The sequence below is a fragment of the Centroberyx affinis genome, unplaced genomic scaffold, assembly GCF_046629955.1.
Source record: "Centroberyx affinis isolate AG114_WGS23_722 - 3 ecotype Tasmania unplaced genomic scaffold, CSIRO-AGI_Caff_v1 ptg003571l_1, whole genome shotgun sequence".
Taxonomy (NCBI): domain Eukaryota; kingdom Metazoa; phylum Chordata; class Actinopteri; order Beryciformes; family Berycidae; genus Centroberyx; species Centroberyx affinis.
In genome coordinates, this window is record NW_027281501.1 from 72,875 (window position 1) to 141,782 (window position 68,908).

Here is a 68,908-nt window from a genome sequence, read left to right on the forward strand (position 1 = left end):
CACGCCCATGTCCTTCTTGTAGGTGCATCTGCTTCTCACGTTTTTAAAAAGAAAAAAAAAAAAGGTAATTTATATATTACAAACTGACAAATGAATTAATAAAAACGACGTTTGCAAAACCAAACAGTACCATTGTTAATAGTGGTGGTGATGTCGGGGAGAGTCGGTGTGGTTCAGAGTGTGAGCTGGTGTGTGCCAAAAAAACGCAAGAGGCAGAACATTTTTTTTTTTTTTTTTTTTTTTTTTTTGGAAAAAGGGGAGGAAGCGCCGGTTTTCCGGTCCAAACGTTGAACCGGAGGAAGGGAGAGGAAGACGAGGGGAGGGGGGGGGGGGACAAAGCAGGACCTGGACCTGATTTAAAATGACCTGCAGACGCCAGAGTGCCGCTTTGTGTGATGGACAAAAATGTCCCAAGACTTCAGCTTTGTTCCTTTATTCTTCACTTCTCTGCACCTCTTCAGTGTTATCCTGGTGGGAAACTCTTGTGAGATTTCCATGAAAAACCACCAAAAAAAAAAAAAATGTTGACAGCTACATTTCTGTTACTGGGCTTTTATTATTTTTAGGTTCTGGATTTTGCTTCCACCTGCAGCCCCCCCCCCCCCCCACAAGCCCCACTTTTCAAAGTCTATGATTCGATGGCTCTTCCGATTGCAATGATCGTGATCAATCCTTCTACTGGTTTTATTTTGAACGGTTTGTCAGTCCTACAGGATCCAGCACACCGGCAACCTGCTCCTATTTAACACACATCAAGGAGTTATGAATAAAAACGGAGTTGAATAAAACTTGTTGAGTTATTTTAATGGATGTCAGTGCATAGAGATATTACAGGTAGAGCCATGTGGTGTGTTTATGTGTAATTCACGTTTATTGTATAGCTGAATCAATGTTTTCCTTTAGAGTTTGGGTTGGTGCTTGGCTCTGGCCAGGCCCTCCATCTGCCCATCGGTCTGGGAGCGGAGAAAGGTGTGGTCCAGGTTCAAGTAGGTGGTGATGAACTCTGGGAAGTCTCTCTTCTGGACCACCTCCAGGAACATATCCGCTGCTGTCAGTAGCCTCTGTTCAGCCCTGAAACACAGAGGCAAGAGCTAAAGCAGGGATGAGACATGACATGAATGCAGCGTTAGATTGGTTATGAGTGGAAGTAATCCTTGGTTCTCATCTGAAGTCTCTGAGATGTTGAGGGAAAAACGGATGCTTTATGGGCAAAAGCACAAGCCTCAAAGTCTTCCACAGACAATTGAGAAATAAACGCCTCAGTATGATTAGCACTGCTCAATCATCTTACTTTGTGCTCTCTCTGGATGTGTAGCAATTAGGGCTGGGCGATATGGACCAAAAATCATATCTCAGTATTTTTAGGCTGAATGGCGATACACGATATATATCTCGGTATTTTCCAAGAAGTGGGCTAAATGTTCAGTTGTAAGTCAAAGCCACATGTGAGATGTCACAAGCACTTTTATTAAAACAAGACTGTGATCAAAATAAAATGCAAAGACAGGGTTTCCTTCCCTGTTTCAGAACAGTCTGGTAAGTTCAGAAAATGACATCACTTTACTGTAATGCAGCCTTTAAAACCAGGAAAAGACACTTATGCCATATCACGATATCCAAAATCTAAGACGATATCTAGTCTCATATCACGATATCTATATAATATTGATATATCGCCCAGCCCTAGTAGCAATCCAGCAAAATTTGGAAAAACTGTTGAGGCACTAAATCTCTCATCTTTCTCAGGAGGTGTCCTTGTTTCAGGAAGTAGAGGTAAAGTAATCTCTTCCTCTTGATGCCTTATCAATTGGAGCTGACCTTTTGGAGCCAAGATTTTCATTGTTTTATTGTGGGCTGAACCTCACTATAGCATATCTAGTAACACATATTTGTTAATGGATAAGCTATAATAAGTGTATAAACAATGCATAAGGAAGGTAATACCAGTGATCCAAATAACTATCTCCTGATTTCAAAACTTTCATACTCAGCGAAAATATTACAAAAGCTTATTAACAGTCAAATGCGCCTCTTTCTGTCTGATCAGTGTATTTTAAACCAGTGATTCTCAACCTTTTTCATATCAAGGACCCCTAATTTAGTACACATTTTGGCCACGGACCCCCCATTTGATGAGATTTTGTCTCTCAGAGCCAAATCTGAATAAACTTTTATTGTGACTATCTGTATTGTAGAGAGATAACAGTGAAACTATGATCATAACAGTCATTCTTCTACATTCTCTAATTGTGTTAACTTCTTGTAAATGAACTAATACTGACGTTTAACAATTAATCAGTTTGCTGGGGACCCCCTGAAACTGTCTAAAGGACCCCCGGTGGTCCCCAGACCCCACGTTGAGAACCACTGTTCTAAACCCCCACCATCCTGGTTTCAGACCAGGATGGTGGGGTCCCTGGAGGAAGGAGTTGCAGTGCTCTGTTCATTGATTTGTCTAAAGAATTTCATACAGTGGACCAGTCTCTTGTTTTAGATCACCTTATATCAGTTGGTTTTGATGCAAATGCATATTATTGGTTTCAGAGTTATCTCACTGGCAGATCTCATGCAATAGTAGCTGATGGTCATCAATCAGATTTCCTTTAAGTTACTAAGGGAGTTCCTCAGGGTTCAATATTAGGTCCTCTGTTATTCATATTATACTTATCTTTTCTTAGTAGTTTGTAATTTTTGGAATTTTTGTTTTGTAAACATTTAAACACTTCCTCACAACATATAACTGTCTCACAGGAGCAGAGATCTGTTCACAGGGAACATAGTCCCTTTTAGTTTTTTTTTGTATCACATTTCATATAAATTTTACCAGTCTACACAAAACTAAAATTACTATTTAACTTTAGAGCTGCTACAAGTTCTCATTTTCTCACTTTTGAGATAATGCTAGTGGCCTACTGTCATTCAACATAGTAAAGTGTTAGCATGGAGCACCGGAATCTATATGCTCAAGTTGATCAAAGGGACAATCTCCCCAAAACTCTGTGTATTCCTTTACTATTCCTTAAGGATTGGGTTAGTTTCTGGGATTGTTTCTCACCTAACAGTGTGACAGAGAGTGCTGAGCTCCATCATGACCTCCTGGGTGAGCTCAGCCACCAGTCGCCTGGTCACCACCCTGCCATCGTCCTCCAGCTGAGTCTGATGACGGATCCACTGCCACACCTACCACACACACACAGAGTGGATTTACATAGCAAAAGAAAGTAGTGGACCCTTAACCCTGTGATCAAATCTTCACAAAGTCACAATTAACTTAATTGAAGGGGTGCAACTAGCTTTTTCTCAAATGGAAAAACTATGGTTTTATGGAACTAACTATCCATGCATAACAATGATATAACCCTTAATTTACCTGGGATCTGGAAATCTCTGCTGTGGCTGAATCCTCAACCTGGCCTCTGTAGAAAAAATGGCCTTTACCTAGGAAAGAAAGCATCATGGTGTGAAAGTGACACCACTCAGCAGCATGAGAATAGTAACAGTGAAAAGGTGTGTGCACTTACCTGACAGCCAAGCATCAATAAAGAGTATACCAACTGCAATGTTATACTTCAAGCCAAAAAGGGTAACTCCTCCCTGAGTAAAAGTGAAACAAATCATACTACATTGGAGCATGTCATATTTTTTTACATACTATATAATCATATATACAGTGCTGTGAAAAAGTTCATACACCCCTTGAGTTTTTGCACAATTTGTTGTTCTACAAAATTATTTTAAAATGATTCATTTTTTTTTTTCTGTCTGAGGCCTATACAATGTTTTCTATTGCACTGAAGTAATAACAAAATTCAATATATTCTTATGAAGTTATAAAATCCAAATAAATGAAAAATAGGGTGTGCAAAAGTAAATACACCCCTTGAGCTAATTGTGTCACTGACCAATTTCATATCTTGTGCTGCTCAGATGTCATGTTAAGATTGTAGCTATAGGTTTTAAACATTATTTACCATTCAGAATTGTAGTAATTCTGCCTTCTTATAATAGATCTCAATGGAATCTCAGTGGATTTCAGGGTAGGATGAATTCAATCTCAGAAAACATGAGTATAGTGTGGAATGTGAGGTTCACTTATGGATGGCATTAGGGTCCAGGTCTTGTTACTAATGGTACTAATATCTCTAAATTAATGTAGTAATGATTTGTTGATGTTAAAATGCCACACATAGCACCTTTAAGATGCATTTGAAACATCCAGCTTTAAAAAGTACATTCTGCAGTTGTACTATGGCACAACAGAGGGACTGACCGAAGGCATGGAGAGCAGGTCCTCAGGAGTCACGGTGACATCATCTCGAACCTGGTGAAGCTGGTTATCACCTTGAGTATGGAGCTGAAAGAGCTGAGAGAGGTGAAGGGTTAGTATGAATGAGAGGGAACTGCCTCTATATAAAAGTGGGTCATTTATAACAGTTCTGGACCAGTACTAACTTTCTGCATGGGCTCGATCAAGTCCAGGTCATACACCATGAAACCGTCCACACCTGCCTTGATCTCCAGCAACTTCAGTCTAAAAGGTGGGAGAAAAAAAGGTATAAGAGGGGTTGAAATACTGCAATACTGATACTATTGGGTTTTATGAATGTGGGCCTCTATGTGTGCAAAACAATGAAATCCTGCCTGGTGACAGTAGCCAGCGCTGTCCTGTAGGGGGCGCTGTGCTGGTCCTGAGGCAGCAGCAGGGCAGCCATGCCTCCTGTGGCCAGAGCCCCCCGCCGGTGACACGTCTGAACCAACAGGTCCATGTAGCTGCGAAGGAAACGCTTCTCCATGTTGACGTATTTACTGCGGTCGGGCAGCAGGAAGGCCTCTCGGTGACCTGGAAGACAAACACATCACTTTAACCTGAAAGACACTGAGGTTGCTTTTTCACTGTAGGTTAATGTAAAGTGTAGCTAATATTGCGATTCATTTTTCTGCCCCACGATACTTGTTGTCACATTTTTGTACTGCGGTATATTGAATTTCGATATATCGTACCATCCCTAAGCAATACTGATATCATTCGGACTGACACCGCTGAGACGTTGTGCTGTTGTTCAATATCTTTAAAAAATTGGTTTGACTTTATTTTCATGTCAAGATCTCGAGACCTTAAGTGAAGTATGGCCAATAGCTGGGCTACCTAAATCTGCCATTTCATGAGGAAGTTTTGGAGGAAAACATGGTAGATTTAATTTCAAGAACACCTTAAAAGCCAGACCGCTTAGCTCACCGAACTTATTGACGAAGGAGGCTGAATAATCCCAGATGCCACAGTTGAGTCCGGCTGAATGGTCTCGCAGCTCATAGAGAATCTCCTCCATCTCAAATGCTGCCAGAACGTTCTCGATCAGCACCGTAGCCTTGATGCTACCCAGGGGAAGTCCCAGCTAGAATTAGGATTAGAATGGTCTATTGCAATATGTACAGACAATGCATAGGACAAAAAAAACAACTATTCAATTCAGATCACATTTACAGAGGTTATGTGCATTACTAGATGTTTGCATGATCAAAAACTCCAAGGGGAATAACCACATGTACTGAAAAAGAGACCATGTGCAAACACTGGGTACATATGCAAACCTTCTGTTGCGTCCAGACAAATATCTTGTTCCAAAGTCTGGCTTCCATGAAACTCTCGACCTGGAGAGCAATGGACAGGAAAGAGACATGGTAGAGTAGGTGAGTAGTGGGATTGTAACTTTCATATCAATCACGTTCTTATTCTACAAATCATTTCTTTGTGTGTCTGCATGTGTGTTACTTTAGACAGGTAGAAAAATGGTCCACTCTTGTTTTCAAGTAGGTTCTTTCCACAGTGGAACATGAGGAGCCCAAAGTCAAAGAGAGGACCCGGAACCTCCTTCCCCTCCACCTGAGAAAGACAGCTGTGTTAGCACAGGGAAAAATAAGCCATTCACACAGTTGGAGATGATTTGTCTTTGTGCGTGTGTGTGGAGGATGAAACTGCACCACACAGTTTTGCCCAAGGTCCTCTTGTACATTTCATGTGGATTGAGGAGAACTGGATTTAAGAGGAAATTAAACACGTAAAAAAGGTTGTTCTGAATGATGCAGGCAGCCCTTGGGCCAATCAGTAACAAGATGCATCATCCCTCCAAGTTTCAAATCACACAGATTTGTCTTCTAAATCCTATACTGAATAAATAAATTGAGAAGATGCCATAGTACCATCATGTTGTGCTCCACCATGTTCCAAGCGCGGGGACGAAGCATCAGCACTGGAGCCTGAGATATGGGCGGGGCATCTGCTAACACAAGGAGGGAGGTGGATGATGGGTGATGTACATGATAATATTCGTACTATGAGTTTTAGTCTGATCCATTCTAATTCAGTTGGAATATTCACGTATGTGCATAAATGCAAATGCCCATGTATTTGTGACAGCATGAACATCAAGTTAAAGCAAACAACTTACTGGAAAATTGGTTGTGCACCGCTTTGTAAACATTATGAATGCCTTTGATCTGATTGTGATATGTCGGGCAGTTCCCGTCATCAAAGTCAACCTGACAAAACCAAACAGAGGATTAGGGTTGTAGTGAATGAGGGATCTAAATAAATTGAAAAGCTTCATTCTGTAATCTGAAATCTAATGAGACATTGGCTACTTTCACATGCACACAGAATTCCACACTTGATCTGTAACATGCAATATTTTTTAAGATTTCAGCTGAGCTTCCACTTGTAAGATCGCAAGTACAAGCACAAGTATGATATGGGCTTTATACCTGTATGCCTTGCGCTGGTGACTGGAGAGCTTGGATGAAGCGCTGGGTATCGCAGGGAGCCAGATCCCCAATGTCCACATGCCTCTTCTGGAGCCTCGGAGGGACGGGGAGCACCCTCCAGGTTGGGTCTCTCCTGACATGGGTGGTGGCCTCTGAGAAGCCAGGCAGACCACCCGATAGGTCCAACTGGGTCTTTCTGGACACCCTCAACCGCAGGACCTGAACAGAACAGAATTGCACCACATAAGGAGGAGATTCTACGACCTGGGGTAATACCTTGACAGAGTTCTTGAGAGCTCAAGAAACGCATCCTTTGTGGTCACAGTGTGCCAATAGTCCATGAACAGACCATGGAGGTGGACAAAACAGGAGGCATCCGTTAAGACCTGAACAAAATACAGTTGGAACACATAAGGAGTAGATTCTACAACCTGGGGTAAGACCTTGACAGAGTTCTGGACAGAGTTCTTGAGAATTCAAGAAACGCATCCTTTGTGGTCACAGTGTGCCAATAGTCCATGAACAGACCATGGAGGTGGACAAAACAGGAGGCATCCGTTAAGACCTGCACAGAATACAGTTGGAACACATAAGAAGCAGATTCTACAACCTGGGGTAAGACCTTGACAGAGTTCTGGACAGAGTCCTTGAGAGTTCAAGAAACACATCTTTGTGGTCACAGCGTGCCATTAGTCCATAAACAGACCATGGAGGTGGACAAAACAGGAGGCATCCGTTAAGACCTGAACAGAATACAGTTGGAACACATAAGAAGCAGATTCTACAACCTGGGGTAAGACCTTGACAGAGTTCTGGACAGAGTCCTTGAGAGTTCAAGAAACACATCTTTGTGGTCACAGCGTGCCATTAGTCCATAAACAGACCATGGAGGCGGACAAAACAGGAGGCATCCGTTAAGTAGAAAACCACACGGGGGCTTTTCGGTTGTCCTACCTGATCTACCTCCTTGTCGAACTTGGAGATCAGCTCGTGGAGGAAGTGCAGGGAGTTCACTGTGAAGAGAGTCCCATACTCTGCTTCCAGGCCTGGGGGAGAGGGAGACAGCTCCATGCCTACTGGCCCCTGTGGATCAACATATTAGGGTTTGACTGATGTAGGTTTTTGAAGACCAACAGAAACATTGATATTCTTGGAATGAGGCTGTTTAAATTTTGCGCTGATAATCACTATGTTTAATTTTGACTACTTGCATACCCAAAACATTCTAAAAAAACTACAAGTATTCAGTGTTTCCCCCCAGAATTGTATTCTTGTCAGGGTGGAAACGTCTCTGAAACAGCATTTAGACCATCATGAGACACTCTCCATTGAAAGCCATGAAATTCTTCTAGGTGGGTTAGCAGCTCTTTAAGGCAGGGTGAGGCAGGTCTCAATGCAAGTTTTACAGACTGTTGAGGAAAATCTCACTCAGAGATTTGCTGCAATGGACACATCAGTGTTATCTACAAGAGGTAGTGAGTACAAAAGTCAATTCAAACATGCAACACAGCGCCCCCTCAGATTGCACTTGCTTCTTCTTATTGTCCATACTGGTGTTGTAGTCTTTACAGTCCAAAACACAAAGTCAATAACTGTTATTTAGCTGCAAAATGAAGTATAATATGGGAATACTCACAGACATGCTGATCACAGTCTCTCTGCACTTAATAGATGTGGACTTTGGTTATGGGCTTTCTTTGGTCACTGTTTGACCAGGAAAATGTTTGTTTGGATTTGGGGTTTAAAGTACATCCTCTGTATGTGTAGATCCTGCCCATCTCCTATATGCTGTAAATTGAGGGGGGATTCAAATTTTTGTCAAGCAGAATTTAGTATAATTTATATCATATCATAATATTTATTAATATTAGGTTTTATTAATTGTTTAATATAATTCATAATAGTAGAATTTATTCATGCCGCTGTGATAATACTTTTCCCCCCCTCTGGTATGATTAAAGTATCTATCTATCTATCTATCTATCTATCTATCTATCTATCTGTCTATCTATCGATCTATCTATCTATCTGATGTGTTCAAGTCATATGAGAATAACTAGCACAATGTCTTAAAGTAGTGACTTGGAAGTTTTCACTCAAACTTCATCAAGACACCATGGTTTTTCCATGAGTTTTCTTCACATCGCTCCTGATCAGCTTTTCCTCACACATAAACCTAGTGAACAGTAAACTAACTTTCCATTGCATCTTAAGATTCCCCCAGAATGACTTACTGGATGAAAACCATTAATTTTGTTGGTGTTATTTGCAATTAATATACCATTCCCCACACTTGACAAAAGCTTACGAGCTGAAAACTGAGGTGAACGGTATTTTCTAGTTGGAAGCTTGTATGTGGCGTCTTTCCCGTGGGACAGTGAATGCAGCATAAATGACAGCAAGTAGGTAGGATTTCGCCGTTGTCTCGCGAGACGAGATTTCTTTGACAACATTGTACGTGGCTTCACAGCTGAGGACAGGGAGTTATATGTTTTACCACTGGGATGAACTGGTTTGAGCGATATAGATATGCATATTGACACTGCATAAACGATATTACAATATAATTTGTATTACAAATGTCATTGAATTTTGAGAAAGAGGGCGGTAGTTGTGCGTCTTGAAGGCTTTGTGTCAGGCTTCCCCCGCAGCACCACAGCAGTAGCCTCGCTGCAGTACTAGCTAGCTGCTCAAGGCGTAATCATCCAGCCTGCCGGACCGGACCGATATGGCGGAGGTGGAGTCGTCGGCTGAATTCTCCAGCTCGTTGACGAGCGCAAATCTACCGCCGCCGAGGACCCGCATCTTCAAGATCATCGTGATAGGGGACTCGGGGGTCGGGAAGACCTGCCTCACCTACCGCTTCTGTGCCAGCAAGTTCCCCGAGAAGACCGAGGCCACGATCGGGGTGGACTTCAGGGAGAGGCTGGTCGAGATTGACGGCGAGAAAATCAAGGTGGGCACGACGGAGAGAATATAGTAATAGTTACTGGATAACTAGTAGTAATGTTACTGGAAACCCCTTTGGATGAGTAAACACACAGGCACACAGAGCTCGTGGTATAAGACACTGACTTGACTGCCTTTGCCTCCGTTCCGTTCTCTCTTGTAACGTCTGGCCAAACCGCGTTGAAAACTCTGATAATTTAATATTCCCTTGCTTATCAGCAAAGGCGCATAACAGGTATAACATGACTCGAGATGTTTTCTGAATAATTAGGTTCCACTGGTAATTTCGGCATTCATATTATCCACCAAGCGACTCTTAACATCAATAAAATGTCAACCTTAACAACCGGTTCTCCTGTTACTATCACAATCTTTTCCACCGATATACACCGTCGTGGGTGGTAGCATGAACCAATTCAGTTGCTACTTGTATGCCAGATTTTACCAGAAGACCCGAATGGTTCATAAACGTTCTTAACTCAGGCTCTACCAGGTATGTATATTTGCCAGTAAATAATGCCAAATTAAAGGCAAAATCCACCCTAAACATTTTGACACTTGTTAAAAAAAAGCTATTGGCGATGTATAACATTCCTAAGTCCATTTTGTAGTTTGGTGGTGTATTTTTTATTATTTCTGTGGCTAGCTGGCTAAAAATAGACAATATGACATCATGTTGAGACATCTCCATTGCAGCTACAATGGAGTCTGATAGCAGAAAATGATTCATCTATCTATAACACCAGCGGTAAACGTCAGGTTTTGGCAGACAGCAGGGGCTTCTTTCCAGACTCACTATTTTGCACTGATGTTCAGCAATCATACAGGGAAATCCAACCAGAATGCAATGCAGCTACAACACACACTGGTTGTTGACTAAAGGGTGTGGGCACGATCATAGACACGCCCCAATGTTCATGAACTAGTTATGGAACTTGGTTAATGGAACTTGGCGTGACGATCCCTCCAGACAAGCAAGAACATCAGTACTGATTGATCCATTTCCTCTTGTCTCTCCACCTGCAGATCCAGCTGTGGGACACGGCGGGCCAGGAGCGCTTCAGGAAGTCCATGGTGCAGCACTACTACCGCAACGTGCACGCCGTCGTCTTCGTGTACGACGTCACCAGCGCCGCCAGCTTCCGCAGCCTCCCGGCCTGGATCGAGGAGTGCAAGCAGCACGCCCTGGGCACCGAGGTCCCGCGGATCCTCGTCGGCAACAAGTGCGACCTGCGGGACTCGATCCAGGTGGGCACGGACGTGGCGCAGCAGTTCGCCGACGCCCACTCCATGCCGCTGTTCGAGACGTCCGCGAAAAACCCCGCCAACCAGGGGGACGGCGGTTACGGCTGTGGGAACAGCGACCACGTGGAGGCCATTTTCATGACGGTGGCCCACAAGCTGAAGTCTCAGAAGCCGCTGGTGTTGAGCCAGCCGCCCGGGGGGCCCGGGACCGTCGCCCTGAGCGGCGGGAGGGACGACAGGGGGGACGGGGCGAGGAGCTGGGGCTGCGGCGGCTGCTGAGACAGAGGGAGACGAGGAGGGAAAGAGGGGGGACGACTTCAGCCTGAGACTATACAAGGACGACGGGATGGAAGATGGAGAGAGCTGAGGCCTAGAGAGACAGAAAAAAGAATGGAGCCAGCAAGTGGCTTCACAATCAGAAAAAAAACGCATAGATGAATGTCTCTATCAGAACAGAATACATTTGCCCAATGCTTGTGCTTGCCTTTATGAATAATTTGTGGGTCGTTGTGCTGATTGCTGATTTGGAATGCCAAAATCTACTGTTGGTCCATGGAAATGCTCCTCATCAACATGCCAAAAATCTGCTCCTAAATCAGTTCTCCTGTAAGAGTAATTCAAGCCCAGAGCCTGCATGCATTAAGTTTCAGCTCACTGATCTAAATGGTTCCACTGGTCACGGAAAACATAATAACCCAAAACATATTTTCTCATTACATATGTCACATATGTAATAGTTTTAGCGAGCCAAAGCGAGACCTAAGACATCCAGATCAACAACTCAACAAAATGTAACACATGAACATGAAGATGGACACAGACAGATACTGTTTGTGGAAATTACGCTCTATGTAATTGAATATTCACAGAGAAGTAACTGAATTAGATCAGCATCACTGGTCAGGTCATATAAATGAGCTTCACTTTGATCTGACGTGAGAGCAGAATTCCTGCTCTGTATGCAGACTTAGTTCTTACCTTATATGTATTCTCACTCCACAAATCATTGCTGGGGAAGTCAAGTTTTTCCAAAAATTGAAAATCTTTATTCTTTAAAGGGTTTTTATATCATATCTTAAAAGGGAATAATTGCGTAGGAATGCTCTGTTAGGATCCAACGCATAGCAATTTCACATGGAATTGAATGGAAAATGAATTGACCCCAGCCTTAGTAAGACTCTTCCATTTTCATACTACTGAACAAAAACAATGTGAACTGCACTGGAGTGACCACACATCCACATTTATCACACTTGCTGCAACTGCAATAATAATAATAACAATGGTAATAATGGAATAATTCATTCCTCCCTGTAGGGAAATCCAGTTTTGTCTTGCTCAAGGACACTTCAGCAGTATCATGCGCCTGCTCATTCTTTAGTCTCATGGGAGGTCTCCTCTACACTTAAGTACTTGCCTGCTCAGGTACCCATTAAGCCTAGGTCACACTACAGGATTTTACACTGCTTGTTAGGCCAACTGGACCATTCCGACTGTTGGGGTCAGTCAGGGCGAGTTGGAGGGAGTCTGAGTGAATCTGGGCTAGTCAGGGTGAGTCTGAGTTTGGGCCAGTTTAGGATGAGTCTGGGCTAGTTGGGGTGAGTTGTGGTTAGTCTCAAGCAGTCTGGGCTAGTTAGGGGAGTTGTTGCCAGTCACAGTGAGTCTGGGCTAGTCGGGGGATTTGTGGCCAGTTAGGGTGAGTCTGGACTAGTTGGGGGAGATGGCTATGTCGAAGGGAGTCTGGGTGAGTTGGGGCAACTCTGAGCTAGTTAAGATGAGTCCTCGTTAATCGGGACTGACGGTCAGCAGATCATACTGCAGTGTGAACAGGTTTAAGACTCCCGACGACTCCAGACCAGTCGTCGCCGACTAGATTCGTCCTAGCAGTTTGATTTGGTCGGTCCAGTGTGGCTGGGCTCTTGTAGTGTGAAGTGGTCCTAGACTAGAAAATGAATCAGATAACAGCAACAAGAAGGCGAGAGGAAAATTTGCTAATAGAGGAGCAAAGCTGCCACCAACAGGCCAGCCACAGCCTCACATCACAGACAATCCGGTAGTGTGTGCTCCCTTGTCTTCATCTTTGTCTCCTAGTGTGAAGACCTTTCTGATGCTACAAGGATTTTACACAAGGCCAGTCGTCTAGTCTGTACTTAACAGTCTAGTAGACTTAGGCTTTAGTGCTGGAGAAGAAAACCTGGTTTAATCTGCTGAGCTCTAACGAAGGAACTGATTTTGAACAGCTCAGGTCAGATCAAGCTCAAGTTCCCTAATCTAGGACAAGGCTTAAAGGAATACTTTAGTTTTTGGTCAGCTTAGTGTACTAGCCAGGAGTATCGGAGCCAACAATCTACCAGGGGATTCATGGATGATATTGGGGTCTATGGTCTCGTCAGCCTAGGGGGAAAGTTGAACAATGGGCCAACCTCCCAAAACCCTGGCATATTCCTTTAATCCATGTCTGTCAAACTGGCCTACCCGTCTGTTGATTCAAAGTGTTAGACGCATCAGAAATCCCCTGGGAAACAGCTAAAGGACACAAAGGGAACCTGTAAGAAGGCTCTGTCAGCTTCATACCCGGTCCACGAGATGGAGTTTAGAAAATTCGGTTTTAGCCTTTTTTTTTTTTTAGGTTTGTGTTTTAGCGTGTGCATTCCTCAGTGTATGAAAGCCTGTACAATTGCTAGACCGGTAAACAAGAATACTGTATTGTGTGAATCAAATGGTGAGAACACATACCTCTCATAGTCTACAAGTATTTTTTTTGTAGTGTGCACCTCTCAGGCGTCTCAACATGTAAACGGATGCCTATAGCCATTGCTTATCCCGTATGTAAGCTTATGATACACTATTCAGCATGTCTCGCAAACACCATTGTATAACAGCCAATGGCATCAAATCATTTTTCCTTTAAGACACATTGTTTTGTGTCTTAGTGGTTCTGAATGTCAATGTTTTTTTTTGCCAATGTTGCTTTTCTGGGTTTTTGTGGCCACAGCTGGTTCTGTGGCTCCTCTACTATGTTTCAGCTGTACACAAGCTTCTTCTGACGCTGAGGGATGCCGACCATCACTAAAACCAAACGGCCTTCTCTCAGGATTCTCACGGTCTTATGAGGCTATGCGTTCAGATCGGGAAAAGACCTCGAGCACCGAGACCGGGGAGCGTTTTCGCGTCTTCGTACGCACACACCCGCATCCCAGTGGCCCGCGTCCGCGATGGGACGATACGAGAAAAGGGAACGGTGCGGGTGTCCCGTCGGTTCGGATTCGGCTTCCTCCTGCTCTTTAAGTGTCCTTTACGTTTCGGCGCTAAAGGGAAATGATCAGCCGGTTTCTCCTCCCTCGCGTTCGGTCCTCGTTTCCTTTGCCTTACCTTTGCTCGCCGCCGCCATGAACGACAACAGCAGCGGTACTGTATACATGAACTCTATGGAACATCGTTGAATATCTCATTGCAAGTGCCCTGAAAAAAAAAAAATCAAAGTACACTACGGCATTAATTCACCAAGAGACTGACGAGTGGAACACAAACTATGGACTACAGAAAAGGGAGAAGCTTGCAATGGTTTTGTCATGTGTAACCTTGCAATAAAGTATCCTGAACATTTCAAGGTGTGTCCTTTTATGCTCGTCACTAACAACTAAGGCTAACAACTCATACAGGCTTTATTCATGAAATGCAACATGATAAAATAACATAGGATTCGCTATGAACTGAGAACACACCTCACATTCAGGTGGAATACTGCATACAGGTTCTTTTGGGGGCGGGGGGGGGGTTCAGTTTCTCACACAGATAGGTTAAGGTTTCAAAAATGTGTTTGGCAACGAAAAGTTAATGCTTGTGTTGATATAAAGACGCTGTTTAAGTCCAAAGTGCTTTGTCTAATCGAGGAATCAGTCGACCGCAGAATCCACTCAAGTAACGTCTCAAAACGATCCATCTTCACAACTTCTCTCTTTCACTCTTCTAGCTGTAACTCAGTCTTGGGAATCCTCCCCTCTGTCCGTCCCAAATGATCAGCGAGGAGTCTGTGCAGGGCAGAAACATCTTTGAAATACAATCCGTCGTCGTCTCTCTCCTCATCGGAAAGCAGAAGGACCGGTGTCTCTGTACTGGTGTGGATCTGTTGTCAGGTCAGTCTGCTGTACGGAGGCAGTTTGGAGGGACCCTCCTCTTCCTCCTTGATGCTGTCGGTCGGCTGGGCTGGCGAGTTGAAGAGGCTGTCGTCGCCTCCTGCTGGATGGAGAGGGGGAAACTAGATCAGATGATCGCTGAGAGCAAAACGACATCGTTGCAAAATACCATAAATTTAATATCAAAGCAATAGCAGTTTTGGCATTGTAATCTCCACTAGAACTAAAACACGGACCCCTATCCACACTACCGCTATTACTGACTGTCATTCTAGTAAGAGTCAGTCCCAACAACATTCATCATCATTCAACAGTCCTTCTTACCTTGCCAGGTACAAACCAACTCCATGTCCGAGGGGTCGCTCTGAGGAACCAGCGTCTCCTGGAACACACGCACAAAATGAAAGGGAATGGGGAGTCTGATAAAACCCAAACAAAATACATCCCTGGACATATTATGTGGCTCTGCAATGTGGCCTGGCATAGTTGTATCTCTATGCTGATGGTGTTTGTTGTATACACAGTGTTGAGTAAATTTCAATAGTGGAGTGAAATTGATCCTTTCAGTCTCATCAGATTTTCATTTCCGATCAAAAGATGAATGTAAGGTGAAAGTACAGCCTGTCAACTACTGACTGTTGTTTCATGTTACCTTTAGTCTCTGATACTTATTTCAGATATTAAATTTAAAATAAAAAATGCGACAAAAGGTACATTTTTTGACATTACCAGACTGCTGATGACCTCCACTGAAATATCCCACCAGGCCCAAAACTCAGTCATTGCATTTGTGCCATTACAGCTATAAAATGGATTGATCCCTAATACTGATTCCTCACTGATGCCACTATAACACTACTCCCCCCACTGTGATTCAGCTTCTTCAGGATCATCTCAGCAGAGACATCCTCCATTAAACTTTCCCATAGAGCTCAACAGAAAATTAGCCAAGGGCAGCCCACGGTTGAAAGGAATACACATGACTTTTGTCACCTGTTAGATATCAATCTGTGATGTTCAATGAATTCCAACCCAACACTGCAGCAGCTCTTTTCACTGATTAGCGTATCATCAACCAGAGCGGAGGAACTAACCAGTGAAATCACCCGCTGTGGTGATTGGTTGGAATGGAAACTTGCAGACTCGGCCCTCCATGGCACACGGTTGAGAATCAGTAGTCTAAAGTTTGAACGCCATTTGTTTTGACTGTGTTGTTCCCTACCAGTCCAGTTCTGGCATCGTAGCAGCCGCAGTAGGGAAGGCTCCGGCAGCCCACATAGGAGATGAGAGAGGACAGAGCCAGGCTGATGGCACAGGACAGCAGGATGGTGGCGTTCGCCCCCTTCACCATCCGATGCAGCACGAACGTCTGAGCAGAGAGACAAGGACAGAGCACATTATTATGCATGTATTATACTGAGATCACCTGTCAATCAAAACAGTGTGGGCGGAGCTTGGATTTTCTGTTGATGCAGTTTGAGTTTCTCTATTCTTTGTCTGTTCAGCCATGGTGGCTATCACTGCTCATGCTAACTACCCAGTTCTTCTTCTGTTTATTCCAAACAAACCGAAAATGTCTGATCTGATTTTGAAACTTGTTGATTGTTGATTGTATGTGTATGTGTGTGTGTGTGTGTGTGTGTGTGTGTGTGATGGTTACCACTTCAGCACTGTGGTGGTGGTGGAAGACCTCTTCATCCTCCTCCCCGTAGGTCAGCGTCAGGCAGGAGTAGGATGATACGAACACCAAGGCCACCCAGGAGCACCCAGCGGCCACCACCATCACACTCACCTTGGGCGGAGGTCAGACAGTTCAAACAAGGAAATGACTGTGTGTGTGTGTGTGTGCGTGTGTGTATTTCTTATCTTTTCGCTGCTCCAAAATTAAACTGACCACATCGTGTAATACCTTCTGCAGGAGAACTATAGTAATCGTACATACGCATCTAATAATTTATCACACTGACCAAATAATATCATCTTGTCAGTTATCAGTCGTTACTCCACTTTGTCCATAGAAATTTAGTCTCTTTATATATTAAGGAGGTTTGGAGTACTGGTGGCAAATGATATTAGATGCAGGGAGTTTGGCATAGCTTAGGGTTTAGTGAAGTGATAAAAATATTATAGGTATATTATAGTGATACCATAGTACATTCATACTTTGTTTGATAGCATTAAGTGCTATAGGGTGACGATTAATCTCACCATTTATGTAGTAGCCTGCTACAGACACTTGAATATTACAGGCACATTACAGTGATTTCTTCTCTACTACTCAGCAATGTAATGAAAGGGACTCACCAATATTGAGTTTTTCCTCTGGGAGGCAAACAGCGCCAGAACACCTGGAGAGGCCATGATCTACAAGGAAGTTACAAGTGGCCAGAATAGGATGGAAGGATAAACATAATACACTCAAGTCTAAAGTCATGTTAGACCTTATACGAATCGCTAGGGTCTTCTGGTTAATTCGGCATATAGATGACCCACCAAGCAGCACATTATTCTATTAAAATTGAAACTTTTAGAACTGGTTTGCTACTGCCCACCGTGGTGTATTTTGATGGAACGAGATTGAGGGAATAACGGGCCAACCAACACTAAAAGTTGAAATTTTACTAAAATAAGTGCTGCTTTGTGTGTTAGATGTATGCCGAAATTAAGAGTCGATCCTAAGGATTTGTTAAAGGTCCTAAGTCATGTTCTACGAGGTGTGTACGTTTACCGATAAGCGAGGAAACATTAAACTGCCAGATTTTTTAATGGAGTTTGGGAAAGTAACAGTGTTAGGAGCAAAAGACTTCAAAGGTTCTGATAGAAGATCAATATCTCACCAGTCCTCCCCATATTGGTGTCCTGGTGGTACTCAGCGGGGTGTCCTTCCGGAAAACAGCGTCCATAAACCCGCAGACCACGCAAAGCCCCGCACAAGCTATCTGGAGGATACCGAGGACGAGCACACTCTTCTGGTTGAAGATGAAGTACCTGTACCGGTCCATCTCCAGGCATAAAACCGCTTAAAGTCCCCTACTACGTCGGTGTCTAACTATCGCAGTCAGTGGTTTTGCATTTGTTTTGTGTCTCCGAGCGGGAGAAACTTCAAGTTAGCTTAATGCTTGGTGTCTTTTTGTAGGCTTTCTGTGGAGGCAAAACTATGGAAAAGTGTAACATATGACCACATTTAGGCGAGTGTCTTCAATGTCCAAAATGCAGTTAATTTTTTCATTCAGAAAGCGGCACTGAACCTACTTTTCTCTTCCGGGCAGCACGGTGGTTTCGGTGTTGACTCAGGTGAGTTTATCCATTAACCTGGCTGACCAAGCAGCAGGTGCAAAACACACATTTAACTCCTTCTGTGCCGGACAACTGTTTAGCCTGCTATTTTTTTCCCGCGGTAACACACTGAAACATCTCGATAATAACGAAATAGGTAATGACCAATCATAATCAGGGATAGTGAAACCAATCGAAACTCCTTTTCCCCCACCTTTTTTATTTACAGTGATAGAGTTGACCACCTTTTTAGGCTGACATAAATCTATATGACATAATATCAGAGTAAGCAACCTATTAAACGTTATGGGGAAAAAAAATTCTTTCTTATTTTTTACTGACTGGAGGTCATAGTTTACCCACTTTTTATTTACCACCACCACATGCCTGATTATAATGAAATGTTAGGCAATATATTCTTCCGCCAAGCAATATAGTCCCTGAACAGTAGCTAAACAAAGGGGTTGCTAAACCACACCTAAGCAGGTGCAAGGGGTGTGTAAGCCCTCATGGCTGTCTTACAGGTGGCTGTGGGGAGTTGCTGTGGGGGTTACTTCCCAACTCCTCCCCTACACAACATGGCAAGGTGAAGCGTCCTTAGCAGGTAGACCCTCGACCGAGGTGTTCTTGTGACCCTCGATCAAATCACTTTTTTTTTTAAATAGTCATGCAGTTGTCTGACACCAGAAACAGATTGATTGTGAATTTTTGGTCTAACACTGTCCGGAATTGGCCAAAATGATGTTACTTGCAAAGACTGTGATGGTTAGTAAATTATATGCATTATATAGCATAAACACCACATGCAATATAGGCTATTTATACCAAACCCAGGTTTGATGTTGGGGAAATACAAAACTATTTTTCAATACTATTAGAGTTATTTGGAAGGGGCTTTCTGGAAGAAAACCAGGTGTTTCAGATTTATATTTTATATTTGTATATATATGTGTGTGTGTATATATACACACATATATATATATATATTTATTTATTTTTAACATTTTTTAATAGGCTGCTTGTTATAGAGTTGTCTGCCAGGAGTTTTAAGTATCTCCTTTAAAAGACAAACTGGTGAGTTGTAGCTTGGTCTGGCACTGCTGAGGTGACGCAGAGCCTGCATAAGGGAAATACACTGTGTGCTAGTGCACCAGGCAGGATGGCAGAAGCCCGGACCGATCATTTAAATATATTTAAATAGGTTTCATATTCAAATTAACTGCAGGGGAGTATTCAACTTCAACTTTGTCTGTCCTAATGCTATAGCCCAAACCGGAACAAAATGAGGGATCCAGCTGGGTCCCATAGGAGTCAGGTATAGATTACAAACTACACTTTATGTCCACATACCGGGAAGTAGCTACATTTTCTAACTCTAGTGGCTAAATCAAAGCATAAATTAATATTTAGTTCACTTTACCCTAACCTTCCACCCGCGCACTTGGAAAGCATTAGCACTTGTTCACTTCCATTAGGCTGCTGGCACAGTATGCATTTGTCTAGCAGGACCTTTCTTTTGTAACTTGTCTGGGATCCAACCAGCTTTGTTTGATTACAGATTGGTTACATTTTTGACAGATATAGGTTAGGAGATATGGATTTTGTTTTAGCTGGGCTGTTTCCTTCATATTTGGTGTGTGTTTCAGAAGAGTAGTTAGCAAGTTACCCATGGTGCTGCCCCGCGTCTGCAAGACAGTGCTGAGGGCTTTACATTGATTTACTTTAGGTAAAATAGTTGAGTGGTGGTTAGCACGTTAACATTTAAATTAACTCTTTTGCCTTCACATGTGTGAATGTGTTTATAGTACATATTTAATAATTAAATTATCAGCAGTGGAGTATGCAACTTTTTCATAGTAGGCTACTTATATTTTAACATTTTATTTCATACAAAAATCAAATGGGAGTCAGTTTGAGCTGTTTAAGCTAGCTGTTAATATCAGCGGTCATATTTCATGCAAAAAGTCCAATTTCATATCACTATCAAGCACATTGAATACTGATAACTGACATGATAAAAGAGGCATGTGGAATGGTTTGATTTATCTTGGACTTTATTTTGTAGCGTACGGTCACAGCTACACTCCTTAGATTAGAAAACTGGGTCAAGTTTGCTATATATATGTTTTTTTTGTGTTTTTTTTTATAACAGTAGACCACAAGATCTTTTCTCCCAAACCCCTTTCATTTACAAAGCACCTCTTCAGATTTCAGGAAATATTTGGAACAATTTCATAAATTCTAAATAAATTAACCACAGTAAGCTCAGTCAGCGGGCCTATAAAGTTGTACGTGTTTTAAAATGACGTATTAGCTCAAATGAAGTGTGAGTTGAATGGTTTAAATAGGTATGATAAATATTGTATTGTACAGATATGTTATACTAGTGCTGCTCAACCCCTCGAGGGGAGCCTTGTTGCAGCTGCTGCTTAGAAGTCGGTTACATACAGTCACGTGAAGACACAGTCACACTGAAAACTGAAAGCAACAATAGGAACTTCTAGGCGTATCCTAGGTTTAGAAGCACCAAACATGAGCAGGGAAACCTTCATTTCCATATGAGGAGGAAACAAACTGACAGAACAGCACCTGCAGCCGTAGACATGTCTCCTAAAATAACTTTTGGTTTCTTGCATAGTTCTTGTGTTGCTATGGCCCTGTGATCTCCACGGTCTCAAGCAGCATCCCATCCGGATACCTTATGAAGCGTGTGGCGTCTCCGATGTGTATGGGGCAGTTTGCAGCTACAGGGGGACATCGAGTGCCTCAATGCCCCTGGATTATTGTTAAGAGGGTAGTACAGGTAGAGGGGTGTTTTATTGTCCAGAGGTGTTGGATCTTTGTTCTCATTGGCCAGTGGGAGCCGCCTGTGTCTGCTGGAACACCTCCAGCTCCCGCTTGTACCAGTCGGGGGCCTCCGGGCCGTTCTTCCCCGTCGGCTCGTGGTCGTAACCGTAGGCGACCGTTATCTCCTCGTCTTTCTGCACGGCTCGCAAGGTCCGGATGCACTTGATGGGCCCGAAACGAGGGTGGACGAACCTGGGCGGACCAATGAACGGAAAGAAAAGATCGATTCAGATGCACACGTGAGATACGCGATTGTGGGAGGAAGTTTCATTTAAGTTCAGGGAGATTTAAATGGAAATTCTTGGGGGGTGTCCTGGTGGCTCAGGACCAAGATGTGTACCATGTAAACTTGGATTCGAATCTGACCCAAGACCTTTGTCGCATGTCATCCCTCTCTCTCTCTGTCTTTCCTATCTCTGCCAAAAAAAATAATCTTTGGAAAAAATGTTAATTCTCATTTAAACCTAATTTAGTTTTCTTCGTCATCTCTAACATTACCTGGGTTCGATTTGTGTTTGATTTAAAATACAGATGGTTTTGATTGGAGAAAGCAGCTCTGTCATCACCTGTTACACCACTAAATTAAACCTGCTCATTTGCATCCATCTTGGTGCACCTCACTGCAAAAATGTTGGATTTGGAAACACTTATAATGTCAATGAATTGCCCTACACCCACACCACAACAATCTTTATCAGGTATCTCTCATTTTCTAGCCTGGTTGTTATATATTTAGCCATTATTTGTCGCCAACAATTCTCCAAAGGACCTCCATGATGAAGCCATGGATGCTAGGGAGATTTGTGATGCAACTATAATGTTTTTATAACCGTTTTAAACCAACTAGGTGTTCAATTAATCTTAGTGTCTCCTCTGTAACCTTGATTTCTTGCTCAGTGGGGTTTTTTTTGATCACCCCATCTATGCGTCCTGCTTCACACTGTACTCGTCTCCTTTCAGTCTGTACTCACGGGTCATATTTGCAGTTGGGGGTGAAGGAGTGGTTTCCCTTGTGTCCCAGAGAGGCGCAGTATCTGTCCGTCTGGTCGAACGGCAGAGGGACGTCGATCACCGTGTCCTCGTCCAATGAGATGGTGTTCCCATTCAGCGCCCAATCTCTGCTATCCACCTGGGATGTCAGTGTGGTCATGCCAAAAGAGCCAAATGGTTTAATTAGAACCAACATAGAAAAAAAGATTCCAGGTAGCACCGAAAACAATCCAAGATCTAAAAAAGAAAAAAAGGAAGGGACTAGCAAGTAAGTCCCTTCAACTGGCTAAACTATGCTGACTTCACCAATATGTTACACAGCATGAACACTGGCGTTTTTTGTAACAACCAGGCACTGAGCAAGGGACAAGATGTTCGGTTCCCTTTGTTTTTTTTACCATTACTAGAGCTCCTTGCCAACTATTGCTAGGCTAGTTCAGCGAAGTTAGCTAGCTTACTGTGCTAGCAATTACCCATAGATAATGGAGAAGGAAGGAAGATACCGCACTTTGTTCCTGCATACAGAAACTAGGGCTGCAACTAACGATTATTTTCATTGTCGATCAATTTTTTTAAATTTTCTTGATTAATCGAGTTGTTTGGTCTATAAAATGTCAGAAAATGGTGAAAAATGTGGATCAGTGTTTCCCAAAGCCCAAGATGACGTCCTCAAATGTCTTGTTTTGTCCACAACCCAAAGATATTCAGTTTACTGTCATAGAGGAGGAAAGAAAGCAGAAAATATTCACATTTAAGGAGCTGGAATCAGAGAATTTTGACTTATTTTTCTTAAAAAATTACTCAAACCAATTATCAAAATAGTTGGCGATTAATTTAGTAGTTGACAACTAATCGATTAATCGATTAATCATTGCAGCTCTAATAGAAACCCTTGTCTGATAAAGCAGAATCGCATTGGAGGGAATTCACCTTGCACATGCGTAGAACTGTTTAAAATTACAACACTACCATACTACGCATGTGCGAAACGGGAGCACCTGCTAAACAAAATTGTCTTTTACTAATTGAAAGACATATCTGGATCTAATGCATCTGACTGTAGCTTACCAAGGCATTTAACATTACACTGTTTTGTGTAAATCAAATAAGCCTTTTGCAGAAAAAAAGATATTGGTCTGAATGTGACACACTCTCATTGACTCCCAGCTGAAAAAGGAAGCAATCTAGTCTGCCTAACGGTATTTTCAGTGAAGACGGAAGTAGTTGGAAGTGAGAACTACCACTTATAATGCTATTGATCTAGAGGCGTGTCTAGTGCTCAGTGTAGTGCAAAGCATGTTGGGAAACTGAGTATCTGAACAATTTCAGAAAGCTGACAACTGTTTCTCTCCACACTGTCATAGTAATGGTTAAGCCCCTTATTGTCCATGTCACCTTCCTTTAAGTATCTGTTAGTCCCTAAATGCATGCACATGTGTACACTCCAAACATACACTAACACACACGCACACACCTCTGTGTGTTATACCTCTGAGTGTGTGATGCGTACTCCATTGTAAAAGGCCACCACAGTGTCCGGCTCAGCATCTGTCTTGGCAAATAGGCCCTGTCCTGCTCCTTTGATCAGAGAGTCTGCCACAAACACCCTGATACACAGGAGAACATGTATTTAGTGGGTTTAGGTTTTGACTGGCTTATAAAATAGATTAGAACAGTGCTGAAATGGCTCTGCTCCACTGTTATTCTCACCTAGATGGTGAATTATCTCTCTCTGACCTACCTTTGGCTCTCATAAGGGTCAGGCAGCAGAGCGTGGGTGGCGATACAGGCGGAGGTGGACTTGTCGTATGAGTACACAGGGCCTTAAAAAAAAATAAGTATAGCGTATTATTAGCCGGGTGTTTCCACGACTTCCGTAGTTTTCCCTGATATCGGAGATGGCAGAACCATGTAGATCCAGAACTGTAGAGTCTTCCAGTATGTCTCGCAGTATGTCCCCTGCCCCATCCCTACCGTAAGCGCGCTCTGACATCGTCACTTACCGTCGGGCGCGACTTCGAAGCGAGGCCGGCCCGTCTCCGCGGAGACCAAGGTGGCGAGTCGGGCCTCGATCAGCTCTCCCTCCACGAAGCTTCCGTAGAGGGCGGTGTGGCCGTCGGGGTAGACGTACGCCACCGATTCGCCGGTCATCTCCCCGTCCTCGTTCACCTCGCCGAACACGCAGCCCCGGTCCTAAGACGCACGGAGTTTGCACACCCACATGCACCAACGCGCAAACAAACACAGAATACAAGGATCATTCACCAACACACACGCACAGACATACTGTGCACACACAGTTGAAGGATGGGCACGGAGATTCTGAAAAACTTAACCTGTTTTCAACTGTATTCACGTATGTATGTTGATGAATCCCAATCGTTCGTAAGTGGGAAGCTGTTTCAAAAGTATCAAATCATTTCAAATTGAGAGTATAACCGTGACTCACAGGGTAGTAGATCCAGCATTCCCCACAGCGGTTGTTGTCTTTGTACTGGCCCTTGAACACCAGGCGGCCCTCCCCGTCATACTCCTGCGCGGGCCCGTTCAGCTCGCCCTCCACGTAGGTGCCGTGGAGGACGCCCCCGTCCTCGTACGTGTACACCCCCTGGCCCTGCAGGGCATCGTCTACGTAGAACCCCTCCAGGGTGCTGCAGAGAGGACAGACAGAAAGAAGGGAGAGCTGCAACAAAGTGAGATGATGACGTGTCGATTATGTCACTTAAACTAGCATTAAACAGAACGACACCGCGATGGGACGCTAAAACTCTCAACTGAGACTTGTGAGGAATCGGATCAGAATGACTCATGAGAATCAATTCAGGTTAAGGGCTTCCCATAGACAACCGGCGTATTGATCAATTCTCCAATAAATATGTAATCGATCAAACTGCATCATATACAACCGATATGTCGGTCTAAGCCTAATGTCACTAATTTACAGCAGTATTTTACAGTCATTGATTTAACCACAAACATTCTTCCTTTGTAACCCATTTAGTTCTACTACAGGATGTGAGGGAGAGCATGAACAGCAAGAAATGGCAATCTCCCATTAAAAAACAAAGATAATCAAATAAAGGTGTTTACATGACAATTTCTGTAGTCTGAAAATTGTGTTAAGGCTGAATTGTTAGTGTGTATGTAAACGTATTCCCCGTCTGATATGCCCTTACTGCTTTTGAATGATGTGCTTAACTACATGCAATTTTTGAACTGGATACATTATCATAGATATTGGTAATTATATACTATTGGAGAGTGCATATTTTCAAACTAATGAATCATCTCAATATGGTTTGAATGTATAAACTGTTTGGTGAAAGCATTTTTTTTTTTGCACACTGTTTTGGCAATATTGTTTCTGATAAGTCATGCCAATAAAGTAACTGAAATTAATTTATATTGTGTGTGTCTTATCTTTACAGTACCTTCCATCGAAGAAGAAGAACTTGCCCTTGCCATTCTTCTCCCCGTGGGTGAAGTGTCCCTCAAAACGATCACTGGATGAGTAGGTCACTGTGCAGAACCCATGGGGCTGATCATCTTCATCCAATGGACCTGAACACACACACACACACACACACACACACACACACACACACACACACACAGAGCTGAGTTGGTGAGCGGTCTCTTGATAATCAGAGGCCTATACACACATGAGGAAATCTATATACATTACTAACAAGTCAATGAGCCTAATGATACCTTTGTCTTATCTGCCCTCATTCACGTCCACGTGTTTCTGGCAACTCTCCACGTCACCAAAATGTAGTCTCAAGAAGTGACCAATGTGATCAAACAATGATTTCAAGTGTCAAAGTCAATCCACATAGTTTACTTTATCTGGGAAAAGATTCATTCTGCATATTTAAGCACCACAATCATCCAGGGAGTGTCCTACCAAGTCATGCGGCACAAGGCCCTGGAACGCTCGGCATTAGTCCCGATAGGTTCCGGTCTCTGGTACTGAGAGAACATTCAAGCCAGACTCCGCTTAAAAATCGGGAAATTTCATGCTGCCTTGCTTATCGACAAACGTACACACCTCGTAGAACATAACTTCAGATCTCTTCTGAATCATAAGGCTCCACTCTTCAGTTCGGCTTGCATCCAATACGAAACAACATTTATTTTCAATACATTTTCAACTTTTAGAATAGGTTCGACTGTTACTTCTACAATCTTCTCCCAGCAAAATACACCGTGTTCAGCGTTAGCGAGCAGCGGGAAACATTCCTATAAATTGAAATGTTATCGTAACAGCTACTGCATGGTGGGTCATATGTATGCCGAATTAACCAGCAGACCCTAACGAGTCATAAATAATCTTAGGTTATGTTCTACGACGTGTGGACCCTTGCCGATAAACAAGGATTAGATTACCAGATTTTTTAATGGAGTTTGGCGCTGGTTTAGCTGGGGAGTGCATCATTTATGCAGCCTAATATTTTATTCATTAAGTTACTTTGTTTCCTCTAAGGTTGTATCTATACATACCGTTTGAAATAAGTATACAATAGCAGCGTAGCCGCTTAAGTCTTACATCCTGTTGTTACACGAGTTACAAAGTGTCCAAACTGTTACAAACACGGCACACTTGCCCGTATAATCTATACGCACAAAACAGAGCGTGGGCTAGATGTAGCGCACAGTCACCCGTTGAAATAAAAAGCTAGATTTCAGCATTATATTTCAGTTACTACCTCGTCAAGTATCTCCAGAACCCAGGCAGAGAGTGAGGTTGGCCAGGCCGCCCTCACTCGACTGTCACGCGGGTTTCCTTCACAAATCAAGCCCCTGGCGCCTCCAAGTTACCGGGTGGGCCCACTTGACAGAACTGACTCATGAAGATTTACGGAAAACTGACATCAGAATCTAAAATAGCAGAGAAATTTCGTACATGGCCGCATTTTCTGTTTCGCCATACAGTACATAATCAAATACATAAAAGACTACGTACCGTCCACGACCTCTTCTATGTTTTCATCATCGCTGTCCATGTTGGATGAGGCTGCAGGATGACCAGAGTAGAGTGAAGATTTCCCTTTCACCCATGGGCGTCATTTGGGCATGGCAAGGTATGACACTTACCATGCTTTAGCCTGAGTGAGTCCTAATTTGACCAATGTTTCCTCTGAGCTGATGACCCGAGTTAGAAGTGGCCACTTCTAATTTATAACACTGACCAAATAATATATTGTCAGTCTTCAGTCATTGCTCCACTGGTAAATTCTGGTGGTAGCTGCGGGGTCTTTACCATGCCCTACAGGGTTTATTAAATGGATAAACCTGTCTTCACCACTGATTTCATTAAAGCACCTGAAGTTTTCCCATCCCTTCCATGAAAAACTGACAACCATACTGAAATTGTTCAAGGCAAGCAACAGTAGTAGTTGTAGTCAGTAGTAGTAGTATTAGTATTAGTAGTAGTAACAGTAGTAGTAGTAGTAGTAGTAGTAACACTAGTAGTTGTAGTCAGTAGTAGTAGTAGTAGTAGTAGTAGTAGTAACAGTAGTAGTAGTAGTAGTAGTAGTAGTAGTACTAACAGTAGTAGTAGTAGTAACAGTAGTAGTAGTCAGTAGTAGTAACAGTAGTAATAGTAGTAGTAACAGCAGTATTAGTAGTAGTAGTAGTAGTAACAGTAGTAGTGGCAGTAACAGCAGTAGTAGTAGTAATAGCAGCAGCAGTAGTAGTAGTAGTAACAGCAGTAGTATTAGTAGTAGTAACAGCAGCAGTAGTAGTAGTAGTAGTAGTACTAGTAGTAGTAGTAACAGTAGTAGTGGCAGTAATAACAGTAGTAGTAGTAGTAGTAACAGCAGTAGTAGTAGTAGTAGTAGTAACAGCAGTAGTAGCAACAGCAGTAGTAGTAGTAGCAGTAGCAGCGGTAGTAGTAGTAGTAGTAGTAGTAGTAGTAGTAGTAACAGCTTTACAGATGCTTAGCAGTCACACATTCAATTTACAGACCAAGTACAACATCATAACTAGTGCAACACAATTGTTCTCTGAATATTATCGGTCAAAAAATCCAAAACATAAAACATCCAAAACATAAATAAAATAAATATGATTTCATACCTTGATAGTTGAACTAAATAGAGCAACAGCACTGTGTGGTTTTGTGAAACTGGGGCCAGGATCCAAGGCTATGGACTGTATGTGCTGATGAGTTCAGCTGAGTAGTGGATAGGAAAGTAGTATTCATCCATCCTCTTCTCTCCTGAATAAACCTCAACTATGATTAGCCATCCAGTAACAGTTCCTCCTGTTCTGGGCGGGCTTTGTTAACATAGCATGACACCACTTGTCGATGGGATGTGCCTCGCTTACTTTCTCTCAGGAAATACAGTCTGTCAGTAGTTAATAAAGGTCAGGTTGTATAAGCAGCAAAGTGTAAAGAAAGCAATCCTGTATTTTCAGCAGAGCAATGGCAATTGAGTCCCCTCTTCTGTTGGCTGCAGTGTCCCTTCTGTCTGCCCTGCACATGGGTAAGCTAAACTTATCATTTGTTACATGTTAGTTGAAGAAGTGAAAAGGTATGACAGGGCATTTATTTACCGTGTTCGCTCCTTGAACTGCGTTGGCTAATCTTTATGGGAGTTCTTCTTTTGTTGGGGCATGCCACCTTGAGGCAGAGGTTGTACCGTATGTACCAGGCAGCAGCTGAAGGACAACAGTTTCAATCACAGTCTTCACTCTCCTGTTGTTACCTTCCCATCTACAGTATAGACATCAAAAAATCTTCTCAGATGGGGTTCCTTAGGACAAAATCCTGTCAAATGGGTCTTTTTTGGTTTGATACGTACATCTAATTTGAGGTCCTTGACGTGAAAATGTTTGGGAACTCCTGCTTCTAATTTCTAAGTGCTTTACCAGTTTGTTCCATTCATAAGGTGCATAGTAGCAGAAACCAACTAACTAAACTAACCAGTTACTGGATTTAAGAGACAGCAATGATGTGAGGTGCAGTGGTAACTTTAGAAGAGGTAGGTTCAAGACTTTTGTCCATCATGGGTAGAAGAGGCTAAAAACGTCTTTGTGCTGCATGGATAATGCTTTGTTCGGGTCATTCTTAGGTATCACTACTATGCCATCATTGTCCTCTCTCAGGCTACCTGGTCAGGCGGGTCGGACGGTCCAGAATGGCCCATAAGATCATGCCTCCCGCCGTCACCGGACCGCCAGAGTTTGAGAGAACTTTCAGAGCACAGTAAGAAGGCCTGCACTTCTTGTCGTCTGCCGATGTCATGTCGTAAAACAATAAAGATGAAGATAAGGGTTAGACTGATATATATCGGTTTGCCAGTATACCAGGTTGATATTGGCCTGGATATCGGTCCATGAACAAGAGTTCTCTCTAGCAAATACAAAACGGTTGCTCACAGTGTGAACGCAGGGTCAGCATTGTCCTCCACTGATATGATGAAGATGAGTGTCCGTCTGTAAAACCTGCAGTGAAACCTGCCTCTCCCTGCCTTAAGGAGCTGCTAACCCACCAAAAGTCATTTCATTATGGCTTTCAATGGAGAGTTTTAGTGTCCCATGATGGTCTAAATGCTGTTTCAAGACCCTGACAAGAATACAATTCTGGGAAAAACAACGTCTACTTGTAGTTTTTTGGAATTTGTGGCCTTCAAAAACCCATATCAGTCGAACCCAAATGAAGGTGTTATAACATGGTTGACTCTGTGTGTGTTGTGGTCTGTGTTTCCAGTCAGAACTGTGTAGAGTTTTACCCTTTGTTCCTGGTGGTGCTCTGGACCTGTGGTACATTCTTCAGTGAGGTGGCTGCGGCTGGAGGAGGACTGGTGTACATGGTCGCCCGGCAAATGTATTTCAACGGATATGTCCACTCTACTAAGAAAAGGTCATTTATATCAGTGATAACCAGGTTGTTTTGGCATTACTGGGGTTATAGTAATATTCTAACAAAAACTGTTAAATGTATGATATGGTAGAATATGGCGTGACAGAAGTATAGGGCTCAAATGAGAATTTACTGCTGTTGGAATATTTGACTTGCAGTAATGTGAATTTGACTGAGTACTTTCTGGTTTACAGGATACCTGGTTTTTACCTGTCTTTGGCTGCCTTGTTCTCTCTGTTTCTACTGAGTGTCATTGGAGTACTGCGTGGAATACTACACAAGTACTCTGACATCCAGCTCTGAAGATTGCAGGTTCATCAAACTATGCAGACAAACAAACAAACGAGTAAATACAGCAGGCCTCCGGAGGGTTTTCCCAAAATATAATTGCTTACAACTGTAATCAGAGATGTTATCCATTGATTACTCACAACCCAGTAGTGCAATCAGATACCTATTATAGATTAATTTTCCTCCAAAATGCAGTGTTTTTTTTTTTTTGCAGTAACAAAAAGATAAGCATTTTACACAACAATTTTAGATAAGCAGTTTACAATTGTCTTTTCTTGTTGTAATACAACTACATGTAGCATGTTAATTTTTTAACCCTACATAATGATCCTGAATTATAAATGTGTATTCTTGACATTGCATTGAAAAACCAAAGCCTTTCAAGTTAAATATCAATGTCAAATAAATAGTTCTATTTTTTTTTCATAGGCTTTTGTGTGCAGTCGATATTTATTTCAAACATGCTTTACCTTACTTTTTGTTATTTACCTTTCAAGCTAACATTGTAATTGAAGGAATAGTTTACACCAAGTTTTTGGTAGATTGTAATGTTGGTCAATTTACCTGATTAGTGATGAGAACATTGACACCAAAATCATCCATGTGTCTGTCAGAACATTGTCTAAGAAGATGCTAGTTATTAGATAAGACTTAGCACAGACTTATAGAACTGTCTACAACAGTGATTCTCAACCTTTTTCATATCAAGGACCCCTAATTTAGTCAACATCAGGGCCACAGACCCCCATTTGATGCGATTTTGTCTCTCAGACCCAAATCTGAGAATATTTTTATTGTTAGATATGATTTTGGCCAGAATTCCATGACGATCTGTATTGTAGGTAGAGAGATAACAGTGAAACTATGACCAAAATAGTAATTCTTCTACATTCTCTAATTGTGTTAACTTCTTGTAAATGAAACAGTGCTGAAGTTTAACAATTCATCCATTTGCTGGGGACCCCCTGGAACCCCCTCGGGGACCCCTGGTGGTCCCTGGACCCCAGGTTGAGAACCACTGGTCTACAGTGTAGCTGGGGAGAGTCCGAATGGATTAGAGTAGTCATCCTTATACACTCTCCCATCGGGCTAACTTCTGGCAGTGATAGTGAAATTAAACTATTACACTATATTCTAATAAATGGTAGCCTAAGCCCCCCTTACTTTGTCTACAGACCACCCAAGTGGAATAATGAGCTCATACAAGGTGATTTTAACGTTTGTGTTTTCTGTCTAGTTCAGACACTCACCAAACATTTTACGGTCCTTGAATCTTGTTCTTGTTTTCATCTGTTCATGCAACACACAAACACACACACACACACAAAACTCCATAAGGTCTAGTGAAAGTCCAGGCAAAAAAAAAAAAAAAATGAATGGTTTGAATTTTCCTACCGTGTCGTGCAGCGCCCTCTATCGGCTGTACTGTGTAGTGGCCCGGTAGAGAACTGGACATATTGAACAGCATCTGAGGTTAGCTAGCTGTGGGGATTGAGGATTGACACCGTTATTTTCATTTTCTGCCGGTATTCTGCACTTCACCTCAGCATTTAGTCATTTTTTTTCACGTCTCAAGGTAAGTGTGCCAAATTTACGATACTGCTTAGCGGTTATATTTGCGCTAGCTGAAGCTACATAGCAGCCGGTTACTGTGCTGGCTTGCTAACAGCTAGCTAGCAGCAGGCCCACTTCAAGGTTTGTTTTTGTTCTGCCAGCTGGGCTCTTGTGTCACCTTTACTAAGCTGGCTAACTGGTTCACAAGAACCGTCAGTAGGCTAAGACCACTGTCATGTTAGGCTGTTTGGCTCAGTTCTTGTTAGCTTTGCGCTAGGCTGTAATGTCAGGTTTTTGATGTGATTTTTAACCCCATGTAGCCAGCCTCGGTGCGTACCATTCACTGGTATGGCGAGACTGTCACGTCCATCTCCATTCAAAAATCTGTCCATTTAATGCTAAACATACAAACCTTGTACGACATGACTTCAGACGTTTTTATGAGTCATGGGGGTCTTCTGATGAATTCGCCATACAAGTGGCCCACCAGTAACACTCTCTGTCCATTAAATTTCAACTTTAAAGTTGACTGACGCTTCGAGCTACCGCCCACAACGGTGTATTTTGGTCGAAGAAGATTGTAGGAATATGTGAACCAATTCTAACAGTTGACAATTTCTACTCAGAAAATGCTGCTTGAATATATGCCGAATAAAAGAGCGGTTCGTAACGATTCAGAAAAGGTCTTAACTCATGTTCTACCAGGTGTGCGTTTGCCGACAAGCAAGGCAGCGTGGAACTGCCCGATTTAATGAATGGAGGTCGGCGTGACTCTGGCTTTATGCAAACTTCTTTACGACTTTTCCAGCGTCCCTGAGAGTCGCAGCCCTGCATTCCAAAAAGGAAGACGAGTACTTCACCATGAGCTCAGACGATGGTGAGACAACACACACACACCATAGCATATCTCTAGATTACATGCTAAGCACTGCGCTTGTGTGCTACTGTCCCATTAAACTGTAAGTCAATGTGTTGCAGGTGACATGGAGAACCAGGCTGAGCTGGAAGAGAAGACAAGGCTCATCAACCAGGTGTTGGAGCTTCAGCACACTCTAGAGGGTGAGACACACACACACACACACCATAACATTTAAAATTTCATATTGGCATTGCAATATGTAAAATCTCTTTTATAAAGTTAAGACCGTATTACCTTGTATATTGTGTTATTTTATGTCCCTCCACCATGACACCAGGGCATTATGTTGTCTTCTTATGAACAAAATAACTGATAGAAACTTCATCCCCCTATAGTGTAGATGATCTGATTACATTTTTGGAGCACCTTGCTGCATACATTTGCATAATAATGAGGGCAAAACCATCCATGTTATGTGAAGACAAGCATAATGACATAGAAATATTTGCTAATGAATGCATTAATTATCTTAATTAATGACACAATTAGCATAACTGGATATGTTTAATATATCATGGTGATTATGACGGGACATTAGGCAGCTCAAGGGCCTTTTGTTTTTTCATATGGAAATGCAAAATGAAATAAAGTGTTGAAGATGGTTATGTTTTTCGCTGTGTTCAGACCTGTCTGCACGGGTGGACGCCGTAAAAGAGGAGAACCTGAAGCTGAAGTCGGAGAACCAGGTCCTGGGTCAGTACATCGAGAACCTCATGTCTGCCTCCAGTGTCTTCCAGACCACTGACACCAAGAGCAAACGAAAGTAAGGAGAGCCTTGACCCAGAAACCCCACCCCCCCACCCCCCTTCCCCATCCCCAGCTCCCCTAACTTGAACCCAAACCATATCCTGGATCACTGGACTCTGTAGCTCATCTCTTAGTCAGGCTTAGCTGCGGCTCTAGCTGCAACTCAGGCCCACGTTTAACCCTCCTAACAGCTGGTCATTGGTGTTCCAATGTCTGCTCCCCCAATCCTCATCTCCCACAGGTTCCTAACATAGCGAGCGACCAGCGGCATGAGAAAGTAAATAGCGTCCAGTAGTTTCAATGAAGCTTCCACACTGACATCGAACACAGTGAGTCAACTCAGTCCGGTTGTGTTGTCTCTATTTCAGCCAAATCTGACAGATAAACCCCGCCTCCAAACTCTGGCTATTGGTGAAAAGCTGGACTAGTGCTTCCTGTATTTTGTTCATACAGGTAGAGATGGATGAGGCAAGGCTGCACATATCTGGGTCCTGTTGTATAAAATTAAGTGATAACTAGGTCTTGGCAAAGAGTAACAAAAGTAAAGCTGTGGATGTCAGTTTTGGAAGCAGATCATCAAGTTGTAATTGTACATCTTAGTCTGTAGCTATAGTTACTACTGCTATAGCCAAGTGCTGTGATTTACAAGTAATAAACTTGCAAACCAGCTCTTGATTGGTCAAATGGTCTGGTGGTTGTTGGTGCTGTAAATTAAGTCAGACTTGGTCCAGTTGTCAGATCTGATTAAATAGTAACTTTGAGAGCATTACATTGCATTATGAGGAAGAGTTAACTTTATCAAAAAGACAGGAAAAGAGTATAAACGAACACCTACACTGAAAGCGGATTGGTTCATGTTTTGCACCTCAGCAACACTGTTCGCTCACAGTATGTTAGGAACCGGTGATATATCGGTGTTCCTCTTTCTCTCATATCCTGTCACCCCCCCCCCCCTCCCCTCCACCCTCCCCCTAAAAAGATTTTTATATAGTTCCGATATCAAATGTTTACGTTCAACTTTCCTTTTTCCTTTTGGTATTTATTATTCAGTATTGCTGTCGTTGCCATGGTCAGAATTTTCATTTTTGAGTTGTTTTTTTTTGGCTATACAGATGGTTTTACTGTTACTGCTTATAATGTGACCTAAGGGGTGTTTAAAGGCCCATTTAAGACTGCCTTGTCTTTGTCATTTCAGTACAACAGTCAGTTTTGTTGTCATGATGTTGCAGCTTCTAGCTAGTTTGGACTAAACTACACTTCTTTGACAGTGACGCTCGCCGTTCTCCTGTTTTGTAGCCAAGATGCCGATGTGTCAATCTCATTTTGTACTTAAAATGAGTCTAGTGTATGTGCTTAATGTTAAACTGGTGAAAATCCAGCTTTGATTTTCTGATTAACCTCTCTCAACACGTCCTAGGTCAATATGCATATACTGTGTTTTTTATGCATAAATGTTGAAGAAAGTACATCCGTGTGCTTTTGAAGATATTTTAACCCTGTTGTGTTTGTACATTGTTTACATATTGTTTACTGTTTTACCTTGCTCATTTCAAATGCATTCGGTTTAATAAAGTGTTTATGCCTTTTTGATGATATCTGTGGCAATGTTTCCCTCAGCTAATCGACTATTTATATTTCACATGCTCACAGGGTCACTAAGGGTGCTCGCAAGGACAAGTGACCCCACTGCTTTTGAGCGCTGCATTCTCACAGAGATGGTATATACTGTGATATGTATGGCTTAGATGATCAGTGATCTGTGTAGTAGTTGTGCCCATCGCTGTGATATAGACTGTGGGCAGAGAGCAGAGTTAGGAATCCAACAGTTTTAGCCTTAACACATTCATTTGGATACTCTGTGAATTACACTGTTTGGATGGATCCAAACTCTGGTTTCTTTTCCGTTGTGTCTCCTTGTAGGAACAGAAGGTATTTGGCCTTGTTTCTCTTTGTACCCACCTGTGTCTGGTAGCAAGGTAGAGACCTACAGTTTAGCCTAAGGCCGTGTTTACTCTGTGGTTGTGTCCTTATATTTTATTCATAAGCATATTATGTTTTTCCTACAAAGCAGTTATTGGTATTATGACTCTAAGTGTGCTAGGGGTCAGACCGATAAATTGGACTGTTATTAAAAATTGGATAGCAGCCACTCAGTGTCATAAACCTCTGGTATGCTGGACATGATGCACTTGGTTTATTATTATGGGTTTCACTGGAGAGTTTGTGTCCCACCATCTAAATGCTGTTTCTGAGGCTTTTCCACCCTGACAATACAACAATTCTGGGGGAAACACTGAATACTTGTAACTTTTTTGGCATCAGAGCAGTCAGATTCACAGATGAAACCCATGTCAGTTGTACAAACCAAGAGTTGACACGGCCTTGAAACCAGTCTGATTGCTTTTTGCCATGACATGAAACACAATATACACTGCTATGAATGGGAAACACAATCTGCAGTCCATGTGACAGTACTATTTGTCTTGTGGTGAACCTGTTTCACACTTTTAATGCGAATGCAGGCCTTTATAAACTCCAAGCAGTTGAAATGAAATACCCCACAAGGTGTAACCCGTTATTCTTTATTCGTTTAAACAAAAATAGAATGTAATAAAGTAATAAATTACTCTTCTCTTGGAGTGGCTTCGTCCCGCTCTTACGATAACTTGTCTCTTTGTCTTCAGACAAACTGTTGCCCCGAGTCAGCAGTGGATTTCGGAGAGTGGATTTCAAAGACCTCAACCCAGCTCGGAGAGAACGCAATAAATATGGGTCAATTCCGCGTACCACAGTCACAGTTTGTTTTAGGCACTTCAGAAATTCCTTGTGAAAATGTCCCTGTAGTAAAGGTCTTAGTCCACTAGGGGGAGCGGTCTGTCCAGGTGGCGCGCTGGGCCGGAACGCTGCGTGTCTGGTTTCCCCTCTGTTGTCTTTGCTCGTCAAACTTTAATGGAGATCTGACAGACGGGAACAAGAGTGAGCGTTAAGCAAACCTTGGATGAGGTGATGGCACGCACAGTGAGTCCCGCTCGGTTATTAGATGAGCGTGGAGACAGAAACACTCATAACTTCACTTTCAGTTCAGACAAATTGGGGGAGTGGGAATGTTTTGCCGCATTATGTTGGAAGAAATCGAGAATGAAAGCTTCATCACCGTTTGATTTTCAGTTTACATTTTGAATTATATTTACACAAACATACATGCACACACACACACACAAGTGGACACAGTAATTTATAGGGAACTAAAAGAATGACAAATACTATCCACTTTCAATTCCTCACTTTCATACACACAACCACACACACACTCACATTGCATGTACATCCCAACGCCACACACAGACCTTCCAACCAGCACCGAATATTTGAGTTACAACTAACTGAGCATACACACCCACACACACACTTCTTCAGAACTGATGCGTTAGTCCTTTATGTCAGCAGAGGTTTCAACATCATTGGCCAGAGTCGGCTGTTCAAACGCAATGCAATTTGCCAATCGGTCTTGGAAACGTATGAGTGATCGTTGCTGGGAAGTTGGGTCATGTCCGCCACTGAAACCGTTCCTGACAGTTTTAGTAACATGAGGACCCAACGAGAAAAAAGAACCCCATATTTTGTGCTGATAATGAAAAACGGGCTTGTTTCCAACAGCTGCTACTATCAGCATACAGCAACTGGTACAACGCTCAAACACTTAGCAGAATGTACCTCAACACAGCCAAAGGGCTCCATGCTGACTCTTTATGATCAGAGACTACCAACTGTACTTCTGTTACTTTCTCCATTTTCAATACAGAACTATACTAATAATAGAGTGGAATATTATAAATATATAACAGCTGTGAATGCCTTTATCTCAGTCCTGAATCCAAACGTTGGCAGTCAGTGTGTGTTTTATCTGCTCAGACAGATGACATTGCACTGTCGTATGACGTGTCAGATTTAGGCCTCTTCTCTGTTCATTTGGTTCTCTATTTCCATCGGGTAGGTTTTTTCTTTAGTATGGGGGGAAAAAAGCAAAAAATGTCAGTTGATAAACTTGAAAGACAGCCATTTATTTGAGCAGGAAACACATGGCGGAATCTGGCTAATGTCGGGATGTGGTTAAAGGAATACGCCAAGCCGAGTAGTATTATCTTAAAAGTGACAAACTTGTAGCAGACAATCCTAATGAAGAACCTCACTGTAGTTCTCTTGGAGGAGGACTGAGACTCGCATTTTCAGGTGTCTTGGTTATTCGGTGCCACCTGAGTTCAAATGGCATTGTCCTCACCTGGCCGAATGAGCTGAACTCAAGGAGTCATATGAACTGCTCCAAACACGCTTGGTGTGAACGTGCTCTAAGAGTCTTACTAGAGTGAGATAAAAGTGGCAGGTTGAGGGGATACCAGAGTGCCTCCTTGCTTTATGCTTCACCAAACTATTGAAGTGTTTGTAAAAACTCTTCTTTCGTATGCAAAAGTTAAAAAAAACGTGTGCAAAAGTAAAAAAAAAAACATGTCTTTCCATTATAACTGAGATACCCCTGATGGAAGACATGAATGCCAAAACATATACTGTAGGTAGACATAGAGAAATCAAGGCTTTTTCAATGTTTGCACACAAAAGAAGAGTGCCTTGGCTTCATTTTTGGATCTTGCATAATACAAATCAATGAGACATCTCCTGTTTGAGAACGTATGGGCTGACAAAGCAGCTTCATGTTTTTGTCATTTTGTAGGAATGTTAGGCTGGGTAATCAAGAGGTGGGGGTGACAGCTTTCTCTCTCTTTTTCCCTTATGCAATTGTACACACACACACACACACACATAAGTGAACACACAAAGTCTGACAGATACACACACACTCAGATCGTACCTCGCTCAGTAGAACCCAGACGTCAGAGTCGTAGTGAACCACGAGGCGTAGAGCTGAGATCGGCTGCAGCGCTGCCTCAATCTGACCCTCAGCGACCCCGTCCTGAAACGCACCTGAAACACACACACACACATACATTTTTGGAGCATGAAAAAGGATAATTTACAGATTTACTGAATATTGGCGCGAAATATCGGCTATCGGCAGCTTCGGTTAAAAAAAATAATGGTATCGGCTTTCAAAAACCTATATCGGTCTAATGTTAGTTTGTAGTTAGTCATTGGTGGTGAGTGACGTTCTTCCCATTTTATCAGCCATGAGGTTATTCCAGGCCTTATCTCTCTCCCTTTACAACCAGTGCTATCAAAGAGTCAGACACGCCTGTGGATGTGTGTGTGTGTGTAATAATAAACATATTCATTTATACTTGTGTGGAATCTGATCAGTGTCTCATTAGTTCAGTTCAGGTTAAAGTCTTCCCATAGACAACCGATGTAGTATTGATCAATTGCAAACTGCATCGTATCCATCACATTGGTCTGTCAGTCATTGATCTAACCCTAGACACCTAAACACACAAAAATATTTCTAGTATTCTATAGTCTTTCCCAATTTCTCTATTGGGATAACTAAAACGTCATCTTACCTCTTGAACTATTTGGTGCTTCAGTGTGTGTGTGTGTGTGTGGGTGTGTGTGGGTGTGTGTTGATGACAGGCATGGTTCCAGCATGTGTCACAGAGGTGGGGAGAGTGACTGACCGATAGTACAGTATAGTGTTATTTACCGACAACGATGAAGCCGTTATCAGAGCCTTTGTAGCGGGGAGACGAGCCAGCCACCAGTTTGTCTCGCTCCGACGCCTGAGGGAAGAGGACAAGACGATGACATCATTTATTTCCTGAACATCAACACAAACTATAAACTATTGGTGGCTCCTGTCCAACCCTAATCAGTTATGCGAGTCGCTGCTCGTGTGATTCTTCCACTCGAGACGGAAAGCTGCGGGACGCAACACAAACCCCCGTGGACGTCATCTCCTGAAAAGCCGATGCTCCGAAGATCTGATGAGAAAAACGGGGCTTTTGTTTTACCGCCTCTCCCCGACCTTGCCGCTATCAACCGATTGCGAGGTCAGGCTGAGATAAGAATGCGACTTTCCCACTGGAACTTGGTGAACGCGGCGTGGTGAAGCACAATCATTAACTACTATCGCGAGGCTGTTATGGTTCGCCTTCGCATTGAAGTTCCAAGGTCTAATATGAGCGATATGAGGACACGCTGAGTGAAGATGTTTTTTTCCCTGTGTGAATATGCGGACAAGCGGAGTAAAAAACAAACAAACAGTAAATTCAGCTGATTTTGGCTCATAAATCACCAATATGTACTTCAATATTATAAGTCCGTAGCATCGTTTTGTGAAATCAGGACCTAAATATCTTGCTGGTATCGGTTCAAAACAGTTTCCATAGCTGGTTTGACAAAAAAGTGACACAAACTACTTATTGGCATGGAGGTAAAACACATTACAATCATGTGCGTTTCTGAAAAAATTCTTTCATTTCAGGTAGTAAATTAGTTCCACAATGGACAGTATTGTCCAGATGAAGAGCTTCGACTTCATTCCTCTGTTTCTCACCTCTGTGGTTAAGCCTACAGACTGGGCTTGGCATGAACACGGCTGTGTTAACGTGGCTTTCCCCCCCCTTATCTTCCACGCAGCGATTCTGTGTCTGTCTAGCTTTACTCTAAGGTCACCTGCGGCATGACCACTTTTCCCCTTCGGTGTGACGGGGAGTGTCAGGTTGACGCACACACACACACACACACACGCGCACACACACACACACGTGCGCAGAGCCAGTGGCAGGCAGTTGCAGTGATAGTAGATAGCTTGTTGTGGTGGGTGTTTCTTGTTGCCTTGCCACTCTTTTCCCGAGGCTTCAACACCTGAGACGGAAACCAAGATCTGCTCAACGGCAGTCATGGAACCAAAGAACACAACCTGCCCTCCCCCCCCCCAAACACACACACACAGGCAAGTTACTCACATTGCTGGACAGCACTTCCACTGTGGTGTTGTAGAATTTATCTCCGTTAGTCTCGATATTTCCACTGCGGAACAGGTACCTACAATATAGAAGACAGATATGGGTTGATGAATTCGATGCGATATTTTGGAATTGAAGCTGCCAACAGCCGCAGATATCTTTACATGTGAAAGTATTCAGTGTTGGAGGGCTTTCTGTTCTGACTGTGGATAATCTGGCTAATTTGTAACAACTGAACACGTCGGCGTGTTGGCCTAAGGAGCGGTGATTGTACAGAAAAGCGGGTGAACAGGTATGTGAGTGGTAGCCCTTCAGTCGTGGGAACGCGGCTCTTTAATGCCAGAGGGTGGAACGAGCCGGAGAGGAGAGAACACTTGTATTAACAGACATTCACGCAAATTCAAGCGCCGACACACACACACACACACACACACACACGGCATCCTGTTACTACCTGCTGCCAACCACTCAGCACTGAACCAAACAGCTAATTAGCCAGGGATGAGAAACCTCATGGTATCTCCTAATTATGTTTCAGTGTGAATGATCATGTGTGTGTTTGTGTTTATTAACATCTAAAGGCAGTAGCTACCCATGACAATACATGTGACCTAGCCCATATCAAGTGATCTTATGATATGCATTTCTTTTGTTGCGGCTGTTCTTGAATTGTTCTCATATTCCATACTGACAGGTGATATTTGCATTGTGTGTGCATGTGTGTGTCTCTATACATGTTAACCCTATGGGATCTCTTAAGATAAGCATTGTTCAAATAAAGATTCAGTCACTGATATATGTATCTTTGACCTGAATGCAAATGGAGTCCCGCCCATCTGTCACCGTCTTTATGTTTTCTCAGTTTCTTATTTATTTTTTTCCCTCTGACAAAGGTGTTTTCTCACACTGCTCACACTGCAGATAAGGGAGGATGCACTGAAGTTTCACTATGGCTGTTTGTACACCACAAAAATACCCTTCATTTCATCTGGCACTAAGTCTTAAAATGTCACTGAATTTCCTGAATGAAGTGATATGATCTTGATACTAGTGGTGTGATGCGCCTTATTGTTCCTTGTTTCTAGAGAATTCTTTAAACAGGTGAAAGGGAAACAGTTGAAATGATCTCACTCCATCAGCAAATGTTTTCACTTTAAGGAAAACAAGATTTTACAATATCAGATTAAATTAGTTTTTAAGATGGGCATTTTGTCTCCTCTATAAACAGGGATGTATTAGAGGTTAAATCAATCAATCTATCTATCTAAATTAATATTACACACCATAGTAAGTAGCATGAAACTGGTGTGATGAGAAGGGAAAAAGCATGATGGGTGCCATATGATGATCACTGACTGAAGGTCATAGTTTACCTGCCTTTTTATTTGCCACTAGATTACTGTCCATATGTCAGTTTTGACAACTGGCCCCCTTTGAAAAAGGAAAGAATCAAGCACACTGATATCCTGCTTTTTAGTGGTATGAAAACCTTGTAACTCAAATTTTGGTGTTACTGCTTGAATTGAAACTTGCGTGATTCTAGGTATGTGATATTCATGACTATAAAGCTCATGTAACCCAATTCAAAAACCCACTGTCCTCTGAAAATGTAAACATTTTTCTCTTCTCCTGAAGTTTTCACTCGGCAACCACAATCAGAACATAGCCTTCATTCCTCTGAAAACCTGGGAAAGGCCCAGCTGTGTCAACTTGTTTTCAAAAACGATTCAAACTGACCTTTCAACGTGGATGGGCTGGGGGAAGCGGATGAGGACATGGTCGCCCTGGACGGGTGTTAGTGCCCAGAAGAAGTCCTGGCCTCGGTAAGCCCTGTCCAGGCTGTGCTGCTGGTAATGCGTCAGGCTGCTGCTCACCTCTGCAGCCGGGTTACTGTGGGCCTGGTACAGACTCTGCTTCCCAAAGTCCTTATCCTGGTGGGGGGGAGACATACACACACACACACACACACTGTCTGTCATACCACAAGCCTGTACAAAAACAACTTTGGCCACCTTTCCACCTGCATTAAAGCTGCATCGTAGGATGCAGGCTAAATCAAACAGGTTTCAGGAAACCCAAAAATGGATTGTCAGGATACTGGTGGATGGGGAACAAAAGAGACAAGGTGTTTACTGTCAATTTAAAAAGATTTTAACTATCACAAACAGGAGAGATGTGGGTGGAAATCTGCGTTCTGGTGAGGGAAACAGAAATCTGAATTCAGTGTGTTTATCAGAGATGCATATAAATGCCAGATATGTGATACATGCTAATGCCAGGTGGAAAGGAGGCCATTATAACACAATCAAGACATCTGGCAGTTGGCCAGGAAAGTAGAATGAAAGCAAGAGGGTGGAAGAAAGGTAAAAAGATAGACAGAAGGTGAAACCATGAAGGTTGCCACATCAACACAAACAAGCACTTACTTTTTACAATATGGTGTTATGGCACAGTAAAAATGATATTACAGTAAAACAGTTTTGGAAAGATGGACTCACCTTCAGGCGCTGCATTTTCCCAGGCAGAGAGGAGTGTAGGCCTACATGCTGGAAGAGGGAGGGCTTGTACCTCTGCTTGAGCAGCGCCTTCTGTTTATTGCAGTCTTTCTGGATGGGGCAACACACCAGTATGAATATCACTACATGGCACAGAGCTGCGGGTGTTGTAGTCCAATAACCTGGAATGCATTATTAGATTGTGCACATTCTTCTAAAAAAAGCGTTCTATATTGTACCAGAAAATGGTTCTTTAACCCCTTAAGAAGAGTTGGCCAGCATTTTAAAGATAATACCAGTGTTTTTTTTTGTAGTTTTGTGCCAATTTTCTAGGTTGTCCCTCTCCTTTCCATTCCTCCTGCTGGTGTCTGCACACAGTCAGCATAGTTGGAGATATCGGGCTTGTTTTCCTCCCTTCAGAAGAATCCATTTACTGCCATTCATTCTTCTGCAGTATGAAAAACAGCTTCCACAGAGCGAGGTAATCCATCACAGTAAATATGAAGCCTTCATTTGTTTAGTGAAAGTTTCTGCTCGTGTGTTATTCATTGTGCCTGACTTGAGTGTTTTCATAATCAGCGCTGCGTTACGTTCCGCTCTACTTTCTGTCAGTCACCTGACACCAACAGGAAGAAATGGAAGTCTCCACCAGCAAATAATTCTTCAAAAACATGTGGCCTCTGAAACTTTACTGTCACATCCGTGTCTTTTGATTTAGTACGTCTTTGTTAGGCGGGGCGACAGTTCTTTTCAAGCTAGGTTTGACACTGTAAAGTTTGGATTTTGAAAACGCAGAAATCAAAATGTCAAAAAATCTAATTACATACGGCACACGTTGCAAAATGATTGGGGGAAATTAGAATAAGTTAACTAGACGTAGACAGAAGTAAATGGGCTACAAGTCTAAATGACACCAGTATTGTCCTTTCATTAAATGTCAATTTTCTTCTTTGGCCCGTAACACCCACACAATACCAACAAAGAGGTGGGGCTAGAAAAACACACTCATCCGCTGCTTGCAGAGTCAACATCCAAACCACAAAGTACATACCACACATTCATATGACATTTGAGAGCACTTTGAATTAATTTACAGAGCATTGACATGAGCTACAAGCTCACCTTTTTTCTAAAATGCCGAAGAAACTATGAAATTAGAGCAAGACTGGAAAAAAATAATAATTCTAGAGCAGAAACTTTACACACAGTCGCATGACAGATCATGTTAGTTCTTATGCGTGTTTTTCTGGCTGCTCACTAATTTCACCTCTTGGCAGAATGCCCTTGTGTGCCAGGCGACAGACAGTTTCTCAGACGATGAAAAACCCGTGATTCTAGTTCACCGGCCTTGACATTAACATGGGGAATGTTGCCGCACTTGTTCCCATTCTCTTTATTGGCAAAATAAAAAATGCAGAGGCATGGTGGAGGAGTCACTTTGCAAAAGGTCAAGAACGAGCGCTGTTGGAGAGATCCTTTAGTAGTCTACTTCAGCGTAACTTATTTAGCTGATGCTCTTATCCGGAGTGACTTACAATGCGGACAGCTGTAGAATAAGATTCAATATCATAGATCACCAACATTACAAGCAACCAACAGTAAGGAGGTCAAAGGTCAGGGACTTAGTGCCTTTGCAATATTCCTGAGACCAAAGAATGATCATGTAAGAGCAAATGCTACAGAAACAAATAGAGTAAGAGCTGAGGAGAAAGATAGAATATATCAAATTTCACGTCTAATTCTACTTTAGTTAGTGAAGCCGGTTTAAGGCAGTTGAGAGATTTTCTGGGTGTAAGGTGGCTCACCGCGTCTTTCTCGGGGTTGCAGACTTTCACCCACAGAATGTGATCTAACAGCCAGTCGATGGGTTTGTCTTTATGGAACATCAGGAAAAACTCGGCGATCATCGGGAGGTCGCGGGTACGAAACATCTTGCCTGGGGGATCACACACACACACACACACACACACAATGAGCATTGTTCATTGTACAGACACATAATGAGTCTTAATGCCACTAAGATATGAATCAGCATGTGGGTTTACTTTCACACGGTGAAGTATGTGTGTATGCATCTATTTCAATGTGTTTATTTCTTTCCCCACACACACACACACCTATAAATCCAAGCTGGGAGAACTCCAGGAAGAGCCACTGGTTTGCAGCCTGCTGGGTGGCGTAGGACTTCATGGTGTTGAAGTAGTCTGTCTTCGCAACAATGTCGTCCTCCAACTGGAAAACACACACATACATTCTATAGGAACCTACAGGATAGGCCGTTAAATCTTATCCCAACCTCTTCCCTTATATTTCCTCAGAATGTACCACAGAATGCGGCAGAACTGCAAGGAGACTCAAAGGCAGCTGGTTATTTGTCACTGAATCATAAGTGATTTCTGCAGTATTTCAGCCTCGTTCCTCACTCCTCCCCGATGTGTCATTTCTGGAGAAAAGATGACAAGCTAGTGAATGTTGAAAACCTGTGATAGATGGACAGAGTAGAGAGATGACAGACAGATAAAGACAGAGAAGACAAGGATAGAGTAGGGTATGGCTGAAATAAGGGGAAACGTGTGAAGAATAGAATGTGTGAGGAGATAGAAGGACTTGTAATGTATCTTTGGCATGTTTTCATCTGTTCTGCTGCTTTTGCACACCCTCATGATGCTTTTCATACATTATATTCATAAATTTTGACTTAATACATTCTAGTGTTGAATGAAATTGGCGGCGTTATGTTGGTCTGAGTTGTGGATTTAGAAATAACAGACATGATTTTAAAAAAAAAGACTGAATGTTAGCTAAATTGACAGCTATACAGGACAAGGTGACAGCAAGACAATGTGAAGTACACAAGTCAGACTAGAGAGCCTGACCTTTGACCCCTACCTGAACATAATAGGTCCCTTTGTCCTGAGCGTATAGCATGAGGAAGCTGAAGTCCAGATTCTGCTTGGTTCTCCATCTGAGGACAAGCAAGGCGCACACACACACACACACACACACAATGAATTCTCACCATCTTGAATTTCCTTACCATTTGTTAACCAGGCTGGTCAATTATGATGAAATTCTTATTTACTTCCTTCCCTACTTTTTCTTCCTTCTTATTAAAGAGAAGATGAAACTTGAATAATCTGAGGGGAAATTGGGTCGCTGCAGATGCAAACAATAATAGAATGCAGAAAAATAAAATGGGATACAAATAGGTATAGAGCACATAGGGGGTGTTAAACATTACACAGCTGACAGGTACCACATTTCAAGAACATATTAAGTGGAAGGAATTTGTGAACGTACTTGACTCTGTCCTTGGAGTCTCCGAACGTCTCTTTGAGGCTGGTGAAGTCGGGGTAGTAATACTGCGAGGGGGAGACGACCTCCAGCAGCCCTGACTGCACCTCCCTGGGAAAACTACACAACAGCAGCTAGTCAACTACAGAACTACAACCCCCATGACCCACAGGGTAGAAAACGGAGAGGGCAAACACCATGAAACCGTGCTGCATTCATGTCACGTGGGAAAAGATGGTGGACACGAGCTTGCTGGCAACCAAAGTCTAAAGCCTCCTAGGCGTTGCTTTGAGCTGCCAAGTCGGTTATTCCCATAGGATGTGAATGCAGCACAGGACACGGGGACATAAAGAGCCCGGCAACCCCCAAGAAAAGGATGTGAAACAGAAAGTCTTTTCGCGTTTTAAGGATAGCTGCAATTACACCTGATGTGTTTCGTGTGATGTTATATAGAGCAACATGCTGTGAAGCATTACAGTGCTATGAAACATTTATGCACTGTGTCATTTTTGCACGTCGGAGGCCCCAAACTGCTGCGTCAGGTAAATATTTGAATTTTAAATACCCAGAAGGCCTGAAAGGTGATGTCAGTGAACTGCACATAGCACACTCATGTTTACCGAACCGACCGGTCTGTGATGGTTTTATACCAAAGGAAACCAAAGAGACGAGAGAGGAAAAAGATCTAAGGTTTTTGATAAGGAGTGGAAATTCCATTCCTTTGAGGCGCCTTGATACCTTGTAGTTTTCTTTTTTCTTTTAAAGGTGCTTATAAAATGTGCATTTCCCAGTTCTGATTCATCACTTTCTGACACCAGACCCGACAAAAGATTTTGGCAAATAGGGTGAATCTACAGCATCTCAGTTAGAGGAGATGGGATGCTCTTCTTTATTGCAGCCCACTTTGTGATTAAGCCTGATAAGATGGATGGATTTTTACATTAAAAAGAAATCTTGCATAATGTAGCTTCAAACAACAAAACTTAACAACCAATACAGATTTGTTTAAACTGAACTGACTTTTATATAGGACATGGACAGAAGAGGCTGATTGCTATCAGTACCCCCAGGTCACAGCTAACACAAAACCAAAGCCAGGCCACAGAATCAGAAATAATAGTGAAGCTGTCCCGTGGGAGGAAATCGAGAGAGCACTCACTTCTTCTTAATGGTTTCTGCTATGCTGTCCACGTAGTTCGAGTCCGTCTGACATGATAGGGAGAGAGAGAAAAGAAAGAGAAAGTGAGGAAAACAGGGATACTGTAATGTGGTAACCGGTATTACCTGTTGCCTATGCCACGCAGGAGTGAACTGAATGTTCTTGCAACAATGGACAGAATATGGAGGCCTTATAGGGTGGGACGGCTTCATTGTATACGTCCCTCCAAGGCCTCGTATGACCAGTTCCACACCTGATATGAGGGCGATGGAGCCTCCTACCGTTTCTCCTCATCCTGTGTGTTACTTACTCATGGCCGGGGGGGGATGTTAGACTAACAAACATAAGCTTTAAAACACAAATGCGGTTTAACTGACAGTGTAACACCTTAGGCTGTTTGAAAAGGTTGCAAAAGCATTATTCACTCTGTCGTACAAGGTTGTCACTTTTCATGCATGTGTACTTGAATAACGTTCTATGACCTAGGAACTAGTTTGCCCTGTTTTTAGATGTGTTCGGAGTACAATTCTAGACAAGTTTTTTGCCTGCTGGGCTGCTGGCAAGTGTTGAGTATTCATGATCCCATATAAAGGTGTGTGCACTAAAAAGTGTTCTATCAAAGTGAAAAAGATCTGTATGCTGTCATCTGAGTATAACTGTTAAACCGGTATGATGTGTGTGTGTGTCCGTTCAAGTGCATGCAAAATCGGCAAACCATTACCTCAATCTAACCCTAGTTTGTTTTGTCCTCATGTGGTGTGTGTAGCCTGTTTATGCGGCTGCAAATCTGTGTGTGTGTGTGTGTGTGTGTGTTTGTGTAACCTCAGCGACGAAGACGATGATGAGGAGGTCTTGCCGCTGGGAGGGAGTCAGGTTGTAGAGCAGAGAGCTCAGTGTGCTCACAAGGTAGCTCTGCTTCTGTCGCTTCACTGTAGGGACACCCAGCACCAGGGATACTGTGGGAGGACACACACACACACACACACACACACACACAATGATGAGACAGGAAACAACACGATGGTTGTCAGAGTGGTTTTATGAGCAGCAGGTGGCTCAACCTAAAGCTGAAGATTGCACCACCTGATTCACTTTATGAAAAGATTTGATGAATCAGTGAATACAACTACAGGGAGTGAAAAGTTAAGTAGTGCTGATTTATTAGTGCTGATTTTTCAGTGACAATTATTTGGTGTTGTGTTCACGCTGATGTGTGATGTAATAGACACACCGGCATTGTGTCGAAATACTCAAAAGTAACATGTCGAAATACTCAAAATTAACACTGACGATTTGTCTGTGTACTATACATGACCGTTTCCTCAGTTAATAATTGCTGTATGCAAGACTGCATGAAAACTGAAATGTTAGTGGAACTCCAGCTGCTATGCATGTGAAAAGCTTTGTGGACTTATTGTCATAACCAAAGGGTAATAATTACATGTACGTGTGCATGTGTACATCGAAGGGAGTTTCTGTCCTTAACCTGGTTACTGTGGTAACTCAGTTTTGGGTCGATGCATGTAGACGTCATAACTGTCATAACTGTCATAACTGTCATAACTGTCAAACGTCATAACTTGTAAGCTCATACTCTGATTATGAGAAACCTGGTTAAGATGCCTGGCTCACTCCCGTGTTAAACTGGTTACAGTGGCATGGAAACATCTGACTGGCTTATTCATGGCAACAGAGAGACTCAATCACAGGGTATCAAAGGTTCATGGAAACAGATTAACCTGAATAAGACCTGACCCAGAGTATGACAACTAGCTGGGTTACTATGGAAACAGCCAATGATGATGAAAGAAAACCTGGTGACTTTTACGGTTACAAGCTTGCCAGCTGAGAGCATCTTGGCAAACAATGTAATAAAATAAAATCACCAGTAATAGCTCACCACTGCAACTTAACAATTAGCGTTATTGCTAACATAGACTTGACAAGGCCTACTTACAATGAAAAAATCCAACAAACAAAATGCAAAAGTCCATCCATCCAATATTGTAAAATGACATAATGTGTCTCATCAGGAAACATGGGAATAGAGCTGCAACGATTAATGGATTAGTTGTCAACTATTAAATTAATCGCCAACTATTTTGATAATCGATTAAATCGGTTTGAGTAATTTGTTTAAGAAAAATAAGTCAAAATTCTCTGATTCCAGCTTCTTAAATGTGAATATTTTCTGGTTTCTTTACTCCTCTATGACAGTAAACTGAATATCTTTGGGTTGTGGACAAAACAAGACATTTGAGGACGTCATCTTGGGCTTTGGGAAACACTGATCCACATTTTTCACCATTTTCTGACATTTTATAGACCAAACAACTAATCGATTAATCGAGAAAGGAATCCACAGATTAATCGACAATGAAAATAATCGTTAGTTGCAGCCCTACATGGGAACTGAGTCTTCTACTAGCTAGACAAATGCTTCCACAACTAATATGAATTGTAGAGAGATGTGAAGTGATGGAAACAATCATCCAATAAAACTGCAGTGAACACAGCAGGAGCAGTAACTCCATCCATCAGCTGGTCTATAACGTTTACTATCACCGGTATTTCAGACACGGCAGTTCAACGAGGACCTAGTGAAAAAACTACAGGCTCTTAGACACATCAGCCCATATAGATGCTGGGCCTTCTGGCAGGCATAAGAAGAAAACAATATGGATGAATAGTGCTGTGAAGGAAAGTAAAGAAGGGGAGCAGGAATATATATATATACATACTATACACAGCAATGTGTGTGTGTGTGTGTACTACATACCCCCATGGCGTCCCTGTCCCACGACTACGTTGGGTGTGAGGCTGTCTGGATGCTGTCTGAGGTGAGGCAGGTAGAGGTGAACGTTTGGCTGCAGGAACGTCCGCCGGCCCGAACTGAACATCGGCTGCCTTACTCTTTCTATCCACAGACAGAGACAGACAGGGTGAGGGGGAAGAAGTGAACAAAAATAATAAAAATGATAATAACAATAGCATAAACTTTAGTTGTGTAGCACTTTTTAAAAAAAGTGAGTTTACAGTTTTACAGAACAGGGTGAAATGGTGAAATGGTGCTCTTTGCTCCTAATTATCGGGGGGCATTTTTTTTTTGTCCGCTCATTTTTAATTTCACAGGTATTTCATGAACTTTCAAGGGCATTTTTGAACTTTCAACTTTCTGTCCCTGGCACTCTAGTTGATCAAGCTTTCGGTAAATTAGGCAGGTCACGGTATCAAAATATAGAAAGTGTTCCACACTCAAGAAACTAGGATAAAGCAAAAAAAAAAAAAAAGCCTGTGCTTACTTTTCTGTTTTTTTTTTTTTTTTCAGTGCAGATAAAAGACAGTAGCAAAAGCAGTAACAGTAATAGTAGTGAACTGGAAACGGTGTCATGCGTGGGGATAACAATTACAGACGTGTGTGATGTGGTCTGGACAGTGCGATGCAGGAAGCGACATGCACGCATTTGGCTGTCTGTCACATGCTTTCTGATAAGCTCTCTGATCCTTCCGGTTAAAATGCTTGGTAGACACTGAGGACGTCTGGTGCGCCATCCTCTCCCACTGACCTGCGGAGAGGTTTCTGGTGTAACTGGTATTGCTGGTGCCGTTGGCGGGCTGGGTGACGTTGGGCGCTCTGGACAGGTTCCTCAGCTGCTCCAGGACCCTGCTGAGATCCATGCTCACCTGCTCTCCCTGCGCCTCGGCCGCCAGCAGACGCTGGTACAGGGCCTGCAGATCAGGATGCGCTGCTGAACCTGGTGGTAAACACAGAGAGAGAGGCAGAGAGAGAAACAGAGACGCATAGAGAGAGAGAAAGAGACAGAGAGAGAGAGAGAGAGGAGTTGACACTGATGATAGAAGCACTATTTTCAGTGTTTATTAGAAACAGACACAGAGGCGGGCTTCTGATGGAGTTGCAAGGTGCTAACTAGTCACTTGCCAGACTTGAGCCTAAGTGAGTCAAAACAAACCTGATTCCAGTCCCTGTAACTTTAGCTGAGCATGATGGACTTGTCCGTGCTCTTCTTCTCTGGTGTTCATAATAGCATCAGTCCGGACACGAGGAACTGCTGGCTATCAGATGTCAGCATTGTCTCCTTATACTTATAAACCCTTATGTTTTGGGGTTGTCCCCTGTAGCTGGTGTGGATTACGTTCTCACTTCTAACAAACCGCACCACAGGCCACTTGGAAGAGGACTGAGACTCGTATCTTCAGGCGTTTCATTTGGTGCCACCAGAGTTCAAATGGCATTGTTCTCACCTGGCCAAATGAGCTGAACTAAAGGAGTCATATGAACTGCTCCAAACATACTTGGTGTGAATGTGCCCTTAGTGTCCCATGCTCTAAATGCTGTTTCAGAGAGAATAAAATACTGAAATACTTACACTTGTTAAAATACATGTTAAACTGGTGGAGGATGCTGGGATGTTGACATGGTGTGTACTATTCTCAGTGCACTGCTGGGGGCAAATGACTTTAGCATGGCAGGGCATTTCACATCTTCCAGCTATTGCATAACAAACCATAAACCTTAAATTTGCACTGAATGCGATGACATAATTAAAACCATCAGGAGATAACGTACACACACACACACTGATAAGCATGTAGGTGTTCACTACGGGACTATTCCACATATTTCCATGTTATTCAGTGTTACCATCTCATTGTATGTTATGCCATCGCACTGCTGGAGTTTCACCTCCAGCTGCAACCTGTTGCATGCGCGGCTGCATTAATGCATGAACGATGATATCCTACCACCCTTTGAACCAGACTTTCCAGTTACTGCCATCACAGTCAAGCATTCATTCACACCCTATGCAGCCAGTTTTTCATCTTTGGCCTCAGGGAATCTTTGAGGAAAGTCATCTCTGACCCGACTGCTGTTCTCTTGATGCCATCAGGAAGAAGGTATAGACTACCCAACTGTAAGCTGAACACATGCAAGTTCTCCCTGGTACCGCGGTCAATTAAAACTACTGAGGAACAGGCACTAAATATGCACTTTATTTGCTGGATGACAGAGTGAATGTGTTTGAGTGTGAAGGAGACTGAATGCACGGGTGATAGTATGACACATAGACCTTTTTATGAACCTGTATCTTTATGTAACTATTGTTGTCTTTAACTTTGTACTGTGAGCAGCAGCGCTTTTTTTTTTTTGTCCAAGATAAACTTCCCTTCCAGGACTAATAAATCTTATCTTAGTTTCGGCTTTATTGTTTTTATTTGTTCTATTTGTTTTTTCACTTTGCACTTCACAGAAACACTTATTTGTATTTTTCCCTCAGCCAGCAGCTATTGTCCCCTTATCTTTTATGCTTTGTATGCTGTGTAAATTTACTTAGCCTATGTGTGTGTTGTCTTTGAGTGTCATTGATTAAGCCTGCCTGCACAACAACTTTCTCATTGTAAGAGTACAGATTATATTGACCATGACTGCATGCTATTTCATCTATTTGTGCCATTGCAGAGAGTTAAATGCCATTAGGTGGAAAGGGGCCATAAAAATGCTTTCCTGAACCCCCAGAGAGGCATAATCCATCCTTGGCAACTTTTTGGGCAACTCTGATGGGCAACATTGCCTCAGCATTAGAAACGCAGACAGCAGGTTTGCCTCCTCCTCTAACCTTCTTCTGGTTAAGTGCTCTGCCAAAACCTATAAACCAACTTAACCTATATAACTGCAACTCCGTGAAAAACGTGGGAGTGGCAGCACGCCAAAAACCAAACTAGTTGAGAAATGACTCAGAAAAGATGTGACAACACTGCACCTCACCTTGTAGGCAACTGATGGCCAACAACATGCTAACGCGTCTTGGCAAAATCAGAGCCGAAACTTGTCCTCTTTTACAAGACTCGTTTCTGAACAGGTTTTTGTTTTTTTGTAGTGCCGCCTCTGAAAAAGTGTCGGTGAATGCCAGCCTTTGTCATAAGGTAATATATTATGCCACTGCCACCTGTTTATTGCAGACAAGCTAATTTGAATATCTGATATTTCCCTGTAAGGTCAAACAGCGATAGACACACCTTTTGAAAAGTAATTGTTACATCGTTTTTTAAATTAACGTCAACGTTAAAGCAGGCGGTTAATGAAACCCGTTAAGTCGCAGGCTAATAAATAAAAAATAATACAGATAATGTGTTGTTAGACAGTAGCTTAACGGCAAGCTTACACCGACTCCTTACCTTTTTCATTGGGAATCGACGTAATCCAAGTGAGAGAGAGGAAACACGCGAGACCCAGTAGACATCCAAATTTGACGGGGTGAAACCTCATTTCATTTCTCACCGTCTGTCCGTCCGTTGTCTCTGCCGACTCACCCGGCGTCCCCGGCCAGTAGGTGGATGTGATGTGAGCGGCGAAGGTGAAGCGCAGGTAAAGTAAAGGTGTGTTGTTCAGTCCTCAGGCAGTTCAACGGCTGTTACGTTAATGCACATGTCTGCCTTTACCTGCTTCCGCCTACCGCCGACTGAAGGTGTGCATTTTCTCACAACGTCCGTTCATCTTAATATGCTGTCAAACTGTCAGTCGGCCAGGCACAGGGTGCAATTCATGCGTAGCGAACAGCGCCATCTGCCGGTTCAAGGAGAGAATGTTTGGTTTAGTCAGGACGTCAATTAAAACTGTTGCAAAGTTCAGGACAGGGCTGCACCAGTCATTCGTAAATCCGTTAGTGAGTTTGTGTGTAAAGTCCTTACTAAGTTCTTACTATCTAGGTAGTTTAAAGATAGCGACTTCCTTAGTAGGCGAACGTGTAAATCGGTTGCTAGGAAACATCTGCAGCTGCGTCCAATCAAAAAGCAATCAACAATGTAAACAAGGAAGTCACTGCGGCATCACGAGGTCATTATTCGGAGGAAAAGCTACACGCACACACCAGTGGTGGAAGAAGTACTCTGATCCTTTGTAAAAGTACCAATACAGCAATGTAAAAATACTCCATTACATGTAAAAGTCCTGCATGAAAAATCCTACTTAAATAAAAGTATTAGCAGCAAAATGTAGTTAAAGTATTAAAGTAAAAGTAGTGGTTTGGTCCCTCTGACTGATATTTTATTATATATGACATCATTAGATTATTAATACTGAAGCATCAGTGTGTAAGCAGCATGTTACTGTTGTAGCTGCTGGAGGTGGAGCTAGTTTGAAGTACTTTATATACAGTTAGCTAGTTTAGTCCAGTGGTTCCCAACCTAGGGGCCGGGCCCCTCCAAAGGGTCATCAGATAAATCTGAGGGGTCGTGAGATGATTAATGGGAGAGGAAAGAAGAAAAAACAAAGTTCTGATACACAAATCTGTTTTCAGTTGTTGGACTTTTTCTCTAATCTTTGATTTTTGCTGAAATATTGGATCATTTGAACATTTATTGAAATGAAACCATGTGAGGTTTAGAGGGAAAAATCACTATTTGGTGGAGCTGTTAACAACTCATAGACATCTGAAATGTGACCCGACTACACACTGCTTTTTGTAAGACGTCAAAAGCCAAAAAGGTTGGAAACCACTGGTTTCATCTTTACCAATGTGTTGTATTTTAAAAGCTTGTTATATTATCCATTGTGTCAAATTTCCATCTGAAAAGTAACTAAAGCTGTCAAATAAATGAGGTGGAGTAGAAAGTACAATATTTCCCTCTGAAATGTAGTGGAGTGGAAGTATAAAGTAGCATCAAATGGAAATACTCAAGTAAAGTACAAGTATCTCAAAATTGTACTTAGGTACAGTACTTGAGTAAATGTACTTAGTTACTTTCCACCACTAGCACACACACACACACACTCCACCTTACTGCTTCATGCCATTAGAAACAAACTAACCATCCAATAGATCAAGAGTATCACAAAGGACAGCACAAAGCATTACAGATTCACTGATTCGAATGGCACTGTTATGGAAAGCTTTGACATTCCATCATCCAGTGTTTGTCATAGAATTAATCTGACCTTTGGCAAAGAGTAAAATGGGTCCCCAAATTATTGTGGAGAAACAGACAATAGTTTTTGATTAGGAAATAATCGTTTGTACTAAATTACTGGCTATGGCCAGGGTTCCCACTGTGCCCTTGACATAAAATTCCATGAGTTTTCTATGATTTTTCATAACTAAGTCAGAGCATTTGTTTCCAAATATTAAACATTTTTTGATTGATTTTTGAGATCCTCAAGCCCTGTTTAGTTGCCCAAGATTCTATCATATAACATATACATATCATCGACTGCAAAAGAGAGACAAGCCAAACACTGCAGCTGTTTCACAAAATATGTCATTTTCCACTGCCACTGACTGAGAGAAGCTTCCTACACTTACCTGAAGAGATCGTCCCTTCAAAAAGTCTTCAATCCAATTACAGGAGTTTGGCCCGTTGGTGACCTTAACCAAGATATAACAAGAGGACTGGCACCAAGGACTGCTGTTCTCGATGAACCTTTCGTCCAAAGGCTCCTGGAGGGCCCTCAGGCTCTCCTCCAGCTCCGCCTCCCCTCTCCTCTTTTCCTGGGTGGATGGAAGGAGACGGAAGAGAGAGGTCAAAACTAGTACAGCAAGAGGCCAGCTGAGGTCTAGACAGGTTAGGTGGACGTGACTGTACCTCCCCACAGGTGCGATGTTCAGTGCATTCTGTGAGTTATTTTGTGATTAAATATTGCAATTTACTTTTTTGGTGTACCCACTTTCCCTCAAACTGCCTTTATTCTACTTAATATAGTTTCCCAGAAGGCCTTTGGCCCCTTACTCAAAACACATCATGTCATGTGGCTGCATTGCATTCAGATTTTTTTTTCTGTTATTAAATTCCATTGTAGCGACATTGTAAATATATTGATTTAGATTTTACATACACTACAAAAATATTAAGGTGCTTTAACTTAAAAACATAAGTCTCCTTGCTGCCTTGAAATTGCAAATTGACTTAAAATAGTACTGAATAGTTGGGTCAAAGGTCATTAGGTGCTCTGATGTTGTAAAATTCACTGAGTGAATTTAAGACAGTAAATCCAGATTTATTCATGGGTTGGTTTGTGGAAACACTAGTAATTAAGGGATTTTTCATGTCTTTTGTGCAGGTTTACAGGGTTATTAATGAGTTATTAATGTCAAGTTCCTCTCTCCCTGAATTTTATATTAAATTAGAAAGTAAGCAGTCAAACATTAAGGGGCGTTTAAGGAGGTTTTGATGGGGTCTCTTCCATTAATAACTCCCTTAACTCATTTTAAGGGGATTTTGCATGAATTAATGTAGCCTAAATGTAAGGTTATTTTAAGGGATTAGGCTACTGGTTCAGAAATTATAATTTTCCACCAACTTGCGTGTTTTTACTCGAATGTCATTGAACACTGACATTGAACTTGACAACACTCAAAATAGAATACATTTAGAAATGTTTAGTGACTAAAAATGTCAAATTGCACGTCAGAAAAAAAAAATCAAACAACGAATGAACTTCTTGAGGAGAAGTAAAACGATATGTGGTATTAGTATTATGCAACAAGTAAGCTAGCAATAGGGACTAAGGCTATTTGCTGTGACAATATAACAAGGATAAAATACTGAGTTGTTTACATGTGATTCTGACTGCCTTCTGCGACATTTTATGTTCACCAAACAGGAGTCAAAGTAACAGTTTCTAGTTCAGTTCAGGTTTTAGTTTTTCTTTTCACCGCATAACATGGAGTCGGTGGCGCGGCCTAGAAGTTTCGACGCCTCGACGGTAAAATAAATAAAATAGGCCTACCAGAAGTTTTCCACTAAAAAGGCCTCAGACTCACCTTCTCCATGATAAAAAAAAAAAAACAGGTCCAACCGTCGAAGAGAAATTCATAGGAAGGTGAACTTCTGGCCAAATGTCGACTTGCTAGTCACAGAAAACGTCGAGTGTAAAGCATGTGTGTTCCAGTCGTTTCCGAGAGAAATGCGTACAGTTTCATCTTCAAGGCTTAGCTACACTTCATTCACTTTAGCGGCAAAACTGACAAAACTGTTACTTCACCTCTGGAAAGAAACATTTTTCATTCAACATGTAGGCTAACGTTACATTTTCAATAGCCTATGACAAGTTCCTACACAAGTAGGAAGGCCTACACAAGTAGGTACAATGTAAACCAAGTCATTGATGAAAACAAATGAGGCCTGACAAACATCTCTTAAAGACAGAAAACATAGATTCACGTAAAAAAAAGAAAAAGAAACATATATCATCTATTTAAATTTATTAATAGAGTCAAAGAAATGTAATATTTTAACAGCCTTTATTATACAGAGATTAGAAAAATAATATTTACAATCTATCAAACATCTGGGGTGAACTTAGATATATTTCTCAGATGAATAAAGTCATTTGTTGGATTGTCAGCGTTCAAATTTTCATGAATACAATGTAAAATAGTTGAGGGGAGTTGAGTTCCTTTAAAATATCATATTTTTCATGTTGTAGGCTATGTTATTTGTGTGTGAAAGTTACACACATGTAAATAGAGTAGCATTTACAGCATAGAAGTCAACGTTTTCGTTACATTGAGTCGTTACATTATGTTGTTTTTTCTTCAGTGGCTGAAAAGAAGCAGCGCTCTAATCCTCGAAACTGCACATTGATAGAATTGTAATGGACTGGCAATAAGAAAAAACAAAAGTCACATGGATAAAAGATTAAAAAAAATATGATAAATATAATTTGTTTAGAAGAAACCCATTCAACCAATGATGGCTTAAATAACCAAAGAGCAGTTTTGATTTTGATAGAGAAACATGTTGATTATGTTTTGCATATAATAAAGACAACCCCCATATTGTACTTGCACAATGTTAGTTGTCAACACATGCCTACAAATAACAGGATTGCACAACCTTTTTTTCCCCCCTCAGAACCACACCAAAGCTGGTTTGAGAAGTAGATAACTGCCAAATGTGGGCAGTGGAAGTGGTGAAGTTGAGGGACGAGACTCCAGCTCCCCCTGCTGACAGGTATGGGCACAGCAGGCACTATACTGCACAGGACAGGCCAACTGGGAGCAATACAGTAGGTGTACATGACTGTTAGGATTCTACTTGCTATATCAACATTTTACCTTAAACCAGTGGTTCTCAACGTGGGGTCCGGGGACCACAATGGCTCCTTGGTTCCAGGGGGTCCCCAGATAAATTAAGAATAGATAAACTTCAGCATTATTTAATTTACATGAAGTTAACACAAATAGAAAATGTAGAAGAATGACTATTTTGGTCATAGTTTCACTGTTATCTCTCTACCTACAATATAGATAGTCATGGAATTCTGGACAAAATCATATCTGACAATAAAAATATTCTCATATTTGGGCCCGAGAGACAAAATCTCATCAAATGGGGGTCCGTGGCTCTAATGTGGACACAATTATATGAAATTGATATGAAAAAGGTTGAGAATCACTGCCTTAAACAACCGAATTTGGTGTGGTGCATCTGACATATTACCCTAATTAGTCATTTTAGGGGGACAAAAAGGGACAGGGGCATCTAAATAATAATAACACGACATTTTGAACCTGAATTTGTGTATAATAAATAATTATGAATGCTTGCTTGACTGTCCTAGCTACTGTTTGACTTTCGTGGAGTTGTTCTCCAAGAGATCATTGGTGGCCCTGACATTATGTGGACTGTAAGCTCTTATGTACTCAAGCGCTCGCTTTCTTAGCCTGTATCAAAAGGCCCTGGAGGTTTCCTGACATTTTTCCCCGAGAGCGATGTCTCTCACAGAACAGGACCGGCAGCTCTGTTTTCCCACAGACTCGCAGAGGTTGGATATCTACGGAGCGCCAGGGGTGAAATGGTGTGTTTTTACCAACGTGTGGGAACGAGATCCTCATGTCGTGGGAAGGACTTAGTGAGGCGTGGGAATGAGACCATTATGTGGGGGACTGAGAAGTCTGGAGAGCGGAAAGCTGTTGAATTCATTCAATCTGAGAACATTTTTATTGTCAGATATGATTTTGTCCAGAATTCCATGACTGTCTGTATTGTAGGTAGAGAGATAACAGAGAAACTATGATCATTCTTCTACATTCTCTAATTGTGTTAACTTCTTGTAAATGAAATAATGCTGAAGTTTAGCAATTCATCAGTTTGCTGGGGACCCCCTGGAACCCCCACAAGGACCCCTGGTGGTCCCCGGACCCCATGTTGAGAACCACTGCCTTATAATAACCTTACATTAGTTCATGCAAAATCCCCTTAAAAGAGTTAAGGGAGTTATTAATGCAGGAGACTCCATCAAAACCACTTTAAACACCCCTTAATGTTTGACTGCTTACTTTCTAATTTAATGTAAAATTCAGGGAGACAGGAACTTAACATTAATAACTCATTGATAACTCTGTAAACCTGCACAAAAGGCATGAAAAATCCCTCAATTTCTCGTGTCTCCACAAACCAAGCCATGAATAAATCCCTTAACAACCCATGATACTAACCTTACTTTTTTAAAGCTAGTTATTTTTAATGGATAATTCATGTTTGAGAATGAGAAATTAAGGACATTTTAGGGATAAATTCTGTTTTCTGAATTTGTATGGAATGATTGAATTTATTGAAGTTGAAACTGATTCTAGAAATCAAACTCATGATGCTCTTACCAAGTTTTTATCCTATTAAAACCATATTGCATTGAAAAGTCCGAGATATTTAGTTTTCTTTAAGATATTAAATTGATACTGGACTCTTGATTTGTTGTGACTTGACTTGCTGTTCTACATTTAGACTTGAGACTTCACATTAATGACATGGACTTGACTTGGTAATCTACCTTTAGACTTGAGACTTGACATTAATGACATGGACTTGACTTGGTAATCTACCTTTAGACTTGAGACTTGACATTAATGACATGGACTTGACTTGGTAATCTACCTTTAGACTTGAGACTTGCTGCTCAAGACATGAGACTGATTTGGGACTTCAGAAGAATTGACTTGGTCAGACCTCTGCAGAATACTAAAACAAAAGCAGCTGCTGATACTTTCTCCTCCGTGTGTTGATTTCTCTGTTTGTTTCTGTGTGTGTGTGTGTGTGTGTGTGTATTCAGGACGTTCACGAGTTCCTCAGCTGTGTGTTGGAGCAGACGAGCCTGCCATTCATGTTTGAACTCCTCCCTCGCACAACTAAGATCCTGATCCACCAGCAGAGGTCACTCAACGACCACTGCAGGCTGCTGCATGAACAGCTGTGGTGAGCGGTGGTGAGCAGATGGGCAGAAATGCTTTAAAAACCCATGATACTAACCCTTACTTTTTAAAAGCTATGTTATTTTTAATGGATAATTAATGTTTATGTAATGGAGAAATTAAGGACATTTCAGGGATAAAATGAAGGGGGTTGGTTTTGTAGCGTATTGTACTACTAATACTGATAATAATAATACCAATAATAATAATAATAATAATGACAATGATGATAATAATAATAATATTAATAAAAAAAACTTTATTTATATAAAACATATCTAAAATAAGCCGTAAAGTGCTTTCCAAAAGCCATAAAACAGGAACAAGAACAGTAAAATGAGATGTTAAACACATTCCAAAGAGTTCCAGCAAACGTAGCTACAAAGGCCTATTTTATTTCAACGGAACCCCCCACACACACTCACACACACAAGTTACCATAAAGACTGTGGCAGTATAATCGTGCAGACACCACTTGGAAAGCTTAGGCTGCATGTGCTAACTCTAAGTCACTTGCTCCAATGCTTGCAACTGCCAATAAATTCAAAACTCTCTGAACAAACATTTTGGAGAAAAAAATATTGCATGGCATGTCATGTCAAGCTGTTATGTGACCATACGTTTTGAGACATTTGGTTCTCTTGTCTATTTTTAGCTGTCTAAACATTATGTGTGAACTGTGTTCTCGTGATAATAATCTCACAGTGACAGTAAAGGGACGTACAGGAAACAACACCAGCACTTGTGTGCCTCTGCCAATTAGGGGACTGCTCAGTTTTAGACAGCCACTTCATCACTGCACAGCTGAGGACATCTCACCAGTAGGCACCTAAGGACAGAGAGGAGAACAGGCTGGACCGGAGGCGCTGATAACTGGACAGAGAAAATGGAAAATGTCACGATGTCAGGTGAGTGTCATTTACAGCAACTAGAACCATTTTGGACAATCTATAGTGTTCCACGGAATTGCTGAAGTAATATTTGCGTGTCACTGATGCTCGAGCCTAAATACAGTATAGTGCTAGATTTATATATTTTTTTTTTTTCATTTACCTACTGCATTATCGCATTCGGATTACTTCTCTTCAACAATGCTGTAAAGTCTGAAGTCATTTTACAAAAAAAAAATGCTGAAATGAAGAAATGGGTAGTATTGGGTGGTTATCATGATGGATTTGAATGTTTACCAATATTATAATTTTTCCTGTATGTGTGTGTGTGTGTATGTGCATGTGTACACATACAACATGCATATGTTTATGTGCTGATATGACTGATGACTTCCAGCTATTCAGTGATTACGTGTGTGAGCCAGCAGGTGTCAGAACGAGCCTCCCTATCAGTATTAAAGCCCAATGTAAAGGAATTCAATCTGAAATTCTTAAACGTTGGCCTTGAGAGCATGATTCAACACATGAACATAATGACTCATTTGAATAAAATAATCCTCTCTTTGCAGATGGGGCAAATAGCACTATGTATGACGACTATTATATGGAAGACGGTGGAATTTATGCCCCATGCAACAATGGCAACGTCATGGAAATTGGCACGGTGTTCCTGCCCACTCTCTACAGTTTGGTTTTCATCCTTGGCTTCATCGGTAGGTGTATAGATGTGTGTGTGTGTGTGTGTGTGTGTGTGTGTGTGTGTGTGTGTGTGTGTGTGTGTGTGTGTGTGTGCGCGCATGTGTGCTGAGCATAAGGCTGAGCAAGAGTTGAATAACAATTACAACTGCAGCACAATTATCCATTGATCATGATGTAAATGTCCAAATAAGAACCATATTTAAAGTGCAACACCTACAGGAACCCTGGTGCAGACCAGTATAACCCCCACCTCTGTGTGTGTGTGTGTGTGTGTGTGTCACAATAAAAGGTAATTCTCTGATGGATAAGATACAGACAAGAAGTGGATATGACTAGTTGTCAGAAAGAGATGTGAGTTCGTAGAGATTTGTACCACATCAGGGATTGAGATTCTGTTTTGCTTCCAAAGGTAACGGCCTGGTGTTGTGTGTTCTGGTGAAGCACCGCAACCAGACCAACCTGACGGACATGTGCCTGTTCAACCTGGCCCTCGCCGACCTCCTCTTCGTCCTCTCGCTGCCCTTCTACTCCCACTACGCCGCCGCCGCCGCCTGGATCTTCGGCGACTTCGCGTGCCGCCTCCTCTCCGGCCTCCACGTGCTGGGATTCTTCGGCAGCATCCTCTTCATGGTCGCCATGACGCTGGACCGCTACGCGGTCATCGTGCACGCCCGCGCGGTGGCGCGGCATCGCACGCTCCGGACGGGCGTCGCTGTGGCCGCGTGCGTGTGGACGCTGAGCGCGTGCGTCTCCCTGCCAACGCTGGTCTTCACGCAGGTGCGTAACGGGTCTTCCGCGATCAGCTGCGGTTTCTACCCGGACAGCGGTATCTGGGAGGAGTTTGACCTCTTCGCGACAAACATCTTGGGTCTCGTGATTCCCTTGCTGGTGATGGTCCTTTGCTACTCCAGGATCATGCCCACCCTGGTGAACATGAGGAGCGCCAAGAAGCACCGCGTCGTCAAGCTCATCGTTGTAATCGTGGCCATCTTCTTCTTCTTCTGGACCCCCTATAACATCACCCTCCTCTTGAGCTTCCTGAAATCCCGAAATGTGATGGACGTCGATTGCCACGTGGAGGCGAGCGTGAACCTGTCCATACAAGTGACCGAGGCCATTGCGTACAGCCACTGCTGCCTGAACCCCATCTTATACGCCTTCCTGGGTCAGAAGTTCATGCGGCGCGTGACGAGGATGCTCAAGAACTGGGTGCCAACTCGGTGTTTCCCTCGCTTGCCCAGAGAAATGTCAGAAAGCTCATACAGGAAAAGCTACTTTACGTCCAGGTCCTCTGACATCACCTCCACTCACATCCTGTAGCCGGCTGGTAGATGTAGGATGCTTTAAGGCCATTGTACTGCGACGATGTTTTGAGTACTTCTGCTAATGATGATGAATGTCATGACCTTTAGATGGGACCTTTTCATTTCATTTTTGTTGAAACCGTAAAGTGACAGATTTGGGCAAGTCTGTTCCTTTGTTGTGGATAGATTGGTCCTTGATAAACTCCCCTATATACGGTTTATGAACTCAGGTGCGGATATTTTCTAAATGCCTTTGCAATGCATGTCCCTTGCTTGGTTTTGACGTTGAAGGTATCGGCCTTGACTGAAACCACAAAGATTGTTTATGTGTGTCTGAAGCCTTTAAAACATTTGCACTTCCTTTTTCACACATTTGTTTTCTTTTTCTGTATATCATTTTTCTCTTATTTTGTACTGAATACATTCAGTGGTTCTGCTGCAACTACTGATGCTGTTTTGCACACACTCTTCATGCTGTAATCAATACTTTCCCATACTTTTATCCATACATTTATACTTCATATGTTCTAGTGTTGAAACTGTCGGTTGCTGATGTTTATATAACCTCCTCCTGTTTGCTGCAACGCTCCAATTTCCCCAAGGGGATCATTAAAGTTTCACCTCATCTCATCTCATCTCGCCTTGTCTCGTCTCATCTAGTATCTAGTATCTAACTAATCTTGGTTCAACAAAGAAAGATTAATCTAAACTGATACAGTAAAAAGTAAGTTAATTGTGAGAATGCCCCAAGCCTGACATATAATTAGTTAGGCAGCATATTTATTATTGCTGTTATGATATTGTGCCATAAATCTGAGGGACAATGTTAGTTTGTTCCATTATCAAGGGCACTGCCTGGTTTTGCAAAACTTGGTTGAAGAAAATCTAACTTCAGATTTCCTTAAACATCAGCATATTATTTATTTCTGTTGTTGTTGATTTCAATACTCTTCTGTGCCACTTTTCAACATTCAGTTCCCACTTACGTTGCATTTAAAGCCTGCACAAGCATTGAAATATGAAAAGGAAAATCCAAATAAATCATGTGTCTTCATGAATTAGTATCATGGCGTATGTTAGTTTCAAAAGTGCGTGCACTTTTGAGAATGGATTTTTTTCCAGGTTTAAAAAAGAACAGAAAAAAAAAGAATTGCTGCTCAGTACAACACTTCTATCATCACCCCCTACTCCTTCCTTGCCACACATCGACACATAAAGGGACGTTTCTCAGAAAACCACATTGACACCTATCTCCGAGTCAAACACAATGCGGAGGAAAGAGCAAAACCCAGAGTTCACTTTACCAGAAATGAGCTCTGCGAGAGGATTTGACACAAAACGCGAGCCATGCATTCTGAGCACGTTACCCAAAGAGTAAAAAAAAAAAAAAAGCTATTAACCAAAAAAGCTATTAACCAGACCTGTTCCTCTCACCCCGGCCCCACGCACAATATTTTCTCTTTGTAGTTGAGGATGCTGTGTATGTAAACACTGTCAGCCACAGGAAGTGGGGGTCGGCAAGGGTGTCGCAGGGGTAAGACTACACACAGCAACACACATCACACACACGTGTCTACCTGCTGGGACATCATGGGAGGCTGAAGACTCCCGTAGGTGACCATTCTTGTAGTTCCAGCTCCAGGATTCAATCGGAACACCACAGAGACATTTGAAATGCAGGACAGCCCTCAGCACTACAATACACATCTGAATCCTTTTGTTTTGTGATTGTACAGTCTAAAACAAAATCACATTTTAACAATGACTTTATTAAACATTTTTGATCATATATGGGTATAGAGGAAATTGTGAATTTCTGTAATATGGGATCTTTAAACATTTTAGTGTTCAACCCCGCCACTACCTACTAACTCACCACCAATGGTAGCCCTAACTCCAAAAGGGGTTGTGTGTGTTGGTGCAAGTGTATGGCTATGTTAATCATTTTGATATGTTGCCATCTCTAGTCTCTCTCTCTCTGCTGCAGGAGGAGGAGTTGGAGTATTGCTGTCAGTGTGGAGCAGACACATCTGGCCAGCAGTGGTCCTTTTTGACCCTGCCGAAGTGAGTGACATCACATCCATCACAAACACACGACCCAACTTGTCGTCATTTCGGCGATTTTGGACCATAATCTGTCTCTTACATACCTGTAGTACTTGGACCCACAGAGAATATTGACTCAAAGTCAGCTGTTGGTTGAAACAGTGAACCTCTTGCTGCTAACAGTGAGTCCAAAGGGGGTTTGTCAAAATATCAATCTATGACTGAAAACTAGATCACTCTGCCAGTAATGCAGTTTCACCCCACATCAGTCTGTGCTGCGGCAGAGAAAAATAGTTCTGTGATTTCCTGATTAGTGAAAGTGTGCATCATGGTGCAATTGTATCATGCTTGCTCTCAACTCCCCTGTGGAGCTGACAAATGACTTTTTTGGAGATATGTTGACAAACCCTATGTGTGTGTGTGTATATACCCATAATTGATATACTCAAAAGAAGTCTGGATTGGACCTTGAAAGATAGATTTTAGATTTTAGTGGCAGTTAAAGGTAAATCAGTGTAACCACCCATATTATTTAGTCTGGATATTGGCCACTGGGTGGCAGCAATGTAACAAACACATCTACATATTGTACATCATCGTATGGAAGCTCTTCTGATCTTTTCTGCCTTTTTTTCCATTAATTTCAGTTCTTTTAAAACCAGCAAATGCATATTACAATGTGTCATGCCCCACTTATAATGATGTGGTTGATGTCACTTTACTTGAAGCAACATGATGGGCTTATGAAGAGGTTATTAGTATGGTATACTAACAACAAGACATTTACAGCTCATAGTAAATGTAAATGAATGTTGTTAGTTGTCATGACTCTCTTATAATAGATCATTTGATGTCACTTTACGTTAGATAAGATGATGGTCTGGGGTGCTCAGACGTCTTACCCACGTATCGGCAGAGACTAGCAGAGGCCCTATCTCCCCTACAAGGTGACCATCCTGACTCCCCCTTCACTGTGGAGGATGAGTGGACCAAACTGAGGTCAGCAATACTCCAGGCTGCCTCAGAAACCATCGCTTTCACTGAAACAAGGCATCAGGACTGGTTTGATGACAGCGCCTCTGAAATCCAGGCACTGCTAGAGGATAAGCGTAGAACACTTAAGGCCTATCTCTGTAACCCACAGTCTCCAACCCTCCTCACAGTGGAAAGCTGTGACACAAAAGAAACTCATACAAAATGAGTGGTGGCTCAGGAAATCCAGAGCTACACTGACAAATCCCTCTACGGCCCTCCTAAACCCTAACCCTAACCCTAACCCTAACCCTAACCCCTGGACTCACTCCCAGACCTCCTGAAGGCCCTGTCACTGGATGAACCACCACAGCTCACAGAAGGTCTGTCAGCTATAAGAAGCCTGAAGAACAGCAAGAGCGCTGGCCCTGATGGAATTCCTGCTGAGCTTCGAAAGAATGGTGCTTACCTCCTTTCCAGGAGCCTTCATCACCTCATCCTGTAGGTCTGGCGACAGGAAACCGTCTCTCAAGAGTGGAAGGACAGTAACATTGTGAAAGTTCCAAAACAAAAACAGCCAAACAATCACACTGTGAATAGAAAGACCTATACACCATTATTTGTTGCAAATCAATCAGCTGTAGTTAAGATTTGCATTAAATGATGGTGTAAATATACTGTAGGTCTTTTTGGACCTCTGAAGAACTGGTCCCCACTGACTTCAGTTGTTTTGGAGAAGGCTGTTTGTTATGGAGTTGTGCTGCAACCTCCCTGTGTGTTATATGGACAAACTTCACCTGTGTTTAAACTGGCATGAGGGGGAGGAGATGATGACAGAATTTTCATTTTTGTGTGCACTGAGAAGGAAGGAGCCAATGGGGACATGTGTATTGGATGTGTGTGTGTGCGTGTGTGTGTCTGTATCTGTGTGTATGTGAGTGTGTGTTAAGGTGATAAGCTAGATTTGCACAACACACCCTAGCCAGTGCCAAGAGTGGAGCCCTCCACCATAACAAGCAAACGGTCAATGATTCCCCAATATAGCAAAGTCCGTTTGGAATTCCCAGCTGCCTCACAGCCAATGCAAACTGCCCTGGTGCAAATTTCACAGTTGCATAATATTCGTAAAAGCCAAAATTTTGTAATAGCCTGCCTATATAAATGTTCAATGTTTCAATTCATTTCAGTATCAATAAGCTCTTGAAGGGAAGTGTTACGCTGCTGCTGGTCTACCATGTTCGTCCTGCACTTGGCCTCGGTCCTTGTCTCTCTGCTGTCCCTCAGTGTAGCAGCACCAGCAGCGGAAGACTGCAGTCATCTGGTCCAACCTATAACACGGGAGGAGCGTGACAAGGTATCACATCCCCCTCCAAACACCACTGTCTCTCTCTCTCCCTGTCTCTCTCTCTGTCTCTCTCTCTGCCTTGACTAGAATTACAAGCCGTTCATCCAGAGTAAATGATAACTAGTAATGGGACAATATATAGAGAAATAACACCTAAATGCTATGACACATCAAAATGGCTGCTGTGAAAAGGGTCAACTATAATATATTTATATATAGTTTTTTAAATAAATTTCTAATTTGCAGTCATATATTTGATTTTGGTTAATTCGTTTCTCCTCACCCATCGTCTATCGGTCTGACGACGATTAGACTCTGGGGGCGATTTTGGGGTTTCCGGTGTAGCCAGCGGACATCCGGGCCAAGACTTCCTCTTCCGTGCGCCGGTCATTGTTTACAGTCCGATTAGCAACTTGAGACGCGAGAATGGAGTCGGAGTTGAGAGACGACGTCTCTAGGGCTGCAACTAACGATTATTTTGATTGTCGATTAATCTGTTGATTATTTTCTCGATTAATCGATTAGTTGTTTGGTTTATAAAATGTCAGAAAATGGTGAAAAATGTGGATCAGTGTTTCCCAAAGCCCAAGATGACGTCCTCAAATGTCTTGTTTTGTCCACAACCCAAAGATATTCAGTTTACTGTCATAGAGGAGTAAAGAAACCAGAAAATATTCACATTTAAGAAGCTGGAATCAGAGAATTTAGACTCATTTTTCTTAAAAAATTACTCAAACCGATTAAGCGATTATCAAAATAGTTGGTGATTAATTTAATAGTTGACAACTAATCGATTCATCGATTAATCGTTGCAGCTCTAGACGTCTCATATGCAGATATCTGTTTATAGAGATTAGCCGAAATGTCGTCTGGACCTAAAACACCTACAAAAAGTATCGATGTTTGTGTATTGTGTGGAGAAACGTTCGACTCTCGCGTCTCAAGTTGCTAATCGGACTGTAAACAATGACCGGCGCACGGAAGAGGAAGTCTTGGCCCAGA

General features: G+C 42.2%; 8 protein-coding genes across 10 annotated transcripts; 4 read left to right on the forward strand and 4 right to left on the reverse strand.

Annotated features, from left to right (window-relative positions):
- Positions 1-899: 899 nt before the first annotated feature.
- Positions 900-7,833, reverse strand: ugl (ureidoglycolate lyase). Its single transcript, XM_071540165.1, has 14 exons — positions 7,714-7,833; positions 6,760-6,978; positions 6,447-6,537; positions 6,199-6,275; positions 5,771-5,881; positions 5,590-5,649; positions 5,237-5,393; positions 4,642-4,840; positions 4,453-4,531; positions 4,271-4,363; positions 3,522-3,594; positions 3,371-3,438; positions 3,056-3,180; positions 900-1,071 (listed from the first exon to the last, which is right to left on the reverse strand). Exons 1-14 carry the CDS (start codon positions 7,828-7,830, stop codon positions 900-902), a joined length of 1,641 nt encoding a protein of 546 aa, XP_071396266.1. The 5' UTR covers positions 7,831-7,833.
- Positions 7,834-9,256: 1,423 nt separating this feature from the next.
- Positions 9,257-11,232, forward strand: rab33ba (RAB33B, member RAS oncogene family a). The gene is made up of 2 exons (XM_071540172.1): positions 9,257-9,715; positions 10,735-11,232. Exons 1-2 carry the CDS (start codon positions 9,488-9,490, stop codon positions 11,230-11,232), a joined length of 726 nt encoding a protein of 241 aa, XP_071396273.1. The 5' UTR covers positions 9,257-9,487.
- Positions 11,233-15,085: 3,853 nt separating this feature from the next.
- On the reverse strand, positions 15,086-18,304 carry LOC139661653 (uncharacterized). The gene is made up of 6 exons (XM_071540171.1): positions 17,927-18,304; positions 17,394-17,453; positions 16,750-16,881; positions 16,312-16,458; positions 15,414-15,471; positions 15,086-15,189 (listed from the first exon to the last, which is right to left on the reverse strand). Exons 1-6 carry the CDS (start codon positions 18,089-18,091, stop codon positions 15,086-15,088), a joined length of 666 nt encoding a protein of 221 aa, XP_071396272.1. The 5' UTR covers positions 18,092-18,304.
- A 1,245-nt stretch (positions 18,305-19,549) lies between these two features.
- setd7 (SET domain containing 7, histone lysine methyltransferase) lies at positions 19,550-27,258 on the reverse strand. 3 transcript variants are annotated; one of them, XM_071540177.1, is made up of 8 exons: positions 27,169-27,258; positions 25,634-25,763; positions 24,652-24,853; positions 24,206-24,395; positions 23,944-24,025; positions 23,692-23,809; positions 22,184-22,341; positions 19,550-21,404 (listed from the first exon to the last, which is right to left on the reverse strand). In XM_071540177.1, the coding sequence occupies exons 1-8, from the start codon at positions 27,206-27,208 to the stop codon at positions 21,212-21,214; spliced, it is 1,113 nt and encodes a 370-aa protein (XP_071396278.1). In that variant the 5' UTR covers positions 27,209-27,258; the 3' UTR covers positions 19,550-21,211. The 3 variants fall into 3 exon arrangements, with proteins under 3 accessions (XP_071396278.1, XP_071396280.1, XP_071396281.1); XM_071540179.1 differs by lacking the exons at positions 19,550-21,404; positions 23,692-23,809; positions 23,944-24,025 and having other exon boundaries at positions 22,202-22,341; XM_071540180.1 differs by lacking the exons at positions 19,550-21,404; positions 22,184-22,341; positions 23,692-23,809; positions 23,944-24,025 and having other exon boundaries at positions 24,261-24,488.
- Positions 27,259-28,560: 1,302 nt separating this feature from the next.
- mgst2 (microsomal glutathione S-transferase 2) lies at positions 28,561-30,718 on the forward strand. Its single transcript, XM_071540188.1, has 4 exons — positions 28,561-28,693; positions 29,316-29,415; positions 29,920-30,072; positions 30,267-30,718. Exons 1-4 carry the CDS (start codon positions 28,633-28,635, stop codon positions 30,373-30,375), a joined length of 423 nt encoding a protein of 140 aa, XP_071396289.1. The 5' UTR covers positions 28,561-28,632; the 3' UTR covers positions 30,376-30,718.
- Positions 30,719-31,801: 1,083 nt separating this feature from the next.
- Positions 31,802-35,259, forward strand: LOC139661660 (short coiled-coil protein B-like). The gene is made up of 4 exons (XM_071540186.1): positions 31,802-31,939; positions 32,726-32,794; positions 32,896-32,976; positions 33,461-35,259. Exons 2-4 carry the CDS (start codon positions 32,779-32,781, stop codon positions 33,601-33,603), a joined length of 240 nt encoding a protein of 79 aa, XP_071396287.1. The 5' UTR covers positions 31,802-31,939; positions 32,726-32,778; the 3' UTR covers positions 33,604-35,259.
- Positions 35,260-36,151: 892 nt separating this feature from the next.
- Positions 36,152-55,883, reverse strand: LOC139661650 (alpha-1,3-mannosyl-glycoprotein 4-beta-N-acetylglucosaminyltransferase B). The gene is made up of 16 exons (XM_071540168.1): positions 55,764-55,883; positions 53,641-54,028; positions 51,012-51,200; positions 50,225-50,362; positions 48,268-48,401; positions 47,446-47,492; positions 46,293-46,406; positions 45,882-45,957; positions 45,110-45,224; positions 44,798-44,928; positions 42,996-43,103; positions 42,235-42,428; positions 40,498-40,576; positions 39,234-39,309; positions 38,448-38,560; positions 36,152-36,540 (listed from the first exon to the last, which is right to left on the reverse strand). The coding sequence occupies exons 2-16, from the start codon at positions 53,729-53,731 to the stop codon at positions 36,523-36,525; spliced, it is 1,623 nt and encodes a 540-aa protein (XP_071396269.1). The 5' UTR covers positions 53,732-54,028; positions 55,764-55,883; the 3' UTR covers positions 36,152-36,522.
- A 5,581-nt stretch (positions 55,884-61,464) lies between these two features.
- On the forward strand, positions 61,465-63,746 carry LOC139661661 (C-C chemokine receptor type 2-like). The gene is made up of 3 exons (XM_071540187.1): positions 61,465-61,558; positions 62,110-62,253; positions 62,649-63,746. Exons 1-3 carry the CDS (start codon positions 61,537-61,539, stop codon positions 63,557-63,559), a joined length of 1,077 nt encoding a protein of 358 aa, XP_071396288.1. The 5' UTR covers positions 61,465-61,536; the 3' UTR covers positions 63,560-63,746.
- Positions 63,747-68,908: the final 5,162 nt, after the last annotated feature.

What these genes read in the sequence shown, in the direction of transcription:
- mgst2 (XM_071540188.1), top strand. Translation starts at nt 28,633, where the DNA reads ATGGCAATTGAGTCCCCTCTTCTGTTGGCTGCAGTGTCCCTTCTGTCT. An exon ending in TCTGTCTGCCCTGCACATGG is followed by an intron (nt 28,694 to 29,315) that starts GTAAGCTAAACT and finishes GTCCTCTCTCAG; the next exon opens with GCTACCTGGTCAGGCGGGTC. An exon ending in GTCCACTCTACTAAGAAAAG is followed by an intron (nt 30,073 to 30,266) that starts GTCATTTATATC and finishes TCTGGTTTACAG; the next exon opens with GATACCTGGTTTTTACCTGT.
- setd7 (XM_071540177.1), bottom strand. Translation starts at nt 27,208, where the DNA reads ATGGACAGCGATGATGAAAACATAGAAGAGGTCGTGGACG. An exon ending in CATAGAAGAGGTCGTGGACG is followed by an intron (nt 25,764 to 27,168) that starts GTACGTAGTCTT and finishes GTGTGTGTTCAG; the next exon opens with GTCCATTGGATGAAGATGAT. An exon ending in TACGCATCACACACTCAGAG is followed by an intron (nt 22,342 to 23,691) that starts GTATAACACACA and finishes CTGACATCCCAG; the next exon opens with GTGGATAGCAGAGATTGGGC.
- rab33ba (XM_071540172.1), top strand. Translation starts at nt 9,488, where the DNA reads ATGGCGGAGGTGGAGTCGTCGGCTGAATTCTCCAGCTCGTTGACGAGC. An exon ending in TTGACGGCGAGAAAATCAAG is followed by an intron (nt 9,716 to 10,734) that starts GTGGGCACGACG and finishes CTCCACCTGCAG; the next exon opens with ATCCAGCTGTGGGACACGGC.
- LOC139661650 (XM_071540168.1), bottom strand. Translation starts at nt 53,731, where the DNA reads ATGAGGTTTCACCCCGTCAAATTTGGATGTCTACTGGGTCTCGCGTGT. An exon ending in CACCAGAAACCTCTCCGCAG is followed by an intron (nt 50,363 to 51,011) that starts GTCAGTGGGAGA and finishes GTCTGTGGATAG; the next exon opens with AAAGAGTAAGGCAGCCGATG. An exon ending in GCAACCCCGAGAAAGACGCG is followed by an intron (nt 43,104 to 44,797) that starts GTGAGCCACCTT and finishes TGCCCCATCCAG; the next exon opens with AAAGACTGCAATAAACAGAA.
- ugl (XM_071540165.1), bottom strand. Translation starts at nt 7,830, where the DNA reads ATGGAGCTGTCTCCCTCTCCCCCAGGCCTGGAAGCAGAGTATGGGACT. An exon ending in TCGACAAGGAGGTAGATCAG is followed by an intron (nt 6,979 to 7,713) that starts GTAGGACAACCG and finishes TGTTCTGTTCAG; the next exon opens with GTCCTGCGGTTGAGGGTGTC. An exon ending in GCGCTGGCTACTGTCACCAG is followed by an intron (nt 4,532 to 4,641) that starts GCAGGATTTCAT and finishes CCCACCTTTTAG; the next exon opens with ACTGAAGTTGCTGGAGATCA.
- LOC139661661 (XM_071540187.1), top strand. Translation starts at nt 61,537, where the DNA reads ATGGAAAATGTCACGATGTCAG. An exon ending in GGAAAATGTCACGATGTCAG is followed by an intron (nt 61,559 to 62,109) that starts GTGAGTGTCATT and finishes CTCTCTTTGCAG; the next exon opens with ATGGGGCAAATAGCACTATG. An exon ending in TTTCATCCTTGGCTTCATCG is followed by an intron (nt 62,254 to 62,648) that starts GTAGGTGTATAG and finishes TTGCTTCCAAAG; the next exon opens with GTAACGGCCTGGTGTTGTGT.
- LOC139661660 (XM_071540186.1), top strand. An exon ending in GCTTCAGCACACTCTAGAGG is followed by an intron (nt 32,977 to 33,460) that starts GTGAGACACACA and finishes CGCTGTGTTCAG; the next exon opens with ACCTGTCTGCACGGGTGGAC.
- LOC139661653 (XM_071540171.1), bottom strand. Translation starts at nt 18,091, where the DNA reads ATGGACCGGTACAGGTACTTCATCTTCAACCAGAAGAGTGTGCTCGTC. An exon ending in CACCAATATGGGGAGGACTG is followed by an intron (nt 17,454 to 17,926) that starts GTGAGATATTGA and finishes ACTTCCTTGTAG; the next exon opens with ATCATGGCCTCTCCAGGTGT. An exon ending in ACCACCACAGTGCTGAAGTG is followed by an intron (nt 16,459 to 16,749) that starts GTAACCATCACA and finishes CTCTCTGCTCAG; the next exon opens with ACGTTCGTGCTGCATCGGAT.